We start from the raw sequence: 72,089 nt of genomic DNA, 5'->3' as shown, positions 1-72,089 counted from the left end.
TGATCCATTATTGATTTTCACTTCTTCTACTGTAGTTTCGATTGCTATACACCGATCTTCAAGCATGAGAGACTCTTCGTATGATACCGATTCTTCAACGAGTGATGGTACATTACTTTATTCTTCACCTTCCGGAAATGTTTGACCTCATTGGAAACATCATCGTCACCTAACTAGGTGATGGTGCATTGTTATTGTATGTAAGCGCAGAAAATTTCGAGAGGCGTTCAGTAAGTAATGGAACACAATTTTTTCTGAAAGCAGGTTAGTTTCGTTCAGCATTCCAATACACCATGTTACTCCCCACTCTTCTGGCTAAAATATCCTATTTTTCGATATATTCTAGATTCAGTGCGACGACTTTACACCACCTTACTGGGAGGGTCTGTATGCCTGCACAGTACCACTCCACTGGTCGAAGCTGGAACCAACGTCTTGCTGCATCAGCCGTTGAGTACATCCTCCATTAAGCCAAACAGATGGGCGTCGGAAGGTTAGACTCCGGGATTGTAGGGTGTTTGAGACAGAACACTCTAATGAATTTTTATGAGCTCCTCTCTGCTGCGCAGACTTGTGTGAGACCTTGCGTTGTCATGGCGACGAACTCACTAAAGTCATTTCTTCCGTTTCCTGAGGATAGCACACTACATTTCAGAGTGAGTCGTTGCACCATCAGTGGGGACTTCAATCAGACTAGCCCCTTCAGTTCCTCAGAAGACAGTCGCCATGACTTCATCAGCTGAGTATGCGGCTTTGAAATTTTTCTTCGGAGGAGAGGTGGTGTGGCGCCTATCAATGGATCGCCAATTTGTTTCGGGCTGCAAGCTATGAATCTATTCTCTCATTGCCTTTGACGATGATCGACGAAGAATTGTCACGATTTGCTTTGTAACGCACAGACAGTTGCTCTTTATGGTCTTTTGTTAGGCGGAGAGCAATCCAGCGGGCTGACACCTTTGAGTACGCCAACTGATATTAGAGATTAGATTAGATTAATTATTCATTCCATAGACCCACGAAAGAGGGGATCCTCCTGGGTGTGGCCCATGTCAGATAAACGCATTACAAAAATGTAATTAGAGAAACTTGAATTTCATTAATTTTAATGATCCTCAGTCAATAAATAGTAAAATTATGTACACGAATTAAAATTAAACTTCTAATATTTACAAGTTTAATACTTACATCCGCTTTAATTAAAACCGTCATTCACACAGTAGCTAGTTACTTGGCTATTACAACCAGTCAAATTATGCACAAGATTTAAAATTGAACTTCCACAATTTACAGACTTCAGACTTACATCTGGTTTCCATACATTCATCATTCACACAGTAGGTAGTTACTTGGCTGTTACAACCAAGTATTGTCAAAAATTAAAGTATAATAAATTTTTATTAAAGTGGTCTACTGCACTTGTTCAGAAATTCATGGATGGAACAGGAGTTGGCCACCAAACATTCTTTTAAATTATGATTAAATTGTGTCTTGTCTGAAACTAAACTCTTAATGGTTGCTGGTAACTTATTGAAAATATGCATTGCTGAATACTGGACTCCTTTCTAAGCAAGAGTAAGTGATTCTAAATCTTTATGTATATGGTTCTTATTGCTGGTATTGATACTATGTACTAAGCAGTTAGTTGTAAGAAGAGATGTATTATTTACAACAAACTTCATCAAGGAATAAATATACTGAGAAGCTGTGGTCAGTATGCCCAATTCTTTGAATGGTTTCGACATAATGTTCTTGGATTTACACTACACATTACTCTTATTATACGCTTCTGTACTCTAAAAATGGTTTCTCTGTTTGTGGAGTTACCCCCAAATATGATACCATATGACATAATGCAGTCAAAATAAGCAAAATATGCCAGTTTTTTTATATTTGTATTTCCTATGTCTGACATCATTTGCATTGTAAACACAGACTTGTTTTGGAGCTTTAGGAACTCGTTAGTATATCGCTCCCAACTGAATTTATTATCAAGTTGAAATCCCAAGAATTTTACACTCTCAACTTCTCCTATTTCCATGTCATCATATTTTATACACACACTAGAAGGAAATCTGTTGGAAGTTCTGAACTGCATATAGTGGGTCTTTTCAAAGTTTAATGACAGTGAATTGGCTATGAACCACTTATTAATGCCAGTAAAAATTTGATTAGCCGCCCTTTCTAAATTTATATTTGATTTACTATTTATTGCAAATTTTGTATTATCTGCAAATAAGACAAACTTGGCATCTGGTAATGTAACAGATGACAGGTCATTAATATACACAAGAAAAAGTAGTGGACCTAGTATGGAACCTTGGGGAACATCACGTGTAATTATTTCCCAGTTAGATGATGTCTGATTGCCTACTGCTGAAGTGTAACATAATGACACCCTTTGTTTTCTATTAGTAAGATAAGACTGAAACCACTTTGCAGCACTACCAGTGATGCCATAATACTTTAATTTCCTTAAAAGAATGCTGTGATTCACACAGTCAAACACCTTTGACAGGTCACAGAATATGCTATTTTGTCTCTAATTTGTTGTCTAATGAAGTGTAAATAGCCTTCTCAAAATCAGAACCCTTAAGAAACCCAAACTGTGACTTTGACAGTATGTTATTTTCACTAAGGTGGTTAAGTAGGCGCTTGAACGTAACCTGGTGGACGAGTATGTCAGAACTACCAATAGAGACGCAGATGAGCAGCGAGGCGTTTTATCGTGACCCGTTGATCACCACGAATAAGAGAGACCCGTCGATCACCACGAATGAGAGAATGCGCACGTTCCAACATTGTATGAGTCACAGTTGTGTGCGGCTAGCAGGCACAAAAAAGATTGGACAGGTTTGTGCGACATTGTTGAAATGATGACAGACGCTTCGCCCAGAGACTAAGCGTGCATGTGTTCGTTACCAGGTCTCCGTAGACATTGTGAATGCGCCTATGAATATCTGTGATGCTCTGGTTTTCCGCCAAATGAAACTCAATGACCTCTCTCTACTTGTGACGCACTTCCGCTGCAGACGCAATTTTGAAGCTTACATACAGCTCTGCCACCTGCCGGAACTTCATGAAACTGTAAGAGGTAAATAGGGGATATTCCTCGATGTTCCACAACGAATTCCGCATGTTTTCAACCGAAACTGGCTGAGAAAAACAAATATTGCCTTACTAATTGAGCGCTCCTCGAAATTACGAGAAGATACTGCACTTTATAAATGGGCCGGATTTTATTTACGCTCTTGTAGCGCCATTCTGCAGTACGGCGACAGATGGCTCTGAGCACTATGGGACTTAACTTCTAAGGTCATCAGTCCCCTAGAACTTAGAACTAATTAAACCTAACTAACCTAAGGACATCACACACATCCATGGCCGAGGCAGGATTCGAACCTGCGACCGGAGCGGTCGCGCGGTTCCGGACTGTAGCGCCTAGAACCGCCCGGCCACCCTGACCGGCCACGGGGACAGACATGTAACTGGAAACATAAAAAGGTATTACCGCATAACTTAATTTTTTGAGGTACTGACAACGCCTGACTCTCGGAAGAGGACCAGTAGAATATACGAAACATCTTTGACAGAGAGTATGTGACGTTAGTTCTACAAAATCGATTCATATTTCCAGAGAACATGGTCCTACGAGCCCACTGACCTGGATGACTGCGCTAATTCGTTCCGGAAGGATGTTATAAAGTCATTGTATCGTCTCCTGTGGCAAGCAGCCCCACAATTCTTGTCAATGGTCCTTGATATCCTGAATTCTGGAGCTGCAGAAGAGTTATTGTCCGAACTGGTCCAAGAGATATTCTGTCAGGGACGCATCTGCCGATCTTGCTGGCTCCTGGGGTACCTCGACAACACGGAGAAGCTGATAAACACAAGTGCCACCTGTGAACGGACTTTGTCTTCATGAAAGATGGTACTACGACACTGTCGTGTGACTGGTAGCACATGAGAACGCAGGATGTTCATGACACACAGTCGTACCGTTAGCGTTCGCTCAGTTACTACGTGTCTTGACCTGAGGCCATACCTGATGGCTTCCCACACCAGGAGTTACACCACTATGCCTCTCCAAAGAATTGGAACCTCTCCATGGGTCACCGCCATAGTCGCCATCGATGGACATATAGGCTAGTGGAGAACCGCGATTCTTCACTGAACGCATGCGACGACATTCCTAGCAGCCTGTGCTTCCGCACCACTGAATCACTCCAAACGCAGTATCAGTGCGGTAATAACTTAGTTAGGCTGCTGTTAGTATCCGATCAGTGGTGCAGGATGATAGTGTTGCAGCGCATCACTTACTTGTTCTTCGCTGACAGGCGCAGATGTGAAAGTGTTACGATACGCAAAGGAAAATGCTTGAGTCGTGGTAGGCCAGAACCTTAACGATGCTTATGCCTACCCTCAAATTCCCATGCAGTCCAACATAGCGTCACTGTGACATCCAAATGTCCCACAAATCGGGAAGTTGCACGATTCGTTCACCTGGCCAAATGGAGACCCATAGTCTCCTTTCAAACCCTGTCAAGTGCTGATAACGCTATCTCATATGAGTACCGGCACCTCGGTGTCCTTCACACTTATCACTCGATACCTCACGCTGCTCACGCCGTTTGTATTCCCTATTAGGCCTGCTAACAATACTAGAAACGAGATAGACTAATGCGTTCTGATTGCAGTTATACCTCTCACAGGCAATTGTAACACCAGTCGTCTGCATAGACCCCGAAGGTGAGTACGTGTACAAAGCTACAGTGACGTCCAATTCTGTCTTCAGGATAATTCACATTTTTGTGAGGCAGTGTACATCCAAGATACATGCACTACTGACCATTAAAATTGCTACACCAAGAAGAAACGCAGATGATAAACGGGTATTCATTGGACAAATATATTATACTATAACTGACATGTGATTACATTTTCACCCAATTTGGGTTCATAGTTGCTGATAAATCACTACCCAGAACAACCACCTCTGGCCGTAATAACGGCCTTGATACGCCTGGGCATTGAGTCAAACAGAGCTTGCATGGCGTGTACAGGTATAGCTGCCCATGCAGCTTCAACACGATACCACAGCTCATCACGAGTAGTGACTGGCGTATTGTGGTGAGGCAGTTGCTCGGTCACAATTGACCAGATGTTTTCAATTGGTGAGAGATCTGGAGAATGTGCTGGCAAGGGCACCAGTAGAACATTTTATATATCCAGAAAGGCCCGTACAGGACCTGCAAAATGCGGTCGTGCATTATCCTGCTTAAATGTAGGGTTTCGCAGGGATCGAATGACGGGTAGAGCCACGGGTCGTAAGACATCTGAAATGTAACGTCGACTGTTCAAAGTGCCGTCAATGCGAACAAGAGGTGACCAGGACGTGTAACCAATGGCACCCCGTACCATCACGCCGGGTGGTACGCCAGTATGGCGATGACGAATACACGCTTCCAATGTGCGTTCACCGCGATGTCGCCAAACACGGATGCGACCATCATGATGCTGTAAACTGAACCTGGATTCATCCGAAAAAATGACGTTTTGCCATTCGTGCACCCAGGTTCGTCGTTGAGTATACCATCGCAGACGCTCCTGTCTGTGATGCAGCGTCAAGGGTAACCGCAGCCACGATCTCCGAGATGATAGTCCATGTTGCTGCAAACGTCGTCGAACTGTTCGTGCAGATGGTTTTATGCGTCATCCCGGCTGCTAGTGATATGAGGCCGTTGGGATCCAGCACGGCGTTCCGTATTACCCTCCTGAACCCACCGATTCCATATTCTGCTAACAGTCATTGGATCTCGACCAACGCGAGCAGCAATGTCGCGATACGATAAACTGCAATCGCCATAGGCTAACCTTTATCAAAGTCGGAAACGTGATGGCACGCATTTCTCCTCTTTACACGAGGCATCACAACAACGTTTCACCAGGCAACGCCGCTCAACTGCTGTTTGTGTATGAGAAATCGGTTGGAAACTTTCCTCATGTCAGCACGTTGTAGGTGTCGCCACCGGCGCAAACCTTGTGTGAATGCTCTGAAAAGCTAATCATTTGCATATCACGGTATCTTCTTCCTGTCGGTTAAATTTCGCGACTGTAGCACGTAATCTTCGAGGTGTAGCAATTTAATGGCCAGTACTGTCCGTATCTTAGCAAACATTGGTGGTGTGCATGTTGGACACTGGTGTGGTCTATGTTCTGCAGTAGTGGTGGGTCTTGGAAAGAACTGGGTGTCTGTCACGGTGTCGGTCTCTTGATGGACATTAGATCAGTCACCATTTCCCACAGCGTGGGCGTGCTTCCGATTACTGGACAAATAATAGATGCACATATGTTTGGAAGGCATTGAAAATAATTGTTGTGGACTAGCAGTTAATACGTGTAATAGGAAATATTTGTCTCATAGATTACACTCTGACAGTTATTCATTCGACCAACTTCTGGTACACCGCACCATAACGCGAGGAAATGCATGAAAGGGAACTGGTCCATTTAAGTTATTGAAGCGAAACTCGGCTTTCAGCTGGTGGAAAAGCCGTGTTTCGAGGAAAACGGTGACATGGACGGCTTCATATTTCCACATCAAATTATGAACTCTGTTTGGCGAGTCTCTCGTTCCCAAGAGCGGTAGGAAGCATTGGTTTACACTCCTGCTCCCGCATTCGTGTAGGAAGGACTCTTGTTGCTACACCCATGAATGAGCACACCCATGACATGCAGCATGCAGCAATGACCATGTTGAGTGCAAATACATCCATACCACTGACGGTAGAGGTAAAAAATCGGATTCAGAGGCAAGTCTATGTCAGAATGCCTTATGAGAAATGGGTACAACAGTTCTCAAGCAGCTTGCGTCATTAAAAGGAAAGCTAAACGTCGTGGCGAAAACCTAACTGCTTGAGAAACCAACAACCAGGAAAAGACCAGAGTTACGAGATGACGACGACTCATGAACGGAAATGCAGCTCTATGGAGACGAGCTCACACGTTCTCTGCAACTCTACTCCCAGCTCAAAAAATAACATGAAATACGTGAGGCACAAGCACACATCTGGGGGGAAATAGTGCGCTGACGAAGGGTAGGGTCACGTGCTTATGTATGCTAGACACACACTTTAAACTTCCTGACAGCCGAGAGTTTATAGGATGCGTCATCCGTATGAGGAATGAAGGCGCTGTTTTTCCGCTGAGACTGTAATATTTATTAAATCATCTTGTTGGTAACGTTATATAGGCAACTAGTATCTGATTGTATAGACATTTTCGTTTACCAACAGCATTAATAAGTGCGTCAAAATAAAAACTATGTAAGCCACTACTTCTATCTCACTGAAACTATGACTGTTTAAGTCCGAAGCTGTATTGATAATGATACTTGCATGCTCTAATTTCAATACGAGCATAAAAAATGATGTGTAACAGTTATTCTCAGTTGCTGCAGTACATATTATGAAACATTACGTAAGGGTTAATGTCGTATGGGTTCTTTTTATGTAAGTATACTGATATGAGTATTTCCTAAGTTTACTATTTCCAATGATTTCCTAAGTACCTTTCACATCATGCGCCAAATGTACTCATGGGATAAAATGGCGGAAAACACACGAGACATCGTTCTCCTACTTCAACGGCGAGTTGAACAACATCGTTATTGAGGAGAAAAATCTTGAAACAGTGACAAGCTATGTGGCTTCAGATACAAACATACATATTAAATACTTCTTCCATGGCGGAAATACCTTCAGACTTACAGGTGGAAAGAAGTGATCATCGCCTCCCGAGAGTGATGAGGGCAGGAGGGGAGGAGGGGTGTTCCAGTGCACCACATCTTGAAAAGTTTTAATTTATAGAAATGGTACCAGCGTTTCGCGGATTGTGTGCACATATATATGCTGACTCTGCTCGATGTCACAGTAGCTGCTGACAATTTTTCATTTCATTCGCTTTTATATTGATGGCACGTCCAGTTTTTTTTTTTTTTTTTTTTTTTTTTTTTTTTTTTTTTTTTTTTTTTTTTTTTTAAAAAGTTCCTGCCATCACCTGTGTTCCGTCCCATCTAGTAATGGGTTAGAGGGTGGATTTCACTTCAGTTATGAAAAGTCGATATCTTTTGATTTTTTAGTTCACATCGTTTTCCTTTAGTGGTAGATAAACAACTTTTGCTAAAATCTACAATGGCAGACAAAAAAAATTGAAGCTCCCAGAAGGACACGAGCGGCTGGCAATGAAACTTCGTACACAGAAACACCATCTGAACTTCATATATGATGGGAGTGCAGTTCTGTCTGACAGGTGGAACAGAAACAAGAGTGCATTAGTGTTGTCTGTGTTTGGTGTTGTTACTAGGGCTGGTACGGTATGTAAGAGTCATGAACAGCGTCAAATGTTGAGTATTCACAATAAAGGACACGGAGACTCAACTTATCCTAGTGAGACAGCATTATCAGCGCTTAATAGAGTTTGAAAGGGGCCTCATTTTAACTCTCCATTTGGCCATCTGCTTGACTCGTGAAGATTCCAAACTCTTAGGGCTTAAGGATATGATTGTGGTCTGATGTTGGACTGCGTGGGAACGTAATGTCAGGCGTACTCGTCATCGTCAAGGTACCGATCGCACAAATATGGCCAACGCAAAGGTGGACTGCCATACACTGTCCTCATCATAACACCTTGACATCTGCGCCTGGTTGATTGATTAAAGGTAATCAGTCCCATCTGCGCCTGCCATCGGAGAGCAAGTAATGAACTTCCTCCAATATCTTGTGTCGTCCAGTGCAGCTGTTGCGAGACAACCAGTAGTCGAACTAGGGAACTGTCCATTGCGTAGTCTACCATTAACACAACCACACAAACGGTTGTGTTTGGAGTGGTGTCCTCACTGGGAAATATGGATTGCTGATGAACAGCGTCGCATCGTGTTCCGCGACGAATCACGGTTTTGGACTACCTCGGATGATCATTTTCGGTAACCACGGGTTGCGGACCCTCTCTCCCCATATTTTGGATGGGCGCAGCGGTGTTGCTCCTGGCGTCACATTGTGAGCAGCCATTGAATATGGCTTCAGGTCACAGGTGGAATCGACTGACGGATCACTGAGGATACAACGGTACATCACGGACTTCCTGCATCCTCTTACGTCTCTTCTGGCAGTATCGTGGTGTAATTTTGCAACAGTATCATGCTTGTCCAGACATGGCACGTATGTCCATGACCCGCGTGCATGATGCTGATGTACACCCGTCGCCAGCAAGATATCTAAATTTGTGTACGATAGAACATGTGTGGGTCCAGTTCGGATGTCAATTCTATCCCAGCGCCACTATCCTGGGCCTGAAATATTCGTTACAACAGTTGTGGACTACTTTGCCTCTGGAGAGAATGCAACGACTCTTGGCAACCGTATCGGTGCAGGTAACCAGAGTAGAAGGTGTGCAACACCATACAAATAAGTTGGTTCTTACCGCCAAGTTCTTTGTAAATGTAACTCAACTTTTTAATCACTGAAACAACATCACACACCCACTTAACCTGTGAATTTTCATTCCGTTTCCTCGTCTCCTTCTCGGTGATTCACCTTCTTTTGGCAGACAGAGTATATCCTCTTTTTCTTTCCATATAATTGCTAGCAAGGACGTAGCTTCTGTTTAACGCACGTGTAGGCCACATAATACTTTAAAATATGGTAAACTCAGTAGTAATTTACGAAAACAGTAAGGTCGCTAGTACCCAGATGTTCTGTGGCACAAAAAAAATATCAACATCATCCATTAATTGCTGGTCCTTCATCGATGTTGCGAACTCAGAAATAAACTGGCTCGTGTCGGCACTATTTTGAATACATTTCCGGCATAGTTCTCTTTCTTTTTGCAGTTAACGCCGAATACTAATTCTGTTGTACAGTGATTGGTGAAATCTAATGTCTACACAGTTCCAGTTGCGTTTTCAGTAACACTCTTGACGGTCGGTTTTCGATAAACAATCTTCTTACCAACTGAATGACCATGATAACGTAGTAGTGTCTCATACTAGGCACTAATCAGCTGTGCAGTCTTAAAGTACCGACTGTACACCGGCCTGCGCAGGCCAATTGAAAGAGCAGGCAGTGCCACACCTCCAGGGAGACAGCGTTCAGCACCCACTGTCAAACGCTGACTTAATCAGTTCGGACACAGTCCCGTGCTGATAATAATACTTAGCCTGCAGTCTGCGAGTAGTAACAGTAGGTAAAGTACGTGCAAGTGGGAAGCACAGGAGCCACTTCATAAACAGAAGCTATATTTATTTTCTTTTTAGAAACAAAGTGTTGAATAATTTGAAAGTTTAATGTACAGATCATTTTTGGATTCCTGCCACCAGCTCTGACTCCCACACCAGCCGACACAATTATCAACAGCATAAACTTCACCACTTTATTCACCTATAGGTGTCTATAGGTCAGTATAGGTGTCTGTAGGTGAGTAAAATCGTGAGTAAATGTATGTTTTAGAAATAAATATGCTGAATTTGGTAAGCGTTAACTGATGATTTTTAAGTGTGGAAAGGAAGAGAACAAACTCAGAAAAACAGGTGAATTATGAGTTACGATAATAGCTCTCATTGAACTTCCATGTCTTGGGGAAATACTTTTTCTTAAAAGAAGCTTTCTTATTATTCTAACAAAGTTAAAAATGTTTCTGCCCCATTGCATATTTTGTTCTTCCTCTCAACGAGTTACCAGAAGCGTTTATCTACATTACGTCACAATAAAGGCCTTCTCTTCAGAGGCAGCACTTCGGCGTAAACGTAGGGACACGTGTCGTCCACCTGTTTCCGGAAGTGTCCTAATTTCTGTTATCTCGTTCTTACCATACTAACCTGAAAAAACAAGGGACGGGAAACAGTTACGTAGGGGCCGCTAAGGAAAGGCCTTCGGACTTCCACAACAAGGTTCAATGACAAGTGCCGCTTTTTCTACTGCTGTTCCTCAGTGGAAGCGCATCTCTAAATTAGATGAGGCCTATAATAATAAAAAGAGTACCTCGTTAACTTGGATGAAAGCGGTCTAAATCCACTTTGCACCACAGTCTTTTGTTCCGAGATGCTGTAGAGTGATACCCGGAAGACGGCGTTTTTCCTTCATTGCTAAGCTCTGAACTGCACCCAACAAAGCTCAGATACTTCTCTCTCTTTCTGTTAATGTGAGTCTGTAAACTCACTGTTGTACATGCACAATTCTCTCAGTCATTATCTAGATCTCTACACTTTCGGGTATGAAATAGAGCGATATTGGGTAGGAAATGCAATGAAAATACATTGGCGTACAAAACTTGAGAAATAAAGCAATTTTCGTATGACGTATCACTGTCAAGTAACATAGCTCGATGAAACTTGGGTCGCACATTGAAAGAACAACTGAAGTTTAGTACATAAGGTAACTGAGAGACATACACAGTGAGACGAACTGAAATGAAGCTTTTATTTCGAAGGCAATAATTATACTGAAATCACCGAGATTCTTGATGACCCCCTGGACATTACAAAAGCGGGACATAGTTCTTAATGCGGTTTGTGAACACGATCGACAGCAGTGCCTGTTCTTCAACATGCTGTCCTGTTGCCCACAAGTTTAGTAAGGATTTCTTGTGGTAGGGCGTTCCATTCATTCACTAGTGCAATTGCGAACTGCTGCACAGTCGTTGCTGCACGTGGAAATGTTGCAGTACGTCGACTCAACGCATCCACATCCATAACCTCATCCGCTCTATCCTTTAAAACCAGATTTCATGTGGAGTGCAATAAACCCCAACGAAGAGAAAGAACATATCTATCCGTCAAAATCTAGCGCATGAATGAGGAAAAGGCGTGGAGAGCACTTGGATAAATGCCATAGCTTGACAGCTATTCAGAACCTCAGTAGTTCCCGTGCCTCCATTTCGGTGTCATACACGAAAATACAGCCCGTGGTATTTACTGCAACCTGGATCTCTACCGGAGGGTTAAACAAAGTTGGCCTGTAGTGACCTCGCCACCTTCAATTACGCTCCTGTGACGTCCTGTGATACAGAGAGGATCTTTTTCAGGTACAAAACTATCATCAGCGACAACCGTAGATTTCTGAAAATGGAAAACTTGAAATTCACCTTGTGATCAAGTGCATAAACTGAATATGGACAGGGCGTGTTGGAAGTTCCATGCGGCTTTTCGCGGATGATGCTGTAGTATACAGAGAAGTTGCAGCATTAGAAAATTGTAGCGAAATGCAGGAAGATCTGCAGCGGATAGGCACTTGGTGCAGGGAGTGGCAAGTGACCCTTAACATAGACAAATGTAATTTATTGTGACTACACAGAAAGACGGATCCTTTATTGTATGATTATATGATAGCGGAACAAACACTGGTAGCAGTTACTTCTGTAAAATATCTGGGAGTATGCTTGCGAAACTATTTGAAGTGGAATGATCATATAAAATTAATTGTTGGTAAGGTGGGTGCCAGGTTGAGGTTCGTTGGGAGAGTCCTTAGAAAATGTAGTCCATCAACAAAGGAGGTGGCTTACTAAACACTCGTTCGACCTATACTTGAGTATTGCTCATCAATGTGGGATCCGTACCAGATCGGGTTGACGGAGGAGATAGAGAAGATCCAAAGAAGAACGGCGCGTTTCGTCACAGGGTTATTTGGTAACCGTGATAGCGTTACGGAGATGTTTAGCAAACTCAAGTGGCAGACTCTGCAAGAGAGGCGCTGTGCATCGCGGTGTAGCTTGATGTCCAGGTTTCGAGAGGGTGCGTTTCTGGATGAGGTATCGAATATATTGCTTCCCCCTACTTATACCTCCCGAGGAGATCACGAACGTAAAATTATAGAGATTCGAGCGTGCACGGAGGCTTTCAGGCAGTTGTTCTTCCCGCGATCCATACGCGACTGGAACAGGAAAGTGAGGTAATGACAGTGGCACGTAAAGTGCCCCCCGCCACACACCGTTGGGTGGCTTGCGGAGTATAAATGTAGATGTAGAAGTAGATGAACTAATTTACAGTATGTTAAATAAGTGGTGCCCAGCAGCAAAAACATGATTTTATTATTTGGATAGGTGTTATTCTTATCGCTGTCCCTTTTCTTCAGTCACATGAAGACATTTCAAATATAATTGCTAGTTAGTTTCAAACAGCACAAAAACTCGCTATTTGTTCATAAGTGAATTTCGTGTTACATGGTATATAAAAATGATCAACAAGAATATCTTTAAACAAACTTAAGTAAAGTCATTTTATTTTTTATTATCAGATTTACATACATTTCACGTTACACATGCTTGCATATTTCGCTACTTTTTTATTTGATTACAATACAGACCCTAATAATGACGCAACTTAGGAGCACCATGATCACATATATTGTTGATAAGAGGGGAACAGAGACAATTATCCAAAGCGCCATGCTTTGGGCGCAGCAGCAATTACACACGTAGATGAAGGGCTCAGCATACATTAAGTGTGTCCGATTTGGTGTAACGTTAGTCCGTTGTTTCAAACATGAGACTGAATTACTGAAGATTATAGACACGGCAAGACAGCACCAACAAACATAGGTGATGCAGCTCACCGAATTTCATCCAGTCCATTTCTGATGTGAGTACTCAGTAAGTTCGGCGTGAATTTTCAGTTGTGTAGATGAACTGATGCTGACAGAATATTGTTCATTGTTACAGACACAGTCATCATCGAAACATCTTTTCCAGCTAAGGACGTAAAAAGCATTTTCACTGTGTAAACTGTTTGTACTTGAACACTCAAGGATCGAAAATTTTATTATACCTTCATAACAACCTGAAGTGATTGTTGTTATAAGTAGTTGCTCTTTTCGATAACAATTCCATGCGCTTTCTATCAAAGATGAATGTCCAGATGTTAAGTTCTGAAACGTACGCTGTATTTTCCTGAAAGAACTATGTATTTTGCAGCTAGATAAAGTACAAATTGATATTGCTGCTAATGGTGCTTACCCTAGTATTAACGAGTAGCAAATGTTTCATACATCTCATTAGCTCAAACGTAATAGCAACATTGTGGATGTTAGAAGCATTTCTTCAAGAAATGTAGAGTTCTGTTAATCCTTTTTGTTTCAACTGTAGCATTTTCGTGGCAGTAATAATTTTGCTTGAATGGTTCACGAACGCTGCGTAGGATGATGTGAAAACTGCACAGTATTGCCACAAGTCAGCTGCACCTCAAAAATACTGTGCAGTTTTCACAGCACCAGCCTACAGAATGACCGTGAACCATCCAGTTATTACTCGGGAGAGTATCTGACAGCACAGTAATGATGTTAAGCGGAACTTCTCGTCACGACTCGGATGTAACACAATGTGAAGTCAAACTGACAGTCACAGTTTTATAGAATCCTGTGTTGTATGAACTCTACAGCGGCGGGGATGCAATGAGGTGGGCCGGCCGCGGTGGCCGAGCGCTTCTAGGTGCAAAGTCCGGAACCGCGCGACTGCTACGCTCGCAGGTTCGAATTCTGCCTCGGGCATGGATGTGTGTGATGTCCTTAGGTTAGTTAGGTTTAAGTAGTTTTAAGTTCTAGGGGACGACCTCAGATGTTAAGTCCCATACTGCTCAGAGCCGTTTGAACCATTTTGCAATGAGGTGGTTGGTTTTAATCAGGACGTTGATCAATGGTTGCTCAAGGAAACATCATTTATTAATCAGACATTTTACTAGTGAAGTAACTACAACAATATTGGCGAGCTGAGCGATGGCAACGCCCTCCAGGACATGTGTTGAAGACAGTGGGTGCGAAGGCGCTGATGTAAGCAGGTGGTGCGCGGACTGCTGCGACTCCAGCGGTTCAATTGGTACGTTGACGTTAGGTGCGAACGGCCGCACATGTGCTGTCTGGACTTAACTTTGCAGCTCAGGGCAACTCGCACCGGAAGCGAGCCGTGGAGCCTGTAGAGGAAGACAGTTTGCAACAGCAGTGCCCACCCTTTCAAGAGCTGGCAGACAGCGACAGTGCGCCTGCAGAGGCGAAGGTGGGGGACGGCCGCACTCCCCTGGACTCGAAAAGCGGCCTCCAGGGTAGGAGGCTGGCAGTGACTGGAAGTTGGTGCAGGGGTGGCCCACATGCCGGACGGTACTAAGTACACAGCACTGGACTCTGAGCCAGCAGTAGCTGGAGGCCGTCTTGCGGTGACAGCTTGTAGAACCATGTGGTCTTGTGGACCAGCATAGACTTCCCATCATTGCCATTAGCAGTGTCATCTACTTTGGATAGGACTTTAATTGTGTAACAGAGCTAATGGACACTGCAGACGTCCCACACCTGCTTTATGTTGAAACCGCTGTAATTTACTCTTCGCTTCCCAATTCCCCCACTCTCTCGCAGCTCTTCCCCCTCTTCACCCTCTTCATCCTTCCCTCTTCAGTCTTCTTCCTCACTGCTACTTCCCAACCGCCCCCCCCCTCCCCTGTCCCTTGCAGCCCTTCCCCCTCTTTATTCGCCCCTCTTTAGTCTTCTTCCACACTGCTATCGACGTTTGCCCCACCCTCTCCCATTCTCCACACGCATCGTCGCTTCAACCCCACCCATACTTTGCCCTTGTTTTCTCCCCCCCCCCCCCCCCCCCCATCCACCCATCCCCTTTCTGTCCCTCTTCCCATACTCATTATAATGATTTGTTCTTATCTTCCTTCCCTTCATTTCACGCACACGATGACACTAGTATGCCAACGTCCTTGCCATAGTGGTGAGATCGGTCCCTGTCAAATCACTGAAGTTAAGCGCGGTTCTGTTTGGAGCGCACTTGGGTGGGTGACCGTCCAGGTCTACGGAGCCCTGTTGGCAAGCGAGGTGCACTCAGCCCTTGTGACGCCAATTGAGGAGCTACGTGATTGAGAAGTGTCAGTTCTGGTCACAAAAGCTGACAACGACCGGGAGAGCGAAGTGCTGACCAAATGCCCCTCCACATCTACATCCAGCGACGCCTAACAGCTGAGAATGACATGGCGGTTGTTCGATACTATTGGGCCTTCCGATGCCTGTTCCGACGGAGCTTTTAGTGAACACTAGTACATATAAAGATCTACATAGGCATTTATGCTCAGCCATTGGGATACATGCATGCTGCAGTATTTTTTAATGAATTTGACGTAATTCGGTTAGGTTCATGTTGTGACCATGACCGTATTCTATGTTTGTAATAAGACTGCGGCTGTGTCTGACTCATAAAAAAAGTCACCATCTTCCTGTCTGCACTACACCATGATATCCATGCATGTCAAGTGAAGGGCTATGTGATCTATTAATGAACGTTGTACAGTAATTTTATTCTTTTCGTCACTGCACTTCTCGCATTTTCAGTCTTACACAACTAATTCAAATGTGAGATGTTTTATGAGCTTAGTATTTATGTACGTCATGCTTTATTTTGTCACCATAACCATGAGCCTCTGTCGGTTTGTGTTGTAGCTCTACTTCATTCTTTCATAGTCCAACTTCCTGTAAGACACATGCAAACATGATTTATCTGTATTAAGGTTAGCTCCTTAATCCTTTTATATTTTATATTTTTAAAAAATTTCTATAGACAACCCTTTAGGTATGTGGCAGATGTACCGCTACATTAGCACCCTCTTGTAACTCACTTGCATTAACAGCATGTAGAATTACAATAAGTTTGCACTTGGCAGTGACATATAGTACATGATGAGATACGTACCCATATGTCACTACTGTCAAGTATTTCCACATGAACATTATTTATATTTTTTTTAATTTGGTAAAATTTCTCAATAACTCCTGTCATTGTAACATAATTTACTCATTACCTACTTATGATGTCTTTTAAATATATCTTTGTAGGCTTCGAAAATGATATTATTTCGATAGGTGTGGCTGAGACAAGCGAAGTTGCACTCCCCTCATAGCTTGCTGCTGCCAGACCGCATACATGCATCTAAAAATAAGAGGCTTTTGTACGGCCTTGATGATTGTGTTACCAAAGCATCTGTTGTAGTAGGGACGGCGAATGCCCGACTTTAGTTTATTGGCAAAATTTTAGGAAAATGTGGTTCGTCTGTACCGTAGAGTGCATAACGGAGGCCAGTGCAACCCGCTGTTGAATATTGTTCGAATGTCTGGGATCCGCACCGGTTCGGACTTGTGTGAGGCCTTGTGCTGTCACGGAGAAGAAATCCTTTTCCATTTCTATGGCGACGAACACGTTGAAGCCGTTTCAAATGGTTCATACACTCCTGGAAATGGAAAAAAGAACACATTGACACCGGTGTGTCAGACCCACCATACTTGCTCCGGACACTGCGAGAGGGCTGTACAAGCAATGATCACACGCACAGCACAGCGGACACACCAGGAACCGCGGTGTTGGCCGTCGAATGGCGCTAGCTGCGCAGCATTTGTGCACCGCCGCCGTCAGTGTCAGCCAATTTGCCGTGGCATACGGAGCTCTATCACAGTCTTTAACACTGGTAGCATGCCGCGACAGCGTGGACGTGAACCGCATGTGCAGTTGACGGACTTTGAGCGAGGGCGTATAGTGGGCATGCGGGAGGCCGGGTGGACGTACCGCCGAATTGCTCAACACGTGGGGCGTGAGGTCTCCACAGTACATCGATGTTGTCGCCAGTTGTCGGCGGAAGGTGCACGTGCCCGTCGACCTGGGACCGGACCGCAGCGACGCACGGATGCACGCCAAGACCGTAGGATCCTACGCAGTGCCGTAGGGGACCGCACCGCCACTTCCCAGCAAATTAGGGACACTGTTGCTCCTGGGGTATCGGCGAGGACCATTCGCAACCGTCTCCATGAAGCTCGGCTACGGTCCCGCACACTGTTAGGCCGTCTTCCGCTCACGCCCCAACATCGTGCAGCCCGCCTCCAGTGGTGTCGCGACAGGCGTGAATGGAGGGACGAATGGAGACGTGTCGTCTTCAGCGATGAGAGTCGCTTCTGCCTTGGTGCCAATGATGGTCGTATGCGTTTTTGGCGCCGTGCAGGTGAGCGCCACAATCAGGACTGCATACGACCGAGGCACACAGGGCCAACACCCGGCATCATGGTGTGGGGAGCGATCTCCTACACTGGCCGTACACCACTGGTGATCGTCAAGGGGACACTGAATAGTGCACGGTACATCCAAACCGTCATCGAACCCATCGTTCTACCATTCCTAGACCGGCAAGGGAACTTGGTGTTCCAACAGGACAATGCACGTCCGCATGTATCCCGTGCCACCCAACGTGCTCTAGAAGGTGTAAGTCAACTACCCTGGCCAGCAAGATCTCCGGATCTGTCCCCCATTGAGCATGTTTGGGACTGGATGAAGCGTCGTATCACGCGGTCTGCACGTCCAGCACGAACGCTGGTCCAACTGAGGCGCCAGGTGGAAATGGCATGGCAAGCCGTTCCACAGGACTACATCCAGCATCTCTACGATCGTCTACATGGGAAAATAGCAGCCTGCATTGCTGCGAAAGGTGGATATACACTGTACTAGTGCCGACATTGTGCATGCTCTGTTGCCTGTGTCTAAGTGCCTGTGGTTCTGTCAGTGTGATCATGTGATGTATCTGACCCCAGGAATGTGTCAATAAAGTTTCCCCTTCCTGGGACAATGAATTCACGGTGTTCTTATTTCAATTTCCAGGAGTGTATGTCTCTGAGCACTGTGGGATTAACATCTATGGTCATCAGTCCCCTAGAACTTAGAACTACTTAAACCTAACTAACCTAAGGACAGCACACAACACCCAGTCATCACGAGGTAGAGATAATCCCTGACCCCGCCGGGAACCGAACCCGGGAACCCGCACGACCACGAGCTGCGGACTGAAGCCGTTTCTTCTAGTTCCTGTGGGTAGCACAATAAACTTCAGAGTTGATGATTCTACTGGTTAGAAGTGAGGCACTATGTTCGACAAAAAACCTCCATGATTAGCCTCGTAACGCTCAAGGAGTTCCGCACAGAGGATCCTATGTTGCTCTTTATGATTTGTGTCAGGAGTCTAGGAACCTAACGGGAACCAACCTTTGGGTACCCAACTGTTGAACGAGTGTGTTAGCACTATCAACAGATGTTCAGTTGTTGAGCCATGTGTTTGATTCTGATCTGTCGATCATTTCAAATGTGTGACCAACCGCTCGTTCCAAAATTCCTGGAGACACAGCTGTTTGCCGCCAGTCGGCACGTGGGAGATCAGAAGGGTTTGCGCTGCCTTGTTGTAGTGATGACTGACGTTCGCCCAAGGACTCACCGCGCTTTTGTTCACTGCCAGGTCTCAGTAGACATTCTGTAAGCGCCTATGAGTACATGCGAAGCTTTGATTTTCCTCCAAAAGAAACGCAATGACAGCTCTCTGCTTATAACGCATATCTTTTACAGACGCCATTTTGATGGCCACGTTGTAGTGCCGCCACCTATCGGAGCTTCATGAAAGCAAAGCGCTTGAAGCGGTAATATTCCCCGACGTCCCACAACAAATTCCACATTTTTCAGCCGAAATTTTCCACGTTAAAAATATGTGTTGCATTACTCATTGAACGCCCCTGATGTATTAAGTGAATAACGTTGATGGCACCGTGAGGTTATTCGTGGTTGATGATGTTGTTGTCTATAGGAAAGGTTCAACACTACAGGAGCGTAGCAAAATGTTGTGCCAAGGGTGGCACTGTTTTCTTTCTGCACCTATTTGGCACCACTCTGGACCTATGGAAATGGAAATGAGCGTTTGGCGTCATTGGTCGGGAGGCCCCTTACGGGGCAGGTCAGGATGCCTTGTTGCAGGTCTTATTACATTCGACGCCACATTGGGCGACCTGCACGCCGGATGAGGATGAAATGATGATGAAGACAACGTGACACCCAGTCCCTGAGCGGAGAAAATCCCCGACCCAGCCGGGAATCTAACCCAGGCCCGTAGGACGGCAATCCTTCACGCTGATCACTCAGCCATCGGACCTGGACCTATGAGTCGCTGGGCAGTTATGGTGTACGCTTCCTCTAGAGAAACAGTCTTAAATCCTGGCTCCCGGCTGTATCGTGTATTTCGTTGCAAGCCGAGTTCAAAGCTGTGAGTGCGGAATGGATGAGGTTCCAGTGTCAGCAGCGGAGAGACCCCCACGTCCTTACGGCCGACCACACACCTGGAGATTTGGGAAAGTGTGACTCGCTGTTGTTGAGCGTGCAGGTGTGGCTGACATTTCTGATATATTCTTCCTATACAATACGGCGTCATTCGTAAGTAAATGTGGTTTCCATATCGCAAGAAAGATAGTTTCAATCAGCCACCGCACCTTCGCTCAGTTGGAGTGCTGAATTGTTTCAATTCGCTGGAAAATTTTGTAACTTGTTTGCTAGATGAAACTAGTTGTTGGTAATACGGTAATATACCACAGTCAAAGTTTTCATTCTATGGTAATGGGTACAACTACTTAGTACCATTTTTCTTCTCCCTAAATGAATTCGCTCACTGCAATTTCTTAACATCAGCTGTATTAGGTACAGATCTACAACCCGACAGCGACAGATGAAAATTTGTGCCGGACTGGACTAGTATATAAGGATGTAGACAATGTGACGTTTGGAAGTTTGGATCGGTCATGGGAGTGTGCACGGATGGCAGAAGTGTTTGAGGCGGCTGCTTGTAATATGCCAGAAGTCTGGGTTTTAGTCGCGCACTGGCACAAATTTTCGTCTCTGTTTGGTGGAAAATCTATACTTTATACAGAGGTTGTGAAAGAATTCGCATTCAGAGAATTAATTTCCAAAAATATTTCATATGGCTCTGGATCGTCATCAGTGTCTGTTCTTTCAGACATGCATGTAAGTATTCGGAACGATGTACATATGCGGACTGAGGCCACGAATCAGAACTTGTACCAAGGCTGGGATTCGAACCCAAGTCTCCTGCTCACTAGCAGATCCACTAACCACTACGCCACCCTGGCTTTTCGCAACGGCGTGATCTACCCTAGCACGCCACCTTCCTCAATCCAAATTCCCATTCATGCCATAGCCCAATTGGTATTTCCCCTAAATTTCTTCAGTCTGCATATGTGCATCATAGATATTTGAGGCTTGAAAAGTTCTCTGGAACCATATTGTTTCATTTGATCAAGCACGTATGCCAGGCTTTTGTGCAGGAGCCCCCGTTTCGTTCGATATTGAGGTGCTGTTCCAATACAACTGGACAGTTGGACAGCCTCAGCAATGCTGGTCGAGTTTAGGGGTTATGTTTTCAGATTAATGAGCCATTTACCGCAGCTCCCGTGTTAGGAATATTGTCGTTTGAGCAAAAGAGAATCCTCATTGCACAGTTGAGCTAGGAAGGAACCCACCTCACGTAATGATATGGGCGGCGGAAACAGCACAGCACCATGTCTGAAAGGACTGTGAATCGCGAAGTTTGTTTCCACATCTTACAAACATTGGTAAAACCGCAACTTGAGGAAAGACGCCGTACAGCACCTCCTCACTGCGCTATGTAGTGCGCGAGTCCTAAATGAACTCTTTCCAGGACGGTGAGTAGGTCGTGGTTAGTTAACTGTTCCCTTAAAATGGCCACTAAGAAGCTCTGATCTCACCACACCTGCTCCCTCGTTGTGGGGAATCACTGAGGTGCTTGTTTCTGCACGTCCTGCACGTCGTTATGCAACAAACGAAGAACTGTGCAAAGCTGTGGAGGTTGCATTTCGCACAAGACGGAACATGTTCAGAAACATGTCAAGAAGGAAGTGGAGGTGTGTGTGGAAAATCATTTACAGCATGATGGGGACATACCGATATACTGTACACTTAATACGTAAGTAAGCAGTTGTGCCAAATCAAATCAATAAGCCTTCGATTCAAGAGGGTACAGGGACTTCTCGCCCACCCTGCAGATGTAGATTTAAATGAATACAGAATAAAATTGGCAATCATATTTAATTGTGAAAAAATATAATGCCGTCATCAACACTAACACAGTTCTGAACATCACAGTGCTTTACTTGTCACTGACTATTGCGGGTGGTAGCCCTTGCAATCCTCAGATCTTTGAACTGACTTACCTAGTCAGTAATAGCGGGAACTTACAGTTTCACGTCGACTCAGAACCACTGTGCAGCTCACCATTTTCACGTTAGTACAGAAGGCATATCTGGTTCAGAAGTGACTGTAAGTTGTTTCTACCGGAATTGTCTCTGAAGGGGATGAGCCTGTATGAAAGTTTTAAAATACACTCCTGGAAATGGAAAAAAGAACACATTGACACCGGTGTGTCAGACCCACCATACTTGCTCCGGACACTGCGAGAGGGCTGTACAAGCAATGATCACACGCACGGCACAGCGGACACACCAGGAACCGCGGTGTTGGCCGTCGAATGGCGCTAGCTGCGCAGCATTTGTGCACCGCCGCCGTCAGTGTCAGACAGTTTGCCGTGGCATACGGAGCTCCATCGCAGTCTTTAACACTGGTAGCATGCCGCGACAGCGTGGACGTGAACCGTATGTGCAGTTGACGGACTTTGAGCGAGGGCGTATAGTGGGCATGCGGGAGGCCGGGTGGACGTACCGCCGAATTGCTCAACACGTGGGGCGTGAGGTCTCCACAGTACATCGATGTCGTCGCCAATGGTCGGCAGAAGGTGCACGTGCCCGTCGACCTGGGACCGGACCGCAGCGACGCACGGATGCACGCCAAGACCGTAGGATCCTACGCAGTGCCGTAGGGGACCGCACCGCCACTTCCCAGCAAATTAGGGACGCTGTTGCTCCTGGGGTATCGGCGAGGACCATTCGCAACCGTCTCCATGAAGCTGGGCTACGGTCCCGCACACCGTTAGGCCGTCTTCCGCTCACGCCCCAACATCGTGCAGCCCGCCTCCAGTGGTGTCGCGACAGGCGTGAATGGAGGGACGAATGGAGACGTGTCGTCTTCAGCGATGAGAGTCGCTTCTGCCTTGGTGCCAATGATGGTCGTATGCGTGTTTGGCGCCGTGCAGGTGAGCGCCACAATCAGGACTGCATACGACCGAGGCACACAGGGCCAACACCCGGCATCATGGTGTGGGGAGCGATCTCCTACACTGGCCGTACACCACTGGTGATCGTCGAGGGGACACTGAATAGTGCACGGTACATCCAAACCGTCATCGAACCCATCGTTCTACCATTCCTAGACCGGCAAGGGAACTTGCTGTTCCAACAGGACAATGCACGTCCGCATGTATCCCGTGCCACCCAACGTGCTCTAGAAGGTGTAAGTCAACTACCCTGGTCAGCAAGATCTCCGGATCTGTCCCCCATTGAGCATGTTTGGGACTGGATGAAGCGTCGTCTCACGCGGTCTGCACGTCCAGCACGAACGCTGGTCCAACTGAGGCGCCAGGTGGAAATGGCATGGCAAGCCGTTCCACAGGACTACATCCAGCATCTCTACGATCGTCTCCATGGGAGAATAGCAGCCTGCATTGCTGCGAAAGGTGGATATACACTGTACTAGTGCCGACATTGTGCATGCTCTGTTGCCTGTGTCTATGTGCCTGTGGTTCTGTCAGTGTGATCATGTGATGTATCTGACCCCAGGAATGTGTTAATAAAGTTTCCCCTTCCTGGGACAATGAATTCACGGTGTTCTTATTTCAATTTCCAGGAGTGTAGATAAAACGTTTAGGACTGGATTGTTTTAGCCGAAAGTTTTCATTAAAATGTATTCAATTGTTAGAAAAACTTAACATATTTTCTTTGGTTACAGTGAAAATCCATGCAGCTTGGGTCATACACTAACTGAACAACACTGACTTTGCGTAGAAGACGAGAAAGTAGGTGCCTAGGGCTGTGTTTAGCTTGTTTTACACTTCGAGTTCAGATATAAGTTTTGTGTTGTTATGAAACTCGTTTGCAGTTGAGCATGTGTTATTAAACGTGGTGGTTCCGATGAAGAGAGCAGTTTTGAGAATAAACTATCACCCTGCATCGGGGTGCGCGCTCATCTGAAACACTCTGGCAGTTTCAGACAGTGCGCTGGTCAAGCTCTCGAATCTGGAACGTATGCCTCTTCGTGGGCATCTGCTCTACCTACTGACGTTTCGAGGCACTGGCACCGACGCCTTATCCCCAAAATGGCAAAGGTTCTGGGTTCGAGTCCACGTCCAAAACTCAATTTTAGTGTGATAGGAAACATGAAGGCAGGAGTTCTCTTTTAGTTGCTGACAGTATAACATCCACTCTTGCATTTTTAAACTGCGAACCGGGCACCCCAGGAATGATAATCAGATACGGAGCAGATCTTACAAAAATACTTTAGACTGCATGGTTACTACACCTTACCAAAATATTTAAACAACATTAGTGTAACTGAATGCTGACTGCCAAGTTAAAAAATTAATTAAATGTCTATCAGGCTTGTTTGTCTAGTTGGCTTTTACGTTCCTAGTCTATCAGGAGCGAAGTAGATTAGATGAGAGAGTCCAGACGTCCCGTATTTTATTCAGCTTAAGTGTCCCGTTCTCCCGACAAAATACATAATGGAAAGAAAATACACTTTTCGATGAAACCAAGTGAACAAAACGCAATTTTTGAAGTTCTGTGGCAGGTATAATGCACTGATTTCACACGGCGAGCTGTTTGTCACTTGCAATTTCTTTGAGCATTGCTTAATGCTTCATATTGCCGCATTTAAAAGTGTAGTTTTAGACCGTTAGAATGACACGTTACTTCAAAGACATGTTAAAGGACGAAATTAAATTTTCATTTCTGAAATCAGAACAAAAAAGCGAGCAATTATTTTGCATGTAACAACAATAAACAATGAAATATTTACTCGACTACTAATGCAAAGTATTTTGAAGTTTTTTTGTGAATTTTAACAAAAAGGCACGATGAGCTATGTAGTTGTAGCATAAACCGTGTATTTCAACATAAATATACTACATAGAGACATTATTATCTAAAGTTTCCAAAAATATCGAATCATTTCTAGTTCTAATGTGGGTCTCTAATTTTGATTTTGTATATCTTGTCATCCGTGATACAGTTGAATTAATAATGTTTGTCTGACAGGATTTCTTCTTTTGCAGAAAGTAATTTCAATGTCTTCATCGCCAATCGGGTGTTGAATCTCTCTCTTAAAGCTCAAAACAAATGTGAATGTCGTTAGGTCTTGTAGTCCTGCAAACACCAGCACTGCATGATGGGTCTTCCAAAGCAACCTGACAAAAATCTGCTTATGTCATTTATCGGTGAATATCTCTTCTAAGTGTTACTCTGGGATGAAGAGGTTGGCACAGTCAGGAAACCGATGACTTTGATGCAGAAACTCAGCTTGTAGGGTGATTCTGGCCATGTTGTACATTAACATGCAATTTCGTTTCCTAAAGGATTACGGAAATCGCTAGGACCACGCTGCGGGTTTCGACGCTTGCCTGTATCTTACATATTTTAAAAAAAATTCGTCTTGCATGAAATAGAAGGGACTGGTGACTTCGCTGTCTGGTTCCGTCCCCCAAATCGATCGATCAATCGATTGATCGACCAACCGATCGACCGACCGAAGGATTCAATAATGGTCGAGGAATTCACTACCTTGGTTAATGATATATTTCCAGAATTTCCATAGTTCACAACTTTGTAATCCTTTAACAGAATAAATAGTTTTTCATCCTACATTGGACGTACTTTGATGAATTGCATATTTTCCCCATGAACCATGGACCTTGCCGTTGGTGGGGAGGCTTGCGTGCCTCAGCGATACAGATGGCCGTACCGTAGGTGCAACCACAACGGAGGGGTATCTGTTGAGAGGCCAGACAAACGTGTGGTTCCTGAAGAGGGGCAGCAGCCTTTTCAGTAGTTGCAGGGGCAACAGTCTGGGTGATTGACTGACCTGGCCTTGCAACATTAACCAAAACGGCCTTGCTGTGCTGGTACTGCGAACGACTGAAAGCAAGGGGAAACTACAGCCGTAATTTTTTCCGAGGGCATGCAGCTTTACTGTATGTTTAAATGATGATGGCGTCCTCTTGGGTAAAATATTCCGGAGGTAAAATAGTCCCCCACTCGGACCTCCGGGCGGGGACTACTCAGGAGGACGTCTTAATCAGGAGAAACAAAACTGGCGTTCTACGGATCGGAGCGTGGAATGTCAGATCCCTTAACCGGGCAGGTAGATTAGAAAATTTGAAAAGGGAAATGGATAGGTTAAAGTTAGATATAGTGGGGATTAGTGAAGTTTGGTGGCAGGAGGAACAAGACTTCTGGTCAGGTGACTACCGGGTTATAAACACAAAATCAAATAGGGGTAATTCAGGAGTAGGTTTAATCATGAATAAAAAAATAGGAGTGCGGGTAGGTTACTACAAACAGCATAGTGAACGCATTATTGTGGCCAAGATAGACACGAAGCCCACGCCTACTACAGTAGTACAAGTTTATATGCCAACGAGCTATGCAGATGATGAAGAAATTGAAGAAATGTATGATGAGATAAAAGAAATTATTCAGGTAGTGAAGGGAGACGAAAATTTAATAGTCATGGGTGACTGGAATTCGGTAGTAGGAAAAGGGAGAGAAGGAAACATAGTAGGTGAATATGGATTGGGGCTAAGAAATGAAAGAGGAAGCCGCCTGGTAGAATTTTGCACAGAGCATAACTTAATCATAACTAACACTTGGTTCAAGAATCATAAAAGAAGGTTGTATACATGGAAGAATCCTGGAGATACTAGAAGGTATCAGATAGATTATATAATGGTAAGACAGAGATTTAGGAACCAGGTTTTCAATTGTAAGACATTTCCAGGGGCAGATGTGGACTCTGACCACAATCTATTGGTTATGAACTGTAGATTAAAACTGAAGAAACTGCAAAAAGGTGGGAATTTAAGGAGATGGGACCTGGATAAACTGAAAGAACCAGAGGTTGTACAGAGTTTCAGGGAGAGCATAAGGGAACAATTGACAGGAATGGGGGAAAGAAATACAGTAGAAGAAGAATGGGTAGCTCTGAGGGATGAAGTAGTGAAGGCAGCAGACGATCAAGTAGGTAAAAAGACGAGGGCTAGTAGAACTCCTTGGGTAACAGAAGAAATATTGAACTTAATTGATGAAAGGAGAAAATATAAAAATGCAGTAAATGATGCAGGCAAAAAGGAGTACAGACGTCTCAAAAATGAGATCGACAGGAAGTGCAAAATGGCTAAGCAGGGATGGCTAGAGGACAAATGTAAGGATGTAGAGGCTTATCTCACTAGGGGTAAGATAGATACTGCCTACAGGAAAATTAAAGAGACCTTTGGAGAAAAGAGAACCACTTGTATGAATATCAAGAGCTCAGATGGAAACCCAGTTCTAAGCAAAGAAGGGAAAGCAGAGAGGTGGAAGGAGTATATAGAGGGTCTATACAAGGGCGATGTACTTGAGGACAATATTATGGAAATGGAAGGGGATGTAGATGAAGTTGAAATGGGAGATACGATACCGCGTGAAGAGTTTGACAGAGCACTGAAAGACCTGAGTCGAGACAAGGCCCCGGGAGTAGACAACATTCCATTAGAACTACTGATGGCCTTCGTAGAGCCAGTCCTGACAAAACTCTACCATCTGGTGAGCAAGATGTATGAGACAGGCGAAATACCCACAGACTTCAAGAAGAATATAATAATTCCAATCCCAAAGAAAGCAGGTGTTGACAGATGTGAAAATTACCGAACTATCAGTTTAATAAGTCATAGCTGCAAAATACTAACATGAATTCTTTACAGACGAATGGAAAAACTGGTAGAAGCCGATCTCGGGGAAGATCAGCTTGGATTCCGTAGAAATATTGGAATACGTGAGGCAATACTGACCTTACGACTTATCTTCGAAGAAAGATTAAGGAAAGGCAAACCTACGTTTCTAGCATTTGTAGACTTAGAGAAAGATTTTGACAATGTTGACTGGAATACTCTCTTTCAAATTCTAAAGGTGGCAGGGGCGAAACACAGGGAGCGAAAGGCTATTTACAATTTGTACAGAAACCAGATGGAAGTTATATGAGTTGAGGGGCATGAAAGGGAGGCAGTGTTTGGGAAGGGAGTGAGACAGGGTTGTAGCCTCTCCCCGATGTTATTCAATCTGTATATTGAGCAAGCAGTAAAGGAAACAAAAGAAAAATTCGGAATAGGTATTAAAATCCATGGAGAAGAAATAAAAACTTTGAGGTTTGCCGATGACATTGTAATTCTATCAGAGACAGCAAAGGACTTGGAAGTGCAGTTGAACGGAATGGACAGTGTCTTGAAAGGAGGATATAAGATGAACATCAACAAAAGCAAATCGAGGATAATGGAATGTGGTCGAATTAAGTCGGGTGATGCTGAGGGAATTAGATTAGGGAATGAGACACTTAAAGTAGTAACGGAGTTTTGCTATTTGGGGAGCAAAATAACTGATGATGGTCGAAGTAGAGATGATATAAAATGTAGACTGGCAATGGCAAGGAAAGCGTTTCTGAAGAAGAGAAATTTGTTAATATCGAGTATAGATTTAAGTGTCAGGAAGTCGTTTCTGAAAGTATTTGTATGGAGTGTAGCCATGTATGGAAGTGAAACATGGACGAGAAATGTTTGGACAAGAAGAGAATATAAGCTTTCGAAATGTGGTGCTACAGAAGAATGCTGAAGATTATATGAGTAGATCACATAACTAATGAGGAATTATTGAATGGAATTGGGGAGAAGAGGAGTATGTGGCACCGCTGAGTAGGACATGTTCTGAGGCATCAAGGCATCACAAATTTAGCATTGGAGGGCCGTGTGGAGGGTAAAAATCGTAGAGGGAGACCAAGAGATAAATACACTAAGCAGATTCAGAAGGATATAGGTTGCAGTAGGTACTGGGAGATGAAGGAACTTGCACAGGATAGGGTAGCATGGAGAGCTGCATCAAACCAGTCTCAGGACTGAAGACCACAACAACAACAACAACATATTTTCCTTTAGTGGCGTCCAACAATGCAACTTAAATAAAATAGCTTTAAACAATCTCTTCCAATCGGTACACAGTCTCAATTAAAAGTAATTCGAAGAACATCCCTTCAAGTTGATATTGACATTCCATGGAGTAAAGGTCGCTCTTTCCGGAGTGCAGAACTAGACCTAGCTCGCTGCTGTCATTTGTCTATCATCGTTGGCCGCGCAGCAAAACTTCATACGATATACGCTGTACACATTACATACCTAGAAATTCATAGTGGGACGGGGATTATTGCAAATGAAATAGGGTCTGAGTAGATAAATTTAATTGGGGCTATATTTTTGGAAAATAATAGCAAAATATTCGATATAATTTTCGTTTCTATTTTCTCGTGAAGTCTCACACAAAAATAAGTATGTGGCGTAAAACCTTTCACATCATTCTTGATTAACATTTGTTTGATTCTCTAAATTTCGTAGATTACTATAATGGCTTTGCTTTTCTCTAGGGGCGGAACGTAACTCTCATTATGCGCTCTCTCCACGAACTTCAACTATGGAAGGGAAACACTTAAGGAAGTAGGCGGAGATGTACATTCTGACCTAAGACTTTACCTTATCTCGATGTTACGTATTTAATTATTCCTTGACCTAAGATGCAAAGCATACGAACCGTTATAGCTGTAGAGAGGCTTTCCAGTTGAAGGAAACACGACTTTAAAATGGGTCTCTGAGCATTACACAGATTGTCAGTAATTGTTCAGTTTTTCGCATATCAATGAAGACGGTATACTGGGTTCGCAGTTGTTAAATCTTGAAGCTGGGGAAATTTTCTTTGCAACACTACTTTATTCACTACTTTCTTAGAATATGACCGATTTCGGAAGATGACCGAGCGAGGTGGCGCAGTGGTTAGACACTGGACTCGCATTCGGGAGGACGACGGTTCAATCCCGCGTCCGGCCATCCTGATTTAGGTTTTCCGTGATTTCCCTAACTCGCTCCAGGCAAATGCCGGGATGGTTCCTTTCAAAGGGCACGGCCGACTTCCTTCCCCATCCTTCCCTAATCTGATGAGACCGATGACCTCGCTGTCTGGTCTCCTTCCCCCAACAAACCAACCAACCAACCAACCAATTTCGGAAGATGAAATTAACACCATCCTATGTGCACCTTGGCCAAATACTACGTCGAAATTTAAATCGTAAACCAATGTCAAAATGAGGCAGCCCGGCTAGCCACGTGGTCTAACGCGCTTCTTCCCGAGCGGGAAGGCGTGCCGGTCCCCTGCATGAATCCGCCCGGTAGGTTAGTGTCGAGGTCCGGTGCGCCGGCCAGCCTGTGGATGGTATTTAATGCAGTTTTCGATCTACTTCGGTGAATGCAGGCTGATTCCCCTTATTCCGCCTCAGTTACATTGTGTCGGCGATTGCTGCGCAAACACCGTTTCCACGTCCGCGTGCACCATAATTATTCCACCACGCAAACATCTGGGGAGTTACACTCAAAAAATGTTCAAATGTGTGTGAAATCTTATGGGACTTAACTGCAAAGGTCATCAGTCCCTAAGCTTACCCACTACTTAACCTAAATTATCCTAAGGACAAACACACACACCCATGCCCGAGGGAGGACTCGAACCTCCGCCGGGACCAGCCGTGGTTACACTCATCTGGTATGAGACGTTTCCGGGGGCGTCCACTGAGGGCCGAACCGCACAATAATCCTGGGTTCGGTGTGGGGCAACGGTGGGATGGGTGCTGTGACCCGTTGTGGGGTTGTGAACCACTGAGGGCTACGGCAGGACGAAGCCTCCTCTTCGTTTCTAGGTCCTCGGTTTAATACATACATAGGTACAACGTCAAAATGAGGTACATTGGAAACTTATACAAATTACCTACAGCCTTCGTTATATCACCGTGTAATTTGCCATGTATTTATTTAATATATAAATATGTAAGCTATAAATCCTGAAATGTAGGGGCAGAAAGACTTTCCGTTATTTGATGTATAGTTCCCATTTGAGCACTATCAATGATGGACAATGTCTGTATCGTGTAACTTGTTACAGCATTTCTGCTACAGACGATAAGAAACGTGATAATTTAAAACGGAATTGCTGAATATTGATACTAAACAACAAAAGAAACTTTCGTTCAAAAGAAAAAAAGGGGAAAAAGAAAGCAATGATTTATTCTTTTTATATGGTATCTGTTGCAACGTTTTCGGACACGTATTAGTGGTCATTAATACCGGCTGTGTCCACCCTTTACTTTTTTGACGCGCTGGACTCTGCTGGGGACACATCCAATGAGATGTCTGAATGATGTGGAGGAATGTAGCCCGTTCTTAATGTACAACAGAAACCAGAGAGGATAGTGATTTAGGAGTCTGGGGTCTGGAGGGAAGTCGATGATCGAATTCATTTCAAAGGTGGTCCATTGGTTAGAACTCCCTGCAGAGAAGGTAATTTCAAGAATGTTATTGTTCACATGCGATCACCTCACGACTGCTTTATGACATGGACCACCGCCTTGCTGATAATCATTCATCGTCTACGAACTGTTCCTCTAGTGAATGCTGGAAAATGTTTTCACATTCTTTCGCATTTAACATTGTCTTTACGTGAATAAGGGGACGAAAAATTAACCACGAGAAACACTCCCATACCAGGAAATTACTTTTTTTTTTAAATTTCATTATTGGCACCAAGCATGATGGCATTCGCCAAACCCAAATTCTTACATCGGATTAGCACGGAGTACAGCGTGATTTATCACTTCAGATCATTCGGTTCCAGTAGTCCACTGCCAAGTAGCGCTGCTCTTTACACCTCTCAAGAGTCTATCGCCGCGGAACTGGTCTGTGTACGAGGAGCTCCTCGACCGTTGTAGCCCCCTATTTTTAAGTCGCTACCCGAAGACAATGTGCTAGTTGGACTGCTCGCGACTGATTCCTTCTTCTGATTTCATGAGATTTTTTTACAGCCAACATCCGTAATGCTGGTCTTGGTTTAGCTGAAGTTGTTCGTTCCCGTTTCCACTTCACAAACACATGGCACCAGCAGTCGACTTCCGCAGCCTTTTGATTGGTTACGCAGGTTAAATCCAAAGCGTAGCCCACGTTCGAAGGCACAGAGCACTCCTGATCGATTCATTCTTCTGTTCTTGTTCCTCGATTGGCAACGCAACACTCCCCTCCTCTTGTACACAGGCGGCGGAGTCTCTCGTGACATCTATGGTCAATAATTATTCAGTCAGTACTTACGAAGTTTACAACCCAGTCCCTTTTGATTGGTAGTGAATTCTCGCGTCTATAGTTCACATCCAGGTATAAATGCATGTAAGTACATGATGACAATTATTGAATCATATGGGAAATAACGTAAATTACACTCATGCTCATAAATTAAGGATAATTGCAGAATGTGGTGCCACACAACGTGGCACTACCCAAAACTGGTACTAATAGAACAGGCACAGATGTGTAAGTCCACGGTATTGTTGGTAAGTTGAGAAAACCGTCCCGAAACATATGTGATACAAAACGCGAGTGTTTCCTGCGCGTGTAACCCGACATCAGTATGGGCTATGATCACCATGCACACGTACACAGGCCGCAAAACGGTTTGGTATACTCTGGGTCAGGTGGTCGAGCAGCTGCTGGGGTATAACCTTCCATTCTTGCACCAGTGCCTGTCGGAGCACCTGAAGTGTCATAGGGGTTTGAAGACGTGCAGCGATACGTCGACCGAGAGCATCCCAGACGTGCTCGATGGGGTTTAGGTCTAGAGAACAGGCAGGCCACTCCATTCGCCTGATATCTTCTGTTTCAAGGTACTCCTCCACGATGGCAGCACAGTGGAGCCGGGCGTCATCATCCATCAGGAGGAAGGATGGACCCAATGAACCTCTGAAGAGCCGACATACTGGTGCAAAATGACTCCCAGATAGACCTGACCTATTACAGTTCCTCTGTAAAAGACATGCAGAGGTTACGTGCACCAATCACAATCCCACCCCACACCATCAATCCACGACCTCTATAGAGGTCCCTTTCAAGGATATTAAGGGGTTGGTATCTGGTTCCTGGTTCACGTCAGATGAAGACCCGTTGAGAATCACTGTTTAGACTATACCCGGACTCGTACGTGAACATAACTTGTGACCACTGTTCTTGACACCAGGCTTTACGGGCTCTCCTGTTACCAGGGGTCATTGGAATGCACCTTGCAGGTCTCTGGGCGAATAAACCATGTCCGTTTAGTCGTCTGTAGACTGTGTGTCTGGAGACAACTGTTCCAGTGGCTGCAGTAAGGTCCTGAGCAAGGCTACCTGCAGTACTCCGTGGCCGTCTGCGGGCACTGATGGTGAGATATCAGTCTTCTTGTGATGTTGTACCCTGTGGACGCCCCGTACTGCAGCGCCAGGACACGTTTCCTGTCTGCTGGAATAACCTTGAGATCACACTTTGTGGCACCCGGAGGGCCCATGCTACGACCTGCTGTGTTTGACCAGTCTCCAATCGCCCTAGTATTCTACCCCTCATAACGTCATCAATATATGTTCTTTGAGCCATTTTTAACACACAGTCACCATTAGCATGTCTGAAAGCGTTTGCACACTTACAATCTGCACCGTACTCTGACATGCACCAACACATCTCTGCATATGTGGACTGCTGCCAGCGCCACCGTGCAACGATCGCAGGTTAAATGCACCGCATGGTTATACCCCGAGGTAATTTAAACCCGCAAACCGCCCACTAGAGCGTTACTTCACCATGTATCAGCATTATCCTTAATTTATGAGCATGAGTGTAGTTACAGACTATGGCGATCACACACTTTATTGAACATGTAAACGTCACTACAGATATTCGGATTTAGGTTATGACTTGTTCGATATGCCTGCCATTATTGGCGATGATGTGGCACCGACGAATAGCGAAATTGTGCATGACCCGCTGAAGTGTCGGAATATCGATGCTGTCGATGACCTCAGTGGCTGTTTTCAGCTCAGGAATGGTTTTGGGGTTATTGCTGTACACCCTGTCTTTAATATAGCCCCATAAAAAGGAGGAGCGTGTGTTCAGGTGCGGAGAATGCGGCCTCTGATGCACACGAGCGTCTGAACTGTTTTTATCGGCTAATGTATTTAGGCAGTTGTGGCTTTTGTCATCGACATAAGGCTGTGTAGTTTATCCATTTTACTGGTTGATGAGCTCCCTGGCTGTAGATTGCGTTATTTTAAGAAATACAGCAACCAGCCACTTCAAGCATTTTTATGTAAATACGCTTTTTGGACTTTATCTGTCATCAGTTGACGTGATACATATTTGAATCTTCAATACGGACATCGGTATTTTAACGTGTACTGGCGTAAATAAAACTACGTTACCTCAAAAAAAGTGACTGGCTGCTCTGTATCTTAAAATATCAGTGTTGTATGTTTCGTTACAACATATCTGGACTTATTTTACGAAAATAAAAGCTATAACTGCGGAGAATTCATTGTGAAAATAATAGTGATAATAGATTAATTTACTCAGTGGACGAACTTGGAACACCTTCACGAGACAGTAAACTGCCACGATATATAGCGCAAACTTTTTGGGCGAGGTGCAGTAAATTTTCACGTCCAGTGCGGTAAATTTTTAGCAGCTGACAGTAAATTTCACTGCTAGCTGCCGCAGCTTACACCTTGTAACACTGTAAATTTTGTGCCGCAACCTAATAAATTTAGATGCGTGCATACAAGAATGCGGAGCAATTGTTGCATAGGCAGTACTAAAACGGGATCATATTTGTTGCAGTTAAAATACCATGCGAAACGTAAACTTTAATTACATCTTCCATACCATTTATACAAGCTACACGATACGGCAAACAAGTGGGAAGTTACGACATCTTGACTCATGTCGACAGCACATCTAAAACTAACTGAACAACCGACCGTCAATGAGAGTGTCGGTGGATCCGGTTCTAGTATTCCGTGTAACTGTCAGAAATTCGTAAATCAGATCCAAGTGACATAGCATTTTTTCATACTAATTCGTAAATGAATCTAGTGCTATCATACAGATGTAAAATGTTTTTAAACATTTTATCTTATTTCTTTTCGAAGGTCAGCGGTTATAACTAGTGTTAAATTTTTTATAGTAGATCGGTCCCAACCACATAAAGATTTTTATTTGGGTGAGGTGTGGTTTCGACCACTGTTCTGGTCATCATCAGACGGATTACTGCATGGGTGTCTGCTGAAGTTGGCGAGGAGTAGGCGCCACTCTAGGAGGCATATTTCCATTGCGCAAAAGCTTGTGCATAAAACCATACAGATTTCCGATAGTCCAGACATTCTGCAGGAGATTTTGATGCACCATCTGACGTCTGCATCGAGATGCTGGCAAGAGTGGACAATGACAACGACACATGAAACAGGTTAATTTTTAATCATGAAATGTTTCACGCTAATGGTAAAAGAAATCGATAAAAATGTTAGTTTTTTATGGGGGGAGGGGAGGTTTGGTGGGGGTGGGGAATCAATACCTTCATTTCTCCATAGAATACAGATTCACAAAACTACCATGCGTTCTGCGCTATGTCGAGGAAGGAAATTTATGCCCCTTGTTTCCATGGATAAAACCATCACAGTCGTTTCCCAGCACGACAATCTTTCTTTGTGGCTTGTGCCCCAATTGCAAGAAGACTCGATCATTATCTTGCAACACGGTGATATACTTCATTTCCACTTGGCTCCAGCTCCACTGCGATACAATCTGCCTGGACGAATCTCAGCTTTAATAGAGTCCATCACCACCGTTGTGTTACACGAGGTTTTGAAAGCGTGTATCGTCTTGGCATTGCCGTGTGATTCGAGTCCCTGTAACCTACAAAAACCTCCCAACAAGACGATGTTTTAATCGAAAGAATTGTACCATCTTCTTCACGTTTCTGAAATTTCAAACTTGTTTTCACCCTGTACTTTAGTTATACAGAATAGAAAATAGTTAATGTATCAGTACGTACGAAGTTTACTACTTAGTCCCTTATGATTGGTGGTGGCTTCTGGCGTTTATAGTTCTCAGCTAGGAAAAATATATGTAGGTTAGTGGAATGTTTCATATACTAAAGGTTTTAACATCTGACATAAGCGTCTATATGTAGCCAAAAACAGTTTTTCTCCTTAAGTTTGCTGGCCGGAGTGGCCGAGTGATTCTAGGTGCTACAGTCTGGAACTGCGCAACCGCTACGGTCGCAAGTTCGAATCGTGCCTCGGGCATGGATGTGTGTGCTGTCCTTGGGTTAGTTAGGTTTAAGTAGTTCTTAGTTCTAGGGGACTGATGACCTCAGGAATTAACTCCCATAGTGCTCAGAGTCATTTGAACCATTTGAACCTTAAGTTTGCAACAGTGCCCTCGAGCACTAAGCCTCTGAAGTGTAAGGATATCTAAACACTAATGTTATTACAGAGGTTTTTTCGCCCCAAGAGTCAACGATTACCACCTTCAGCGAAATGAAATTGCCATCTTCAGATCATTTGTATAGGAAAGTCTTTACATTGCCAGTCCATTTCGCCGACTTCCCATTCATTAGACACACTGTAATGTGAAATGAGAGGTAAAAAGTTTGCCCAGCCCGAATAATTTAGAGTCTTAGAACGGAGAATTGCATATACTCAAGTTCAGAAATGTCAATGTTCATAACTGTAGCGATCTGGAGCTTCAGCTTGGTGTTCAAATACAGGGTGACAGTTATTGAACTATATGAAAAAAAAGAAACGTACGTTAGTTACTAACTACGGCGTGCACATACCTTATTCAACGTGTAAATGTCACTGCAGATATTCGGATTTAGGTTATGACATGTTCGATATGCCTGCCATCATTGGCTATGATGTGGGGGAGACGAATAGAGAAATTCTGCAAGTGCTGAAGCGTCGGAACATCGATGCTGTCGATGGCTTGTCTTTAATTTAGCCCCACAAAAAGGAGGCACATGTGTTCAGATCCGGAGAAAATTACAGCCAACTGAGGCTCGGGCCAGAGTCCTCTTTGTGCCCCAGAGCCAGAATGCTGTCCCCAGAGTGCTCCTCTAGGACATCAAACACATTCCTGCTTCGATGGGGTCGAGCTCTGTCTTGCACGAACCACATCTTGTCGAAATTAGGGTGACTTTGGATAACAGGTTGAAATCATCTTCCAAAACCTTAACGTACCGTTCCGTAGTCACCGTGCCGTCAAGGAATATCGCACCGATTATTCCGTGACTAGACATTGCACGCCACAGTCACTCGTTGAGAGTGAAAAGACACCTCGATCGCGAAATGCGGCTTCTCAGTCCCCCAAATGAACCCATTTTGTTCACTGACGAACCCATCCGAATGACAGTGGGCTTCGTCGCTAAACAAAACAACAATGCATATACTAATTCCCGTCATGCCCCGCGGCCAACCGTGCACTTTGAGCGTCCTAATACAAACCTTTCGGAAGTTATGACGATTTTATTTCTATAGTACAATAATTGTTACCCTGTAGTAGCAATATGATAGGATACAGTATACGTCGAGATTCACTGTAATTTAACTCGTCGCATCATTTCTTTTGAAAATCATTATTCGATGACGAAGAAACGGCAGTAATATAAGCGCTGCACGTCGGTAGAATTACGACAACGACGAGTGTTTCACATCTGTTTCAATAACTGAGTGGACATCAATACGGCATTAGAGGCCGAGCAGCGCGGATGTGCTGTGTGTTTCCGCCTGCAGTGTGGGCCCTCTCGGCTTGTTTACTTAGTTCGACCGACACAAACGTGACGCCAAGAGGGACCAAATCATGGTGAATCAATACCGAAAATCAACACTGACATTCCCTTTTAGAAACGACTTCTCTGGACCAAAAGCGCTCTATGTCGAGCGCTTTTTAAAGGAGGCGGCCAGGATCGCAGCAGCCGACGACGCCGGCACCACTTTTTGATTGTAAGTAACACTGTCTATGTGAAACTTACTAACGACGCAACGTGCGACACGGCTTTTCAAAAGGGGACTTAACATCTGAGGTCATCAGTCCCCTAGACTTAGAACTACTTAAACCTAACTAACCTAAGGACATCACACACATCCATGCCCGAGGCAGGATTCGAACCTGCGACCGTAGCAGCAGCGCGGTTCCAGACTGAAGCGCCTAGAACCGCTCGGTCACAGCGGCCGGCCGGGGCTCTTTGGTAGATGAAACAAGGACTACGCTTCTACCACTCAGACGGAAATATTGACAACGTCGAGGTTTCTCATTCCGGGCTAGGACTGTGCAATATACGCTTATTTGAATTCCCCTTCGAACTCCCGGCGCAGACGTTGTGGCGGCGCTCCGCCCTTGTGGTACAGTATACGAACACGTGGCAGAAAAGTGGACCCAATTTAAGCCGTACCCAGTCCTCAACGGCGTACACCAGGTGCCCAATTAACTCCGACGGCACGTACCATCAAACTCCAAACAGGGGGCAGCCGGCCATAGTTATTTATGATGGCCAGCCTAAAACGTGTTCCGGATGCTGCAAGGAAGGTCACTTAGGTTCCGAGTGCGTCCAGTGTCTGATCACACAACTTCCACCACAGGACGTGGCACCTCCACCGACGCCGACAACCCTCCCAGTAACTTACGCGGCGGCACTCACGATGTCGCCGTTCGTCCACACATAAAAGACAAACGTTGTAGTACGAGAACCGATCAGTCAGACTGGCCCGTGGCACAAATACACCCAATGCCATCGATACCGCCGGACAATGCAGGTACCACCGGCAGCAAGATGTCAATCGATGTACTTGTTGTACCAGCCGAAGTCTTTGTGCCGGCAAGGTGTAAGTCACTGCCATCGTCCGATACGGAAGACCACACACGAAAACATCCTTCTCCGAAAAGCGGAAAACGACGCTACAGACCACGTCTGAACACGGCAGCTCCCACTCGCAAGAGGAAGAAGAACCAATCCTGCAGGACATCAACCATGAGACTGACACCATTGCCACTGACCCCATCTCTGCAGAATGAACGACGGGGCGTGCTGAGCACGACTGCCAGTGCTCTGCAGCAAACAGTGATCGACAGTTCCACTGCAGGCTGCAAAGTCGATCGGACCCTTCATATCAAACACCAAAATCTTATGGAACAAGAGCAGATCGCTGCATCCACGTCGTGCACCGATGACGCCGAGACTCAGCGGGACCCCGATCCGGGGTCCACTGAGGTCTGAACAATACAGGGAGGGTCGCGACGTCCGATTCTTTCCACCAGCACCACGGCTAACCCGGCTCAACCACCGCACCGCTAGGCTTAACGCCTGGCCGCGATGAGTGTCAACATGATGATGATGATGATGAATGGTTTGTGGGGCCCCCAACTGCGCGGTCATCAACGCCTGTACAAAGTCCCAATTTTTACACAGTCCAATTTTTTTACCCAATCCAATCTAACCACTGTCACGAATGATGATGATGATGATGATGATGATGATGAAATGAAAAGTACAAAACAAACACCCAGTCCCCGGGCAAAGAAAATCCTCAAGCCGGCCAGGACCCCGTGATCCAGAAGCAGCAACGATCACCACAAGACCACGAGCTGCGGACGAGTATCAACATGATTAGATCACCTGCCAAGATCCAACTTCTTAGTGGGACAATACGAGTCACGAGAGTCGACTTTTTATTCCCGCAAAACGCGCAAACGTCCGCACACCCGAACTTTTATGGCTACGGATCGTACGTGACGTCTGGTGGTCCCAAGAGACCGGCGTGGCGGTATCGAAGCCATCGGCAATACGTATCTCCCCTCCGCACAAGGATTAACGGTCGCGGCTCTTGACACCGGATTTATTGTTTGCGCACTGTCAGGCATCACCAAACTTCGTGATCGGTCCAGGTTCCACTCCACTGACATCGCCCTCCTTTTCCGAGATCAATAGGAAAGTAGTGTCTTCGCTAGCGATTTTTAATTGCGTCCTTCATCCCAAGGACCAAACCCAGAACTACACGCCGTTTCCGGATCTGGGTGTGGTGATTCACATCTTCATTTGTGCTACACGAGAGGTAGGATACACGGTGACAGTTCTGGACACAAGCGTCTTACCAGACATTCGGCGAGCCGATTGGATCACACACATGTGTCACAAGGCCTTACACAGGGAGAGATGGCCGCTGAATGATGACCCCTGGCCTTTTCTGATCATTGTGGCTACATGTGGACGATGCGTCCCCACAACGAGTTTGACGTAGAAACAGCCTTTGGAATATGAACGTAACGCACCTCCAGGATTTGGACTCACGTCAGCAAGTCGCCGCATCGTGGACCAACTGTGAACGACGTCACTCTCGATACCAATCGATGGCGTGGTGGATCCTCTGTGCCAAACCAGCAGTACGCGAGAAACTTACGCAGTTCGGCAAGGACACTGTTGCGTGGCACCGACAGAGCCTGGACTTTTAACATATGGCTCTCAGGCCCCTTGACGCTCTATCCCCGTCGCCGGACACAACGAGAACGACACCGAAACAAAACTTGCATATTGTCGATGACGAAGCGCCGCTTAGAAGTCGCCATGTTCCGCTCGCTGCGACAAAGAGCGGGAGAGGTCTTGCCATGCACCACATGGTGGCGGACACGCTCCAACAGTTACTCATACGGCTTACGACGCAAAAAGGTCGCTCTCGTACGAGGTGCATTCAAGTTCTAAGGCCTCCGATTTTTTTTCTCGGGACTGGAAAGATATAGAAACATGCGCATTGTTTTAAAATGAGGCCGCGTTCATTGTCAATACGTCCCAGAGATGGCAGCACCGTACGGCGGATGAAATTTTATCGCCAGCAGCGAGAATGAGAACTGTTTTAAATACTTAAAATGGCGACGTTTTCCTTACTTGAACAGCGTGCAATCATTCGTTTTCTGAATTTGCGTGGTGTGAAACCAACTGAAATTCATCGACAGTTGAAGGAGACATGTGGTGATGGAGTTATGAATGTGTCGAAAGTGCGTTCGTGGGTGCGACAGTTTAATGAACGCAGAACATCGTGTGACAACAAACCGAAACAACCTCGGGCTCGCACAAGCCGGTCTGATGACATGATCGAGAAAGTGGAGAGAATTGTTTTGGGGGATCGCCGAATGACTGAGCTGGCATTTCTGTGGGTTCTGTGCACGCAATCCTGCATGACGACCTGAAAATGCGAAAAGTGTCATCCAGGTGGGTGCCACGAATGTTGACGGTCGACCACACGGCTGCCTGTGTGGCATGTTGCCAAGCAATGTTGACACGCAACGACAGCATGAATGGGACTTTCTTTTCGTCGGTTGTGACAATGGATGAGACGTGGATGCAATTTTTCAATCCAGAAACAAAGCGCCAGTCAGCTCAATGGAAGCGCACAGATTCACCGCCACCAAAAAATTTCGGGTAACCGCCAGTGCTGAAAAAATGATGGTGTCCATGTTCTGGGACAGCGAGGGCGTAATCCTTACCCATTGCGTTCCAAAGAGCACTACGGTAACAGGTGCATCCTACGAAAATGTTTTGAAGAAAAAATTCCTTCCTGCACTGCAGCAAAAACGTCCGGGAAAGGCTGCACGTGTGCTGTTTCACCAAGACAACGCACCCGCACATCGAGCTAACGTTCCGCAACAGTTTCTTCGTGATAACAACTTTGAAGTGATTCCTCATGCTCCCTACTCATCTGACCTGGCTCCTAGTGACTTTTGGCTCTTTCCAACAATGAAAGACGCTCTCCGTGGCCGCACATTCACCAGATGTGCTGCTATTGCCTCAGCGTTTTTCCAGTGGTCAAAACAGACTCCTAAAGAAGCCTTCGCCGCTGCCATGGAATCATGGCGTCAGCGTTGCGAAAAATGTGTACGTCTGCAGGGTGATTACGTCGAGAAGTAACGCCAGTTTCATCGATTTCATCATGTAGTTAATTAGAAAAAAAATCGGAGGCCTTAGAACTTGAATGCACCTCGTACAATCCAAGCACCCATAGTGAAAGCCACGGGGGATCATTTTCGTCATCTTTACCAGGAAAGAGCAGTAGACGACGAGGCTACTGTGTAAGCATTACAACAGCTGACAAGAATTTTTGACATGGCAATGGCGATGGAAATATTGGACGAAATCTCGTTTGAGGAGATGGAGGACTCCTTGGACAAAAGTGCGGTTAACAAGTCTGTTGGGCACGATGGATTAGCAGAAGAGTTTTACCGGCTCTTCCACATCATGATACCCCTCTAGGTTGCAATGCTTCGAGAACTCATGTCTCTGGACTGCAGCATACCGCCTTCCTTCGTACAAGGACTCCTCACACAGGTACACAAGCCAGCAGGAGTGCAATCGGTCGGTGACTATCGGCCATTTACAGTGTTGAGAACTCCGTCTGCAAGATCTTTGCCAGGCTTGTAGCAGGCCGCATTAAGAGGACTTTGCCAATGATATTCGCCCCAGAACATAGGTCGCAGGGGCGAAACGCCGACATACAAATGGCCACCGGCGATTGCAGAGGCTTAATAGCGGTAACCTCGGCATTCCGACTACTGGTGATCGTCTCCATCGATTTCAATCGGGCGTTCGACAGAGTGCACCGCGACTTACTGCAGGTGAGAGACCACGTAGGATTTTCTCCCAGGCTCACCGACACCCTGCGGTGCCTTCTGGCAGGATCCAGCTCTCGGGTCCTGGTCAACGGGAATCGTGCTCGAGCCAGTCCCGGGGCTCTCAACCACATGCTATGTAGCGTCACCCCGCAGGATATCACCTTCCGCTATAGGGCGTACGCCGACGACCTCTTACTGGTTCAAATGGCTCTGAGCACTATGCGACTTAACTTCTGAGGTCATCAGTCCCTAGAACTTAGAACTAACTAACCTAAGGACATCACACACATCAATGCCCGAGGCAGGATTAGAACCTGCGTCCGTAGCGGTCGCGCGGTTCCAGACTGTAGCGCCTAGAACCGCATGGCCACGACCTCTTACTGCTTGTGCGTTTCGCCGATGAAGTCGGCAGCGCATTAAACTGGATCGAGCGATATGGACAGGCTGCGGGCAGTCTTCTGAACGTCAACAAGTCGGTGGCGCTGGATATCGGGCGCTGTCTTGGGTCGGGCGCTATGGCCCGTCTCCCGCCAGTTACTAACTACTTGGGAGTTACGTTCAAGCAGGATGTGCACGGAACGGATGCAACAGACTGTACGCGTGATGGAGCGCCAGAACCTGCTCCGTGGCTTGAACCAGCTACAACGTGTGGAATACCTGAACCTCAATGTGGCATCGAAACTAAATCATATGGCATCGGTCCTGCTCCAACCAGCAGCGATAGGTCACAGAATTCAGGTGGCCTTCGGTTATTTCCTCTCCACAGACCTATTAAAAATAGGTTTGACACTTTCATCCACCGCCTATGTAATGGAGGTTTGGGTCTGGTTCATGTCCAAGCACGGGCAGGTACCCTTCATATGAGCAGTCTGTGGAAACGACGAACCATTCAACAACCACCTTTCACAGGTCGTCTGTTGGACGTCTTCATGACTATCTCTTACGTTTCGCCGGTGTCGGTGGTGTATATCGCGTCACAGCTCTCCCTTGTATCGTCACTCATTCTGGAATACAGCTATGTGGCAGGTAACTTGCAGCAGTCCTCAGCAATTAGGAGGCCTAGGTTAGTTGCAAAGTCTAGCAGAAGGAAGGTTCTGCTGCTAGGTAGTTCCCACGGTAGAGGTGTGGGCCAGCAGTTGCAGGAAGTGTTGGGGAGTGAGTACCACGTCACCAGCATTGTGAAGCCTAGTGCAGGGTTGGCTCAGGTGACTGAAAGCATAGGGGAGTTATGTAAGAATTTTACGAAAGAGGATCAGGTAGTGATAGTGGGTGGAGCAGGGAACAGTCTCGATAGGGACGGGGAATATGATGTCAGTGGTGACTTGGTTAAGATAGCTACTCAAACTGGTGGTACTAATGTGCATTTCGTGCAACTGTTTCAGCGTCATGATCGGCCTCACCTTAATGCGGCTGTTAGGCGCGTTAATGTGGGGCTGGGGAGGGCACTGATCGCGGAGGGCATGGATCACATCTCAGTGGTGCCAGTTGGGTCTATCAGTAGATGGGGTTTCACTAGGCATGGCCTGCACCTCAATAGGTATGGGAAAGGGAGGCTGACTAAACTTATAGGTGACAGTGTAGTGGGTGGTAGTGGTGGTGGTGGTGGTAGTGGTATCACTCATGGAAAAATTCCTATAGTAGTTGGTGTTAGAGCTGCACCTTTTTTAAACTGAAGTCAGCTGATAGGTATACCTGCTTAAAGGAAGTGCCTCTAACTAAGGACTCTCGTCCAGAGAATGTAACGTTTCCAAGTAGAGAAGGAATTAGCATATTTCATCAAAATGTAAGAGGTATTAGACATAAAGTTAGTGAACTGCTAATAGATGTTAACTCTGAAATTATTGGTATATCAGAGCACCACTTAAATAATTTGATAATTCAGAGGCTTCCTTTACCAGGCTACAGATTAGCTGGCTGTTTCTCAAGGAGTTCCTTGCGGGGTGGGGGAGTGAATCTGTACGTAAAAAACAGTATTTCATTTGAGTCCATAAACGTATCACGACACTGCACTGAACAGATATTTGAAAATTGTGCAGCATTAGTTGAATTTAGTGAAACTAAACTAATTGCTGTTGTTTATAGGTCCCCCAAATCCGACTTCAGAGCATTTTTGCTTAAGCTAGAGTGGGTTCTTGATTCACTTTGTAGGAAGTACCAGAAAGTAGTTCTATGTGGTGACTTCAATATTAATTTTGTACATGATTGTGCAAGAAAAAGGATGTTGGTAGATCTTCTAAATTCATATGATCTGATGCAAACTGTGTTTTTCCAACTAGGGTGCAGGGGAACAGTAGCACAGTCATAGACAATATTTTTATTCATTCTTCATTACTAGGCTCAGTGTAACGAATGGTGTAGCGTCTCATCGAAGATAAATGACCTGAACTGTAAGCAGTGACAATGGAAAGCGATTGGCTGATTCCAGGAATACAGCATGATTTTGTTGCAGATGTCTTAGACGGTAACGATGGACACACAAAACGTTAGTGTCAGTGGACACGGAAACTCCAGCACCACCATTTCTTGAAGAAAGACTTTTTCATTGAAGTAGAGCAAGCAATATACAGAGCTATTTTACTTTACCTTTGAATCATTTTGTTTGTAACGTTTTGCTTTACAGCATTTCCATTTGTACACATTTACAAATTACAATTTTAAAATTACAGTAATAAAGAATTATAAACAAATTATAGACCTATGAAACCTATCACTTGGGAGAAATTTGGTAATAGAGGCAACTCCTGAATACGGAATGGTTCATTTCTTTTATGGTAGACTTTAAGTGACGATGCCAAGCAGGGGTAGATTTGATTTTCGCTTCTTTTCTTTTTGAAGATAAATTGGTTAGATAAGAAGACATGTCGATGGTAGAAAGTGGATAGGCTGACGGTTTACGAACGTAAAGGACGAGCATTCGATAACAATTGGAGTCAATGTTTTTTTGTATTTAGACCCGTCGGGTAATATTTTAAACATTATTCGCCACTAATTATGCAGTTATAGGCTTTTCTAGATACCATATTCTTTCGAAAGATTCCATTTTATAATAGTCCAATCTTTAAAAAATTCAAACCGCAGTAATAAAAGTATTGAAAATGGATGTATTTATTTTTTAATCACTTCGATCGTCATCTGATGTCTATACACACATCAAAAAAAGTTTTGCATCATCTCGGTTCTGAGAGTTCCGGAACCTGTACAGAAAAGTGGGATAGAGATCAACGTAAACACCATTTCCGCCATTTTTATTGCTCGTGAAAACCAGACAATGTATGTTGTACCACCATACAGCGAGACCTTCAGAGGTGTTGGTCCATATTGCTGTACACACCGGTACCTCTAATACCCAGTAGCCCAGTAGGCCTGTATTCGCCGTGGCATACTATCCACAAGTTCATGAAGGCACTATTGGTCCAGATTGTCCCACTCATAAAGGGCGATTCGGCATAGATCCCCAAGAGTGGTTGGTGGATCACGTCGTCCATAAACAGCCCTTTTCAGTCTATGGCAAGAATTTTCGATAGGGTTCATGTCTGGAGAACATGCTGGCTACTCTAGTCGAGCGATGTCGTTACCCCGATGGAAGTCATTCACAAGGTATCCACGATGGAGGCGCGAATGGTCCATGTAGAGGAATGCCTCGCCAATATGCTGCCGATATGGTTACACTGTCGGTCGGAAGATGGCATTCACGTATTGTACAGCCGTTACGGCTCTTTCCGTGACTACCAGAGGCATACGTCGGCCCCACAGGATGCCACCCCGAAACAGCAGGGAACCTCCACCTTGCTGCACTCGCTGGACAGTGTGTCTAAGGGGGTTCAGCCTGACCAGGTTGCCTCCAAACACGTCTCTGACGATTGTCTGGTTGAAGGCGTATGCGACACTCACCGGTGAAGAGAAAGTGATACCATTCCTGAGCGGTCCATTCAGCATGCTGCTGGGCCCATCTGTGCCGCACTGCACGGTGTCGTGATTGCAAAGATGGACCTCGCCATGGACGTCAGGAGCGAATGTGCGCATCATGCAGCCTATCGCGCACGGTTTGAGTCTTAACACGACGTCATATGGCTGCACGAAAGGCATTCAACATGTTGGGGTGTTTGTTGTAGGTAGCGGTCATCCACTGCAGTAGTAGCCCTCGGGCTGGATGAGCGAGACATGTCATCGACAGTTCCTGTCTCTCTCTGTATCTCATCTATGTCAGAACAACATTGGTTTAATTCACTGCGAGACGCTTGGACACTTCCCTTTTTGAGAGCCCTTCCTGGTACAAAATAACAATGCGGACGCGATCGAACCGCGGCACTGACCGTCCCAGCATGGTTGAATTACAGACAACACGAACCGTGTACCTCCTTCCTGGTGGAACGACTGGAACTGATCGGCTTTCGCACCCCCTCCATCTAATAGGCGCTGCTCATGTATAGTGGCACCTATGTACAGTCAAAGGGACAATATCCACAGCCAATGTCTCTGTTCAGGAGTTCTGGAAACTGAGGTGCTGCAAAACTTTTGGTGTGTGTAGTTTTCAGCTAAGAGAAACGGGAGTCTAATAATTTCCTGCCTAGGAAGGTAATATTTATCTGACCTATAACAAAAATTATCACCTGACCTTCCATAACAATAATTTTCCTTGGAGGGTGATACTGACTTCCCATAAAAATAATAAAGTAGCAAATAGATGTGTTTGTTGTAAATAGTATTGTTGGCCTAATGACTATGTATTCCTTTACAGGAAAATAAAATAAAATGAAGAGTAGGCTACATATAGCTTCAGTATTTTGTTCTCATGCCATCGGCATCAAGAATAGCTTGGATTTTTCGAGGCATAGAACCTAAAAGCCTATGGAAAAAGTCCTCATTCATTGCAAATCTCTCCCATGAAGGATGAACCAAATACAATAGGGCACACTCACTTCCCAGAGGGGGTCGGGCCAATTGTCCCGCAGAGTGTTCTTGAGCCCATATGTGCTCTTTGGTATTGAGGCCATGGAAGGCACAGAATAATATTCTCCCTCCTTTGAAACCAGGTTTGGATCATAATGCTAGTGTGTGATGGATGATCATCATGTTGGTAAGTGAGGTGTCCTTCGCAGTACTACAGTCTTAGGTATGGTTACATTTTCCAGGAAATTTTCATAGTACTCTGAAGTGAACCTTCCTTATATACGCTCTAAAGTTCCTGCACCCACCTAAGACATCAAGCCCCAACATTTCGCACTCATGTGTCCACTTCAAAGGCGTCATATCGTTGCCCTTCTGTGCGGTTAACAAGAGCAGGATCTCTGCTCGTGAACTGAAGTGTCCACTCGTCGGAGTAAATGTCTATCTTCCAGTCTACGTCTTCCCAGGAACTCAAAATTGCTAGTTCAGTCTCGGCTTTTTGATAACAGCACGACGGGACCTGATTCCACGATCCTTTAATCTTCTGAGAGATGTTCTCGACGAGCGCGGTAAATGGTGTCAGTTCCCCGACGAGTGACAAGGGAGTATTTTGGACCGCCCTACCAATTCATCTTGGCGCCGTCTAGACTCGTGGTCTTCCAGGTTCTGGATGTCTCGCTACCTCAACATTATCTCTTAATCATCTAACCCATCTCCTTGCTGTGGAAGCTTCCGCACCATATCTCAGATGCACTAACAGTTTTCAGAGTAATCACACGCTCTCTAACATTGAGTTAGCGATTTTGAATCAGACCTAAAACGTATACGAATCACCTGATACGTTTCTCTTAGCTGAATACTACAGAGACACCAGGTGGCGGTCGAAGTAATAACAAATACATCCATTTTCAATATTTTGAACATGATTAATCGTTTAAGATTGGACTATTACAAAAATAATCTGAAGATTTTGGAACCTATTAAAGCCTACGACTGTGTAATTTGTAGCGAATTAAGATTTATTTCCTACCCAAGTCTAGATAAGAAATTACTGACTTCAGTTTGAGTATAACGCTCGTCCTTTACGTTCGGAAAGGGTCAGCCTACCCACTTTTCTTTTCCCTGCAGTTGATCGGGGAGGACGTAATGACATGCTCTACCTGATCGTTGAATATTTCACTTTTTTATTACAGAGAGCAGCCAGCCCCCTTGCGGAATATGATTAACTGCCGTGCCGGCCTTAGCACAAAAGTATCCACGCAGCCGCTGAATCACGTGTAATTCTTGTCCTTATATTTCAACCGTTTCTACGTGCTGGATAGATGGTTTTCGGAAGAAATCATAGTTAAAATGCAGTGACTCGGAATGTACTGTGCCATAACGATTATATTGCTTTATTTGACGACGTTAACACCAAGCTGAAGCTCCACAGACCGTTGGAGTTGTTAACGCTGCCACTTTTTAACTTTGGCATGCGCAAGAACCTTCTCTTTGACTCATTCGGGCCGGGCAATATTTTTTCCTCTCATTGTACGTCAACGATTATGGAAAATTTATATCAAACCAATGTAAAATGCGTACAAATTCAAAGCAAACATACCTAGTGGAGACATTATTCAATAGGTTCAACATACAGTGCGCAATAGTTGCGAAAGACACAGGTCTTGTCTAAAACCCTTTCATATTGTATCCTTGTTTATATCTGATACACTTATGAGGCAATGAACTGAATATATTGCATTTTGATGTGCTTACAACATGATCACGTTACCGAAATATAATGTAAAACATTTTTATACTCTTCACACAGAAATACATAAAAGAGCAAGGATTGTATACCTATTTTTCCAAATGTATATAGAAATTACAAAAGTATTTGTTATGTCCTATCGGTGTACCCTCATTGTTACCAACTACGTTAAGTGGTAAACTGCTGTCGTTACAGCAATAATTTCTTATATAGAGATAAATATATGAAAACTTTTGTGATCTTACTACAAGCAAGCTATGTTTTAATCTACTGCAGCACATTACTGCTTAATGTCAACGAGGACAAGAAAGCGTTTTAATTTACCATAATTGTTTATGTACGTTACATTATGTCCAGTTAATGTGAATAGTCTACGAAATGGATTGGACATGTAAAAGTTTTCCTATGCATATTATCTGAAAATGGCGATTTCATTTCCCTAAAACCAGCCCATTAGGTGAATAAACTTCTGTAATAACCGTTTCAGAGATCGCCACCTATACAACTGACAATGTCAGGTAACCATCAATGTGTTTGGCGTTCTCTTGAATCCAAAGTGTGTTTTGATGCTGTTTTCCACTCTTTTGGACAATTCTTTTCATCTCTGCAACACTACAACAATCTACATCCATTTTCACATGCTAACTAGTTAAGCCTAGCGCCGCGTCGGACAGTGTGCACCACTTACATCCACCCCGATGGCCTCCCCCACCCTCCCCTGCATCAACCAATGCTGAATTGACTACTACTTGATGCCTGAGTATGTTCTGCCAACAGCTTTCTCATTTTAGTGAAGTAGTTCAACTATTTGCCCAGTTTGCTTCAGTGCATTCTCAGTTATCCGATTTATTCACCTCACTTTAAAACCTGTCTTACCTGCTTATCGTGTTTCCCTTCCGTGTAAGCCTACCCTTCTAACAAATTATCCTAAGTGGAGAACTAAGAAGTTTGTATTCGATACTAAGTTTCTTTTAATCGAAAAAGTTTCTCTCAGCATTTTTGTATCTTTCACATCGACCATTTGTTACTTTACTGTTCAACTAGCTAAACTCTTCGACATGATTGTGATTAGCTAATTTAAGTCCCTTAGCATCACTTTTTATTGGACTCCAGTCTTTTACCCTTATATCACCGTTTTAACATTCATGTCAACCTCTTCGTGACACTATCCATTCCCTTAATTTTTCCAAATAATTCTTCTGTAAGCAGACCACGGCATCTTAGTTGCTCGTAATTCACAGTTTCATTTTTATACTAAAATTAAAGACAGTTTATTACATACCAAAATTAGATCATAGCTTTCATTGGTGTTTTTACTGATTGAGTGTTATTACAATCTTTGAAAATACACACAATCTTTGAAAATACGCATGATATGTCGAACGATTATCATAGGTATGAAATTTCTTTATGCTATGTATTTGAATACTCGAATGACCTATTAAGACAAATGATCTCGATGGTACTTTTACATGAGTACCTGCAATTCTCAAATGCCTGGCAATTGACTCAAAATCATGAAAAATGTGGCGGCATCCGTATGATCACTAAAAACAAGCCGCTGAATTTCATGTGTGCGATAAATCACCGAAGATCTTAAATTGGAACTATCAGATAATCTTGCTTGGAAAGCAAACCAAGGACTGCAATGTATTGGCAGAACGCAGACAATTTGTTACTTTACTGTCTAGCAAGTTGAAGTGACTGCTTACACTACACTTGTTCGCCCTCTTCTGGAGTACTGCAGTTAGGTCTGGGATCCGCATCAGATACGATCGACTGAGGAATCTAAGAAATTCAAAGAAGGGTAGCTAGTTTTGTATTATTGTGGAATGGAGGAGGAGTAGCAGTCAAACGCGTTCTTTACTGCGGCAGGACCTTAATTTCTGTCATCGTCTTTCTCCTCTGAGTAAGATAATATTCTGCTGGGACCCAGCTACACAGGGAGAAATGATCGTCATAATGAAACAAGAGAGATCTGAGTTCGCACGTGAATATTTAAGTGTTCGTTTTCCCGCGCGTTGTTCGCGAGTCTAAGAGTAGGGAAGTAGCTTAAAGGTGGTTCGAAAAGCCCTCTGCCAGGCACTTCGTGGATTGTTGAACAAGCATGTAGATGTACCATCACGATCATCGTTATTTGGTTCGAGTTTCGTTGACTGGTTTAGGTATTTGAGGTGAATGTAGGGTTTCACGTCGTCAGAGGCAGTCGTTAGAAAATTTTTGTGTACATACTGATCAGAAGGAATAAAATAATTGTTTCTGTAACCTGCAGATATGGAAGCTATGACACCGTAATATTTTCAATACGTTTCCTGATTAATCTGCTGTCATTGATTAAATGGATGACAATTAAGCCGTATAATTTCCTTATAGTTCAAAATCATTTTACGTAACAAGACAGTATTCGTTAGGAGGGTTCCGACGCTATCTTTAAGGACAGTTCTCTACGATCCTCTCCGTTCGCTGTGACATGAGCAGCTACTTTCGCTTACCTGTTTTGCGCTCATGGTGTATTTAGATCGTTGTCTACGGAGCCCTCCGTCGCACAGCTGCTGCTGTTCTCCGTTGTCACACGTATGTCCACTGCGCTACAATGCTTATTAGACCCTTCTGAAAGTTATTTTACTTTTCTTTGGAGCCAGGCTACTTTAGAGAATTTCACGTCCAATCAATGGCTGTTCCTGGGTTACTTGTTCTGATTATCACTCTCAAAAAAACGGTACTTGTTACAATGTGCTTTTGGACGGGGTCTATAAATAAAGGATATTATGAAGTGAAACTAGTATAAGAGTAACTTCACAGTAGATGAATACGAAAGGGAATACTATCATTCGCTCTTTGTGTATTACATGTTCGCTTTATTCTCCTTCCTGTGAATGTAAAAAAATTTACAAATTCATAATATGCGTTTAAAAATGTTTATTGCTGACAAATACAAGTAACAAATCCATTTATTAAAATCCATATTCAATTTCAGTCTACGCTCAACACTAAAAAATTTTTAGTGCCAGTATCCCACGGTGGATGCGACTAGTTTTTCTCAGGTTTGATGGAAGCACTAAAACTTTACAGATGACACTACTGCGAGTGTCATTTTGCACTGCTTTAAACAAGGTATTAAGATTACCATATAAAATGCGGAGCAGCGATCCTACGGACTAAAACATAGCCCATTTCTTCTCATTGACCCATAACGTGTGGTACACTAGGGGGGTAACCATGCGCTGAAATTTAACTATCAAGTGTGGTACTACTGGTAACAGATCAGAGAAACCCCTTTTTTTCAGCTCTCTCAACGGTTTTACAATATTAACTTTTTTTACACTGACCATATTTAGTTTCCAGATGTGTGTGTGTGATACGAAAGAATTAATTCAGAAAATTCTGTGATACTAAAAACCTTTTCCAACTTAAAATTGTTACACATACTTTATGCTGAAGAAGAATAGACAAGGACTCATTTTACGTCTATGCTGCACAATGTCCACCTTTCAAAGTATTGACAGACTCAGTTCTGCCATCCTCGGAATCGGAAAGGCTAGAGTACGGCAACTTTTCCTTTTTCTCTCCATTTAGCTCAGCAACAATATCCGTTATTGGGCGGTTCTTTGTCTCCGGCAAGAAGAAGAATATGTAAACATTGCTGACAAGGCAGGAAACGGCGAACAGCCAATAGCAGCCATATATGTCTATCCAATAGAGGAGCACGACGTAGAATTTCAAAACTGTTGCATTGACCACTACAGCAGCAGTGAAACCTATGGAGAAAGCTACAGCCTGAGCATCCGAGGAGAACAGTTCAGTGGCGATGACGAAGAGCAACGATCCTATACCACAGGCGTTCAGGACCAAGGATAAGGATAATGAGGTGATAGGGATCCACCACAGCGAGGAGACGTCGTAACCGCTGCCCAAGGCGAAGAAGTACAGACCAACGGCCGTCAGGCATGTGGCCATGCCCGCATTAGAAGCCATGAGCAGTGGTCGCCGTCCGACACGATCCACAAGCACTGAAGACAGGAAGGTCGCCAGGAGCTGTACTGCAGCCACCACCACTGCCGCCCACTGGGCAGACACAGTGGCGTCTGCTGCAGAGAACATCTCCACCACGTAGTTCAGTATCACCCCAGTGCCATCTAGATTCTGGTTCAGGATGAGGACAAGGAACGCAATAAACCCGAGGCGAGACGCACGGTCCCTGAAGAATTCGGCCACAGACATGCCTCCCTCAGTCGACTTCGACTCGACCTCGTATCTCATCAGTTTTAGTTCGCCCTCGACGTCGTGGCCGACAGGGCGGAACCAGCGCAGCGACTTCTCCGCTGCCTCAACTTTACCGCTCGACAGGAGATACTGTGGTGACTCTGGCAGGAAGAAGAAGCAGACCGTGTAGAGGACTGGCAAGCCGACAGCAACTGCACACACTTCCAGGTACGTGGCTACGGCGCCCACGATGTAGGCGAGCAGGATGCCAGCGTTGAAGAGGAGTGCGAAGAATGTGCCTAGAGCTCCGCGCACGTGCTGCTGGGCTGCGTCGGCCATGTAGGCGTTTGCCACCACTGGGACAGCCCCCATCGCCATGCCGACCACCACACGACCAGCCAGCAGGGCTGCCAACCCTCGTGCCAGCAGGATGGCCACACCTCCCAGGGTCGCAGTGACGCCCACCAGGTAGCCAGCCGGCTTGAAGCCCCAGCAACGGCTCACCTGGCTGCTCAGCATGGGGCCCACCGCCGAAGAAATGAGCGACGCACTCACCACCCACGAGCACTCTTGCGTGGTCAGTGGCCTGTCCAAGGCTGGTGGGCTATACTCTGTGCCGTTGGACTTCAGCACTGGGATGGCCACAGCTGCCCAGCCAACTGCGTATCCACAATTCAGCGAAATCAGGTGAGCTGTGGAAATAAGCAGTTTATTTAGAAGCAAATCGGTTATAAATTCCCTTTTAACTGTCATTAGCGTACTAAATTTCCTAGTCGCTTGTAAATTTAAGTATTAAGCCATAGGGACTTCCAGTCTGAAGGTGTGTACTGTTTTTGAACTTCCTTACGGACTAGCCAATAATGCTCTTGCAAATTAGGTATCCAGTCATTAGGACAAAATGGCTTTGAGCACTATGGGACTTAACTTCTGAGGTCATCTGTCCCCCTACTCACGACATTTCACCACAACTTTTATTGTGGAGTGCCACTACCCCAGTTTCTTCACTCAAGTTTCCGCATACCTCGTGTTACTAGCAAACACATGTGGGTTATTCAGAAAATAAGATCTGATAGGTCGCGAAATCTAAATGCCCGTGAAAATATGATCAAACTTTGTATCTATGTGTCAGGCAGTGTCTAGTATACCGTCACATCGCTCTTCGCATTCTGAGCACTCAGTGAGCACAAGATGCCTGTAACAAGTGTCTCCCACTAAGTGTGGGTGTCCACTTTGAGGTTTCACCTGTAACGCACTTATTTTACATTTGTTCGTTACAGTTCTCGGCCGCACACTACAGCGGTAGCGTTCTCGATTTGAAGTGTAATAAATCACCGACCAGCGCAGACTTGGTTCCTTGAGATGCTGCTCACATGAACTGCATGAACATTTTAGCACAAAAAACTAACTGCAGACTAGAGTGACCAAACGGCGGAAAGCACAGGCGGCTTACTTCTATGATGAGGATATTGGAAAGTTGGTAGAACGCTATGATGAATGTCAAGTCGGAGCGGTGACTATGTAGTGAAGTAGCTGGAAGTTGCAGCTAACTGCTGCAAATAAAGTTTCGATTTTCACTGAGGTTTCAGTTTCGTGACCAATCTGACATTACTTTCCAAATAGGCCGGGGGCGAGGCATAATTGCTTATGTTCAAATTTCCAGCAGTAAAGAATCAACGGAATTAGCACCTGACAACTACGTTGTGAGTAATGGCTTAGTCACAGTTTATGTCAGTTTTTATTCATTTACTTTTATTCGGAAAGTTCCGTAGTACCAAATTCAGGAACAAATCTCCAAGGTTATGGAACGTTTCAGTACATGACATTACAGCATAAAACTAACAGATAAAAATTAAATGTTTATGAAACCAAAAAAAAGTCAAGCCATAAGTTTCAGTAAACGCAGTTTACAATATAACATAAGAATAAGCTTAATTTTTCAAGGAACCCCTCAACAGAACAGGAATGACCCACGAGAAAACTTCAGTTTCGATTTGAAAACGCGTGGATTACTGCTAAGATTTTTTGAATGCTTGTGGTAGATTATTGAAAATGGATACAGCAGTATACTGCACACCTTTCTGCACAACAGTTAAGGAAGTCCGATCCAAATGCAGGTTTAATTTCTGCCGAGTATTAACTGAAAGTTGCTTATTCTTGGTAATAACCTAATATTGTTAACAAGAAACTATAATGAAGAATATATACATTGAGAGGACGATGTCAAAATACCCAGAGTAGGGAAGAGGGGTCGACAAGAGGTTTTCGAACTTACACCACTTATCACCCGAACCGCCCGTTTCGGAGCCAAAAATATCCTTTTAGAATGGGAAGAGTTATCCCAAAATATGATATCTTTTACTTCGTACAAGAGTGCGCACTACTTTCTAACTTTGCGTTTGATGTGCGAAGGATAGACTTGTCTACTGACAGAAGTGAGAACACCTCCTGAAAAGTGCCTGGGTAAGTTAGTTGGCAAGATCATCTCTCACTGAAAGCAGAACTCCAGAGTCCACTGCTTTTGGAACACCCTAAAGATTTTAATTACTAACCCGTTCTTCGCATGATATTCTGCACCCAGTAGACTACTTAAGTATTGATTTAATTAACCAAAGTTTTTACGATTGCCTTAAGGATTACTAGTTAGGCGAACCATTTCAATACTGCAGCTTGCGATGCAAATACCATTACATGGACCATGTGTATTTGTCAATGGATTATCGAAGTCAAGCATCCTCTTTCCCGGCGTTGGAAAGTTCTGAATTCTATGTATTTTACACGATTCTGAACTTAACTTTGATGTTAGGATAAAATAGCCAGGAATCAATATACTTTCTTGTATGTTTGTATCTAAGAGCAATGGCGTAATCGCTAGGCAACTTTTCAATACACCATGATTACAGCGACTCATTTCCGAAACAGAACTCTGTTGAAAACCATTTAGCCGTATCGCTTTTCTAACACTACGATACACGTGATTTAATTACTCTACTGGTAACCTTCACACTGTATTCTTCGCGACGTCACTCATCGACAACCGACCCAGCTTATTTTATCAAACTCCTCTCCATGCCCAACAACATCCCATCGAATTCTACCATGCTAATTTCTGTACCGAGATTCTTAGTATCAGTGGCTTTAAGAAACCATTTTCTCGTACATTTCTATCAACGATAGATTTCCTTCATTAAGAATGAGTATTTCCATCTTTTCTAAGTACAGTGCTCCACTTTCCAAGGCACTAATTCCTGCTCCATGATATGTTAAACGCACATGTCTAAGTTTATGTAACGATAAATGCTCAATGTGCGAGGAGGTAAGTGTGCACGAACTGTGAGATACAAAACTTTCCCAGCGTACATATTGTTCTACAAAATTTCGGGCGAACTGTCGGATGTTTGCAACCTCCTGCCACAATATTTTGGCGCAGGGTCTTCTGGCCATCTTCAGCTGATACCTGAAGATCGGCGCAAGACGGCGCCGAAGTACTGTGGCAGGAAGTTGCAAACATCTGGCAGTTCGCCCGAAATTTTGTGGAACAATGTGCACGAACTATTAAATTGAGGTTGGAGACATTGTCGATGAGACCAACAGTTTTTCATTACCAAACTTACCAAATTTAGGGAAAATCTGCATCGTAGTCGTGTACTCCTTATAGTACTTATTTCCGGCAGCTTTTCGTTTCACCAAGATACTTTGTTACAATACTGTGTGTATAATGTTTTACGAAACACTTTGGACATGCTGCACAACATCAGCTATTCGTATACTACATAAAAATAGAAACATTTCTCATGAAGATATTTAGAGAATACTGTAGGGAAGACTGCGAATTATTTCCTGTAGCATGCTGGTATTGTTGACTTAACTAATCGGTTTGTGATTCCATACATTTAATATTGAAAACAATGGAATTTAACACAATGGTTCTTTCAACTATGATGGTAATAGTTTGAATGATGAAGGTTTTGTGATAAACGCAACCTTATACAGGGAAGTGCTATTATACATACGAGGTGAACCAGAACTTCATAGGCGAACTGTCAGAGGTGGTAGTATGGACGTTAACGTGGAAATATCTGGTAAATATGGGCCGCTAATACTTCAGGAGCTATGAGCACTTTCCTTTTCGCTAATGTGGGCCTCATCTACCACCGAAGGAGTGCTTTCCAGTTCATGTTTCTATACTTTGATCCACATTACCGCCCGTGAACTTTGCCGGTGGAGTTCTGGTTCACCGCGAGAATCACAGTTACGCCACAAAACGAAAAAAAAAAAAAACGATTGGCTTTGAGGAAAATTTACATATCGCAAAGTACCTATTATTAGAATATCATCATTAATTAGATGCATTGTCCGCAGCTCGTGGTCGTGCGGTAGCGTTCTCGCTTCCCGCGCCCGGGTTCCCGGGTTCGATTCCCGGCGGGGTCAGGGATTTTCTCTGCCTCGTGATGACTGGGTGTTGTGTGACGTCCGTTCTAAGTTCTAGGGGACTGATGACCATAGATGTTAAGTTACATAGTGCTCAGAGCCATTTGAACCAATTAGATGCGAATAGCCGGTTTAAGAAACCCATGATGTAACAATCTACAACGAAGGACTAAATTCTAACGTGGTAGATCATGCAGAATGGAAAAGGCCTTTATTCCTTGTGAGATTGGCAGAAATAAAACATTCAACAAATCCATTAGAAGCCATTTCACTTTTATGCCGTGCATATGAAATGACAAGACTTCGGTGTCAACTTGTGGCACTGATGAAATGCATGCGATTTACATACAAGACATTTTTGTGCTCTGGTTATGCTGTTCAGGACTCAAATTTTCTACATTGACGTGATATACAAAAATAAAGAATGAAGACAGGGATGTCAATACCTGCACAGATTAAGACGACACTCGTTAAACCGTGCGAAATAAAAAAGGAATTGTGGAGATCGAAATGTCTACTTCCTGTTTTGCAATGGCAAATCTACAGACACAAACTTCCTTATAGTAAGTTAAGTATTGCTTGAAGTTATCTTCTGTTGTGCTTTGTTGCAGTATTCTATGACATATCAATATCCCGACTGAGGCAAATACCTCTCTCACCCATGAGCGTCTGCAGATGTTTCTGACTGCCCTTTGTAGAATTGAAGTGCGATCAGTAGATGCGAAAATGTGTGAACTTAGAGAACACATACGGTAAGGGGTGCTGTATTTGCTTCTTAGTCTAGGCGTGGTATGCTCATGCTCGCGAAACATTCCATGAACACCAGCGTACACTCGCTTGCAAGAAATCATGTGCATGTGGTGTACAGGCGCCTAAGTCACGGGTTACAGTCATCGTTGAATGATACAGTTCAGTTATATATCCGGCAAGCATTAGCGCTTATGCTTAAAAAGATTTTAAAATGACCCTACGTTTTAAGCACATCAGAAAATGTATATTACAAAAGAATGGCTATATTGCAGCAGTACACACTGAACGTTACATGAAAACTTTCACGAAGTTATTTTACTGTAATCAGATCTTGAGTAAACATTCCCTTACACAAATATACAGGGTGTTTCAAAAATGACCGGTATATTTGAAACGGCAATAAAAACTAAACGAGCAGCGATAGAAATACACCCTTTGTTGCAATATGCTTGGGACAACAGTACATTTTCAGGCGGACAAACTTTCCAAATTACAGTAGTTAATTTTCAACAACAGATGGCGCTGCAAGTGATGTGAAAGATATAGAAGACAACGCAGTCTGTGGGTGCGCCATTCTGTACGTCGTCTTTCTGCTGTAAGCGTCTTTCTGCTGTTCACAACGTGCAAGTGTGCTGTGGACAACATGGTTTATTCCTTAGAACAGAGGATTTTTCTGGTGTTTGAATTCCACCGCCTAGAACACAGTGTTGTTGCAACAAGACGAAGTTTTCAACGGAGGTTTAATTTAACCAAAGGACCGAAAAGCTATACAATAAAGGATCTGTTTGAAAAATTTCAACGGACTGGGAACGTGACTGATGAACGTGCTGGAAAGGTAGGACGACCGCATACGGCAACCACAGAGGGCAACGCGCAGCTAGTGCAGCAGGTGATCCAACAGCGGCCTCGGGTTTCCGTTCGCCGTGTTGCAGCTGCGGTCCAAATGACGCCAACGTCCACGTATCGTCTCATGCGCCAGAGTTTACACCTCTATCCATACAAAGTTCAAACGCGGCAACCCCTCGGCGCCGCTACCGTTGCTGCACGAGAGACATTCGCTAACGATATAGTGCACAGGATTGATGACGGCGATATGCATGTGGGCAGCATTTCGTTTACTGACGAAGCTTATTTTTACCTGGACGACTTCGTCAATAAACAGAACTGGCGCATATGGGGAACCGAAAAGCCCCATGTTGCAGTCCCATCGTCCCTGCATCCTCAAAATGTACTGGTCTGGGCCGCCATTTCTTCCAAAGGAATCATTGGCCCATTTTTCAGATCCGAAACGATTACTGCATCACGCTATCTGGACATTCTTCGTGAATTTGTGGCGGTACAAACTGCCTTAGACGACACTGCGAACACCTCGTGGTTTATGCAAGATGGTGCCCTGCCACATCGCACGGCCGACGTCTTTAATTTCCTGAATAAATATTTCGATGATCGTGTGATTGCTTTGGGCTATCCGAAACATACAGGAGGCGGCGTGGATTGGCCTCCCTATTCGCCAGACATGAACCCCTGTGACGTCTTTCTGTGGGGACACTTGAAAGACCAGGTGTACCGCCAGAATCCAGAAACAATTGAACAACTGAAGCAGTACATCTCATCTGCATGTGAAGCCATTCCGCCAGACACGTTGTCAAAGGTTTCGAGTAATTTCATTCAGAGACTACGCCATATTATTGCTACGCATGGTGGATATGTGGAAAATATCGTACTATATAGTTTCCCAGACCGCAGCGTCATCTGTTGTTGACAATTGTAACTACTGTAATTTCGAAAGTTTGTCTGCCTGAAAATGTACTGTTGTCCCAAGCATATTGCAACAAACGGTGTATTTCAATCGCTGCTCGTTTAGTTTTTATTACCTTTTCAAATATACCGGTCATTTTTGAAACACCCTGTATATATTAGGTTGGTGCATAAGCTCTTAACGTTTTTGTTTTAATGTTGGCTGTCCTGTTGCTTTGGGCTTGTTTACCGATAGCCCTTATTTGTGGTTCACTGTTGCTATTTGAGTTTACAAATAGCAATTTAATTGGTGAAGTGGACGACAGAAGTGCCAAGTCGAGAAACCGGAACATTTCAGGTATTCTTTTCTTTGTATACAGTAGAGGTGTGAAAGCAGCAGAGGCAGCAACCACGATTTTCTCCTACATGTAGGCTTAATACCATCCGACAGAGTTCGACAACGAAGTTTATTTCTCGTTTTAAGCAGGGTCGCTTTGACAGTGACTCCACGCTCACGAAGAACCTTGGGGATAGGAAAGACCGTTTAAACTCATTAATCGACAATGATCCAAGGAAGTGTACTCTATAATTGTCAAATATGATTTGTCGTCATTCCACCATCGTGGGACATTGGCCTGCAAAGAGGGAGGTACAAAACTCTGGCATATGGGCACCCCATGATCTAAGTCAGAGGTGCTCAGACCGCCGATCACGATCGATAGGTCGATCGGAATCTATTTACGAGCCTCCTGTCAAAACCTTTCCCAGAAATCTAAATTAAGTATCTTTGTAAAAATACCGTTTTCTTGAAATAGTGTTTCGCTCGGTATTTGTATGCAGTAACACTGTCTCCATCTTGTCTCCATTTCCATTTCACCGCCTTTAACGCTTGCGCCAACATTTATGAAGATGAACATTTTAATTTTTATGTGTAGTGTCTTGAAAATTGAATAGTAGGCCCACAACTTCTGATGCAGAGAACTACTTTTTATTATTTTGTGTAAATAAAATGGTTGATTTTGGCTACAGTGTTGGTTAGTACTAAAACCATGAATTTCCAAGTCAGTAGATGTCTAAATGTACTACATTGCTTGTAGATTTCACGCCTAAAAGCGTTTAGCATCCCTGCTGTAAGGCAGGATCACAAAAATCAGATGACCATATGTGCATCTGTTTGATCGTCGTCAATTGGCTCGCGAGCGACACCATTTCTATCCTCTAGATACCGATGATGAGAAATCGCGTCTTTATGCCAATGTAAGGAAAAGGAAGAAATTGTTGAGCCTAAACAAAGTAGGGGTTCCCCGTACAAAGACCGGAATGCACCCACAATGGTTAACGTTACGCATCTGGTGGTGTCACGTACTACCAACTGCTTACCTGAGAAGTAAGCAATACTGCTGACATTTGTTGCCTATTTCGACGTCTTGCAGACGCAATCCAACCAGATGGACTACATGAAGTCATGCTAATCCACGGTAACGCACACCCGCATTTTTACTGTACTGTCAAAACAGACTTGAGTTGGGTATGCAATTTTTTCCACCTGATTTTGCGCCCTAAGATTTGCAACTTTTCCTATATGTCTAATAACCTTCAATATGCTCCGAACATGGCTCAACGAGTTCTTCGCCTCAAGAACACGTCATTTCTACAGCTGCGGAAGCAAAAGTCATCCCTGCCTTGACAGACTTTAGTACTGAAGGAAAATATATTACTGATGACTAAAGTCTTTTATATCTGTTTATGTACGGTACCTTATGAGAAAAGATTACGAACTTATGTACCAATCCTATAGTTCGACCGTACTATCTAAATGGTCATGAAGTGTTGTGACCATCATTCTTAAATATCGCATCTGCCAATTCACAACAGGAATGCTTTCCCAAATTTATTGTTTGTAGTGTGGTTCTCGAAACTTCCACAATAAAAACATGAAACCATGAAGACGGATTGTTCATATTAGAGAGGAAGACCAATATTTGAAAAAAGAAAGTAGTATGAGTTTACGTGTGAGCTCAAAAAGTTGTGTTTTAATTAATCCTCTGTTTCCTGATATTTTCAGTGTGTATATAATTTCTAATTTGTTTTCATATTCTTTTCGTCTCAGTTTGCAGGTGAACGTGTTCAGTGTAGTAACCATGAAAGATGAACTAAGTATTTTTTACGACTGTCACAATACCATTTCACATCTTGTTTGACCAGGCAGAGGTCAGACTAAACTAGAAGGCCGCAATCTGTGACAACCTTCTCCCGTTGCTAACAGAATTGCTTTATATTTAGAGCGCAACAGGAACGTTACACATAGTCCCGCCCTCTCTTAGTCTGTCGACCATTGGTTGATCGAAAGCGATTAAGAGCGTTGTGAAACCCACTTGTGTGTGTCGCACGGAATAAAATATGACGCTCTCCATACTACGTAGCTGTTTGCTAATCGTGTTTCAGCTGTAACTTACTATGACAGTAGTTGAGCTATCGACAGCGTTATTTGCACTCTTGCTACGATTGTCCAACAGGAATATGGCTAAAACTGGCCTTTCAAGCCTGCTTTTACCTATTTACAGGAGAATAGCTAGGAAAATTGCCAGGCTTCCCTCTATATAATATTCTCACTCAGTGGCTAAACTACAGTATGCTGAGCACGTTTGTCCAGCACACATCCACAGAGCTACAACAGTTAATTGTTCTGGTACTCCACACGAATGGAGTGACTTTAGCAACAACCAAATGTATAGCACAGCCATCTCCTCTACTGTCTTTCCTACTTCCAATATCTACACGTTTGGAACAGGTAGATCACTTCCTTTAAGACGTATATTATCAACTAATCGCTCATTGGAACGGGACGTGGAGAACAGAATGCGTGGCGCTCATGTTGCATTTGGAAGTCTCCTACATCAGGTCTTCCTCTCTGCACCAGGCTAATCGTGTACCGAGCAGTAGTTGTTTCTACGCTGTTGTATGGTTGCGAATCCTGGGCACTGTGTAGCTGTGTATTTCAGAGCTTCAACCAATAGAAACTTAGATACATAATGAACATCAAATGGGATTTCTTCATACAATACTACTTTTCTTGAGAGATCAAAGGTATATAGCATAGTATAGTATAGTATAGTATAGTATAGTATAGTATAGTATAGTATAGTATAGTATAGTATAGTATAGTATAGTATAGTATAGTATAGTATAGTATAGTATAGTATAGTATAGTATAGTATAGTATAGTATAGTATAGTATAGTATAGTATAGTATAGTATAGTATAGTATAGTATAGTATAGTATAGTATAGTAGCCACTGTTATTGGGCACCAGCGCAGAAGGATTGGGCATGTCCAGCGGATGAGATACTTGCTCGACAAATTTTGAGTAGTGAAGTGAGCAGTTAGAAGGCCCTGTGGTTCTCTGAAGCGCTAGAAGAACCAATTCAAGAAGAACCTAAAGAGTAAATATTGACAGAAGTAATCCGTGCACAGAAGATGATAAATGGAAGACAACTACATCAACTGCTGTCTTACGTTTTGAGCAGCAACGTCGGAGGCAGGAAAATGAAAAACTTAAGAGGTGCAATCTTCACCACCCAAGCCACGTCTTCCACCCTCATGCGTAAGGTGGCCACATGCTTTATGCCAAGATTGCTCTGCTAAGCCATAGAAGCCATCCTGAGTATCTGAACTGTAATGCAATAATGGAAATGGAGAAGAAGAATGAAAACTCTGATGATGGTGTCGGCCGATGATGTACCTACTTATTGACGAGTTGCTCTTACATATGGAAATATGAACACTCAGCTGAGCAGACATTAATACGATTTCGATTAATGTGACTCTCCTACAGTTAAAGGTGGTTGTCTTAATTACGTTGAGAATACGGCGAACTTGACATTTTATAAATATTTCAACGCACCACAATCTTCTCTTGAGCTAATATGAGTAACAGATTCTGCTCTTACAGGTAAAATTTTAGCCAAATGAAATTTCTAGAAAATACACAGGGATCCAGTATTAGAGTGCTAGTTTGAAAGAGCTTTAGAAAATTTTCAGAAGGGATAGGTAACTTGCTTCGGTTTACTGTAATCCTTGGGCGATGTAGCAACCAAGGAACTATTCGAGTTGCTGTGTGGAATTTACGCGTCTGATTTTGCTATCGTCTACCCACAGGACAGAAATGCGAGATCACACAACCGGCTTAACGTCTCACCCAATTTGCTGACAATAATAATATACCGAAAAAAAAGAATGGAGAACTGAGGAACTGCTAGATGACAATCTAATACGCTTTCCAAAAAGGAAGGGCACCAGAGGCATTTTACATTGTGGTTGATAATGAACGCAAGACAAACATCTGGACACGATCGTAAGATTTGTCGACCTGAAAAAAGGCTGAACGAAGTAAAATGGTCATGGTGTTTAAAATCCTGAGAAAAATAAGAGTGAGCTCTAAGGCAAATACAACGTGCACAAGAACAAAAAGTAACCCATAAGAATGGAAGACTACGATCTGTGTGCTGGGCGTACGACGGAAGTACACATTCGCCCCTACTGTTCAATCCTCACATCGAACCATCAGTGACCGAAATAAGGCACAACACTGATTAATGCTGAAGATGAAAGGTAGCAATGGTGCACTCAGCAAAAGGGATAATTGCCTGATGTGTTGAATGGAATGAACAGTCAACAGAATATGGTCAGAGTAAATGGAAGAAAGACGGAAGTGAGTAGTAGAAATGACAGCAGCGATAAACTTATTAGAATTGGTGACTACGTAACAGGTGATGTTAAGTAATGCTGCTACCTTTGAGGAAAAGTAACGTATGACGAAGCAAGAACGATACTAAAAGCAGATTAGCACAGGCAAAGAGCACTTCTGCCGAAGAGGAGTCTGCTGGTATCGAACGTCGGCCTTAATATGACGAGAGAGAGGCACGAATACAGCTAGTTTTAAGACTTTGTAAGACTGTTCGTTTTTCCAGAAGCGAGAATGTTTTAGATGGGATGCTACAGATGTTTAAAATCGGGTTGACAGGTGGGATAAGCAACAAGGAGGCTCTCCGTAGAACTGGGAAAGACAGGAGCATATGGGGAACAATGGCAAGAAGGGATAGGATTGTAGGACACGTGTTAAGACATCGGGGAATAACTGAGTACTAGAGGGAACCAGAGCAAAAAATGTAGGCGAGTACAAAGACTAACATATACAAACAACTGCAGTATGTTTTCAGTGGTATTGTATGAAGATGTTGGCACAAGAGGAATTCGTAACGCACCGTTTCGAACCGGTCAGAAGTCTTTACTAAAAAAGCTGCATTTTTTTTAAGTGCGGCACATAGGTGTGTCCTCTCAGCAGAGCAGCAGCCCTTCTCGACTAAGTGATAGGTACGAGCACTGTGACAGTGCTAGTTTGACCGCCTTTTTTTCGTCCGAGACCTTCTCCTACCGACTCTTGATTCAGTGCCTAACAGTGAGGTGATAGCATTTGAGGGAGTGTACGTTGTAACGACATCTTTCTGACGTACGCAAGCTAAGATGACTGTTTCCAGCCTTCAGCCAACTGCTGCAGCACTCCAGGGCACCCTCTTCCAACTCCCGTCGGTTATAGGGTAGAGAATGGAACCTACCGAGTAGAGCTCTATCCATTTACAAAACGGAGAGGTAACATTCTTCCTCATTTAAGTTTCCACCTTTTCTCTGACTATTTTGACTAACTATAGAACTGACGGCGTATTATTACTGGAACTGCTATCCACCAGCATGCACCTGGTGAGGCTGTTCTTACCAACGAAGGCTGCGAGCAGCTGCATCGCTACGCTGGTCGCATTCTTGTCAGGCGTCGTGGTGCCCGCCTCCGCTTCCTGCCCGCTTCTCTCCTGCGACAGCTCTTCGAGTTCGCCGAAGAAAGTGATGCTGTCCGTCGGCGCACCTGCGGGGGTTTCCTCTTCATGTCCTTCCGGCATCTCGAGCTCCTTAAACAAGTGAACGAAAAGGTAGGTTGGTTAGAGAAGGGACCAAACTACACGGTCATCAATCCCTCCGACCTGAGATTAATTAAAACCGATAAAATCCCACATTAAAAGAGGCAACTACGACGTCCATAAATGATTAACTATTGACAGGAAAGGAAGGAAAAGGACAGAAGACGAGGTGAGGGAAAGAAAGTGACTAATGACAGTGGCATAAAGGAAGAAGCACAGGAGACAAGGGAGATGCTCAGGACATAACAGACCCCATGAGGAAAGGAGTGAGAAGGCAGAGGGTCAGGGTGAACCACCAAGCCCAGTTGAAGCCAGTCCAGTTGGGGTGAAGGGGGAACATGAAAGCCTGCCATCCCCTCAACTCACCGATAAGGTGGAAGGCCCCACTCCCTTAAATAAAGCGATATAAACCCTCATCACGAATAAAACCTAAAACCAGATCCGCTGCTGAGGCATCGTCAGCAAACACCAGAGGTAGCGATTCTGGAAAGAGAAAAGTCCGTCGTAGGGTGGCTAAGTTGGGGCAGTCCAATAAGATTTGAGCCAGTCAACATCGATTCTCAACGACAGAGAGTGGGGTCCTCAGGACGGAGAAGATAACCGACGACAGAGGCCTTGCGAGAGACCCGTAAGGAGGACCACCATAGAGTTGTAGAATCCTTAATTGCCCTGAGCTTGTTCTGCGAAGAAAGTGTGTTCCATTCTGCATCCCAAAGGCCCAAAACCTGGCGACGTAATGCCGAGCGAAGGTCTGTTTCCGGAATGCCAATAGCAAGAGATGGCCTGGTGGTAGCTAATTTAGCCAGTCGATCGGCAAGTTCATTGCCAGGAATCCCAACATGGCCTGGGGTGCAAATGGAAACCACCAAGCATCGACGTTGAGCGAGGAGATAAAGGGAGTCCTGGATAGCGATGACCAACGGTTGGTGAAGGAAGCACTGGCCGATAGCGTGCAAACCGCTCAATGAGTCACTACAGATAGTGAAGGATAGTCCTGAGCAGGAGCAGATATGGTCAGGCTCTCAAGATGGCTACCAATTCTGCAGTGAAAACACTACAGCCATCTGGCAAGGAGCGAAGTTCCGTGCGTTGCGCATAGCTGTAAGCAAAACCAGTGAGGCCAGCAACCATGGAGCCATGAGTATAGATCACTTCTCAACCCTGAAAAGAACTAGAGACAGGAGAACTGGTGGCGAAGAGCCATCGGAGGGACAGAATCGATTGAGAGACCAAGACAGAGTTGCGGCCGAGAGACGCACCATGGAGGGGTACGTGCGTGAGCGGAGAACAGAGGTGGTAAAGACAACAGCTGGAGCTCAGAGAAGAGCGACTGAATGCTGACAGACGTGGTAAGCCCACATCGTGGCCGTCGCTGTGGCAGGGTGATCTCCGTATCTGGATAAAGTAGACCATAACTAGGGTACTTTTGGGTGCAGCGAATGCTGAGCGCATATGATATCAGCTGTTGCTAGCGAAATCCCCGCCTCTGCGAGAAGGTTAAGTACGGGGCTAGTCCGGAAGGCGCCAGTCGCAAGTCTGACCCCACAGTGGTGGATGGGGTCTATTATCGGCAGTGTCGAAGGCGACGCAGATCCATAGACAGGTCTTCCTTAGTCTAAACGAGACTGGACCAACGCTTGATACAATCACAGGAGAACAGAGCAGTCTGTACCACAGGTGGTATTGCACAGACCTAAGAACATTGAGATAAGTGAACGAAAACATTCTATTAATGGTCAAGGTGAACCGTGGACCTGGTCGCAGTGGGAACGGATTGTCACGTTAAACTGGAGCCGGAGCCACGTCCCAGTTCAGAGTGGTGCGCGCTGTTACCTCGCACAGTAAGTACGCTACGTGATTGGAACGTAGCGTTGACATTATTAGCGACGGTAAGGTGTACTTAAGGAAGATCAGACGAAACTTTCGAACAAATTGTTAAGTCTATGGCTGGAAAATTCTTGTAAGAGTGACACTGCTCTCGAGCCGAATTGAAGTGTGTCCACTTTTGAGAACACCGAACTCAAAGTTGTTACTGCTTCACATCGCCTCCCAAGCATGCTTCTGAGGAGCAAACATGACATTGCTGCCTCGTGGCCAGACAACTAGTTCGCTTTTCGGAGTAATGCCAACTATTATGGTTTCCAGTAGAGAAAGTGTTCGTAATAATAACGCCGCACGTGGTCAGGGGTATGTCAGTGCGATATTAATAGTGCATGGTCGTAGTGATACCATACATGTGTTACTAATTTTGGCAAAGGAAAACGCAAACTTACTGGAATTAAATCCTTACTACGAAACTTCTGGTGTTTTAAAGATATAAAGGCGAACTTCCATTCACAAAATTAGAATGTTATTCACTGAGAAGTTATTATACAAGCTGTCAGTGTGATGCAACATCAGACTGGAAATCTGTGACTTTACATGGAATACTGTGACTCTAGGCTGAATTAATAAACTTACGGAACAAGCAATGAAGGAAGGCTCAGCGCCGAATTGTTATCGTATGAAGGAAGACTATAGTACATACTATGAGGCTAGCGACTTAGGAGACTGACATCCTGCTGACAATTTTCTTAGGGTGAAAGGAACTTTGTTATGTGGCACAGGTTGTGTGTTTACAATAAGTAGAAACAGACCTAAATATCCTTTGTAGAAAATGGAAGGAGAAACGAATCTTAGTTTATCATAACGGAAATTTGAGTGGCACAATATGTTTACACCACTTTATTACAGTTCGAAATAACTTTGCAGCACACTAAGTAAGTCATGAATTTGCTGCCGCAACAGTTCGTCACAGTTGCTATCGTTGTACTGTTTGTTCACATCAATACCAATTTTTCCATTATGCTACAGAAATGTAGAGAAGTTCTATAGGTAAATGTCCCACTATGAAAATGACTGAATCGTTTTTTCATAGTTTTCCGAACGCAATAAACGGTAGCAAAATCTAATATGTTTGGAATATTACTAAAGCAAACCGAATTTTGTCAGCCTTTATCAAAGTATTTTAATAATTGTAGCCACCTTCATATTTGAATTTAAAGAATAAAGATAGCAAATTTTGTTTCACAGATATATCAAACCAATTCCACATACATGAACACAAAATGCGGACTACTGTACTGCAAATGTCACTGATGTGTTCACATTGCCATTTCCATTCTTAACTGCTTTTTATGAGTCCTGTCCAAATTTAGCATATCTGGTTGCTGTTTAGTGAGAGCTTAAGTCGCTTTTGATATTCTAGGATGTCGATTCAGACAAACTAGTACGAATTCCAGTTTTACACCATGGTTTCTCGCTTCAGGAGTAAAGCCATTCCTTATTTATAATACGAAGAATACTAGCTCCATTATACGGAACAGATTTTTCCATTTATATTTGCAGAATTTGAAAGCAAATTATGTGTGTAATTTGGTAAATGTCGATAAAATACATGCTGTTCTGCAAGGTCTCTCACTACCCTAATATCAGATGCGCAACTGGATACACTACTACCGATTTATGTTCCTAGGTACTCTACGAGGCTATCACAAATATAAAATAAGTGTGGTTGTATACGTTTAGTACTAGAATACATATGAACTCTCGTTTCGGCGTACGTACGAATATGATATGGAAAGACTTGACAATTTAGGTTCTGTAAACACAAACTAAGATATTTCTTCGAAGGGAAATTTAAGAAATTTTGCTACGATGTTTATTATTCTAGTACCGACAAGGAAAAGAAGAGGTAATGTTTAAACGTCACCTTTCTGTGTCATGGCGTTGTTTATTCGTTGTGTGATCTTCACACAAATTGCTTTAGAGTAAGGCATGGTTTTCCTGTTGCACAATGGGGGAAATTTTTATGAAACGACAAGTTTGTCACACTAATCTAATGAACGATTGACGGATTTGCTGGAGTATGAGGAACCTCCGGCTCCTGCGTCAGTTTTGAGTCTTCCGACTCTTCATGGCATTTCTTTTACAAATTGTTCACCTATTGCTACTGACTCGGTTCAACACTTCGGTTGATGACTGGTGAGGGCTGTCAGACAGCGCGGGGCACTTGCAGACTGACAGTTCGCCAGCTGATCAGACTGATTCATAGCATTGTATCACGACAGTCCAATCACTTAATAGATGGCAATAAATTTCTGTAACTCACAGCAGAGCGTAGTCTGCCAAAGATCCAAGTCTGTCCCTCGACAATGAAAATCAGAAAAGTGACAATGGTCAAAAATAATGAACATTGTATGAAAGTTTCAGTTGCATAATAATTTAAGACATGTCTAACGTAGTTATAATTTAAAATGTAACCTCAGCCAACTTTAGTGGTGGCCGACATATGAAATTCCACCAAAATGGATTGCCTTTGTGTTACATATTCACTTCTGATGTCTTAGGTATTTGTCTGAAATTCCTACATTGAGAAGTATGAATTAAATACTACCTGATTTATCATTCGTAGCCGAATGTGATCGGATTCGCAACTTCCTGGAAGATTAAAACTGTGTGCTGGACCGGGAATCTAAACCAGACCCTTGCTTTCCTAGAGCTATTCCCTTACCGATCGAGGACACCAATGATCTCTCAACAGTACAAGAGATTCTACCTCAAGTCGAGCTGTGAGTGTTGGTCGCTACCTGGGCCTGGATACCCAAGTACCTAAGAAGCCGATGTCTCGCAGTTGCGCTCGTGCACACGTAGTCTGCCTGGAATTTCTCCATGCCGTGTTTGAACTGCTGCAATTACTACAAAAGTTCCCTACGTCGGGCTGAGTTTTCTGAAGGACGCAACCAACGTAAGTTGACGAAATCAGGATAACCTAATAGCAATGTAACCACTGCGAGGGATGAAAATTGGGTATGTGGACAAAATTATTCTATTCCTTTTCCAATGGAAATTGGAAGCAGAAATGAGGGCTGATTACGTTTGAATACCTTCTGTCTGGTTTAGCAAAATTTGTCTTAAATCCATCAGCATTATATTGCTTTACTGGGCTTTGTGTTGCTTGAGGCAATATCCCTTTATCGTTCTCCAATCTACCCCGCTATTTATAGGGAACTATTCAAGTGTCATTTGACTTTTTCTACATTTAGAAACAAATTTCCGATTTTAAAAAAGTGGAAAGGGCAAATTATCGGGTGTAGACTCCATGAAATTCAGTGAGACTTTCCTGGCAACACTAAGCTCAATACCACACTAAACAAATTCTGAATTCCTGCTTCGGTTTCTTGCGCACTGACCACGATCATCGGGTCACGGAATGATACTAATCGCTAATACCATCCAGTGGCAACAGTACGTGAAGTCTTAAGACCGTATTATGATATTGCATGCGTGTCCAGAATGTATCTTAGAATAATGCTCTTCAGACTGGCTATTCAAATGCCTATGATTACTGCTTTTTAAGTGAGAACCACCGCCGGTATTTTATCAGTACCACTCACACCTTGACACCATGCAAAGTAACCTTAATACGAAGAGTACGAACTTATCTAGACGTCAGTACCAGTCACTAGAGAAAATTACGACCTATTACAGTTCCAGAATCGTTACAAACTTAAAACCGTATTGCCTAAGTTTAAGTACGAGCGACTCCGCCAACTGTTAAAGAGCTTCATTTGTGTTCCCAAGTAGAGGTGAAATCTATTTCACACACACCACATTGACGAGGTAGGTTCGATTCTTTCGCTCCGACCACACATTTGGAGATCGAAATTATTCTATTGAGCGTTTCCTGGATTTATGCCTAGCAATGCCCACGCTTCAAGTAGGGTCACAGGCCAGCGTA

At 44.2% G+C, this 72,089-nt stretch overlaps 1 protein-coding gene across 1 annotated transcript; it reads right to left on the bottom strand.

Annotated features, from left to right (window-relative positions):
* Window positions 1-52,691: 52,691 nt before the first annotated feature.
* LOC124803393 (facilitated trehalose transporter Tret1-like) lies at window positions 52,692-66,292 on the bottom strand. The gene is made up of 2 exons (XM_047264577.1): window positions 66,115-66,292; window positions 52,692-54,118 (listed from the first exon to the last, which is right to left on the bottom strand). Exons 1-2 carry the CDS (start codon window positions 66,290-66,292, stop codon window positions 52,692-52,694), a joined length of 1,605 nt encoding a protein of 534 aa, XP_047120533.1.
* Between the last annotated feature and the right edge of the window lie 5,797 nt (window positions 66,293-72,089).

This window comes from Schistocerca piceifrons, chromosome 6 (genome assembly GCF_021461385.2).
Source record: "Schistocerca piceifrons isolate TAMUIC-IGC-003096 chromosome 6, iqSchPice1.1, whole genome shotgun sequence".
In the NCBI taxonomy this organism is placed as follows: domain Eukaryota; kingdom Metazoa; phylum Arthropoda; class Insecta; order Orthoptera; family Acrididae; genus Schistocerca; species Schistocerca piceifrons.
Note: the sequence above shows the minus strand (reverse complement) of the source record. Positions and strands in the feature narration are given on the sequence as shown.

Coding starts and splice junctions, on each gene's coding strand:
- LOC124803393 (XM_047264577.1), bottom strand. CDS start 66,292: ATGCCGGAAGGACATGAAGAGGAAACCCCCGCAGGTGCGCCGACGGAC. Junction 54,119..66,114: donor GCTGCTCGCAGCCTTCGTTG/GTAAGAACAGCC, acceptor TTATTTCCACAG/CTCACCTGATTTCGCTGAAT.